The following is a 72,089-nucleotide window of genomic DNA, read 5'->3' as shown; positions in this document are numbered from 1 at the left end:
TCACCCTCATGCGCCGTCTTGAGTAGGTCCCAAATCTCCTTGGCGTTCTTCAACCCTTGTACTTTGTTGTATTCCTCCTTGCTTAATGAGGCAAGGAGAATGGTTGTGGCTTGAGAGTTGAAGTGCTCGATTTGGGCCACTTCGTCCGTGTCGTAGTCCTCATCCCCTACGGATGGTACCTGTACACCATACTCAACAACATCCCATAATCCTTTGTGGAGAGAGGCTAGATGAAATTGCATCAAATTACTCCACATAGCATAATCTTCACCATTAAAAGTTGGTGGTTTGCCTAATGGGACGGAAAGTAAAGGTGTATGTTTAGGAACGCGAGGGTAGCGTAGGGGGATCTTACTATACTTCTTACGCTCTTGGCGTTTAGAAGTGACGGACGCCGCGTCGGAGCCGGAGGTGGAGGTCGATGAAGTGTCGGTCTCGTAGAAGACCACCTTCCTCATCCTTTTGTGCTTGTCCCCACTCCGATGCGGCTTGTGAGAAGATTTTTCCTTCTTCTCCTTATGGTGAGAAGATGAAGATCTTTTCTCCTTCCGCTTGGAGGATTTCTTTTTCTTCTCTCTTCTCTTGGTGCGGGACTCTTCTGATGAAGATGAAATGCTCCCTTGGCTTGTAGTGGGCTTGTCGTCGCCGGTCTCCATCTCCTTCTTGGCGTGATCTCCCGACATCACTTCGAGCGGTTAGGCTCTAATGAAGCACCGGGCTTTGATACCAATTGATAGTCGCCTAGAGGGGGGGTGAATAGGGCGAAACTGAAATTTACAAAAATAATCACAACTACAAGCCGGGGTTAGCGTTAGTAATAATAAATGAGTCCGCAAGAGAGGGAGTAAAACAAATCGCAAGCAAATAAAGAGAGTGACACGTGGATTTGTTTTACCGAGGTTCGGTTCTTGCAAACCTACTCCCCGTTGAGGAGGCCACAAAGGCCGGGTCTCTTTCAACCCTTCCCTCTCTCAAACGGTCCCTCGGACCGAGTGAGCTTTCCTTCTTCTCAATCAACCGGGAACAAAACTTCCCCGCAAGGGCCACCACACAATCGGTGCCTCTTGCCTCGGTTACAATTGAGTGTTGATCACAAGAGCAAAAGAGAAAGAAAGAATGCGATCCAAGCGCAAGAGCTCAAAAGAACACGGCAAATCTCTCTCTCTAGTCACTAGGGTTTTGTGTGAAATTGGAGAGGATTTGATCTCTTTGAATGTGTCTAGAATTGAATGCCTAGCTCTTGTAAGGGGTTGAGAAGTGGGAAAACTTGGATGGCTATGAATGTGGGGTGGTTGGGGTATTTATAGCCCCAACCACCAAATGTGGCCGTTGGGGAGCCAGTCTGCTCGATGGCGCACCGGACAGTCCGGTGCACACCGGACATGTCCGGTGCCCCTGCCACGTCATCAGTGCCGTTGGAATCTGACCGTTGGAGTTCTGACTTGTGGACCACCCTTGATGTCCGGTGGCGCACCGGACAGCTCCTGTTCATTGTCCGGTGCGCCAGTATGGGCAAACCTGACGTCTGCGCGCGCTGCGGCGCATTTAATGCCTCTGCAGGTAGCCGTTGGCGCGGGATAGCCGTTGCGCTGGAGTCACACCGGACAGTCCGGTGCACACCGGACATGTCCGGTGAATTATAGCGGACGAGCCGTTGGCTTTTCCCGAAGCTGAAGAGTTCCTGAGGCCGCTTCTCCATGGCGCACCGGACACTGTCCGGTGTACACCGGACAGTCCGGTGAATTATAGCGCGAGAGCCCCTGGAAATTCCCGAAGGTGGCGAGTTCGAGCTGGAGTCCCCTGGTGCACCGGACACTGTCCGGTGGTGCACCGGACACTGTCCGGTGGCACACCGGACAGTCCGGTGCGCCCAGACCAGAGGGCCTACGGTTGGCTCTTTGCCCTTTTGTTGAACCCAACACTTGGTCATTTTATTGGCTATGTTGTGAACCTTTGACACCTGTATAACTTATACACTAGAACAAACTAGTTAGTCCAAAGATTTGTGTTGGGCAATTCAACCACCAAAATTATATAGGAACTAGGTGTAAGCCTAATTCCCTTTCAGGGACTCAGCTGAGGCAGCCATGCAAGATGCTGCACGGCGTGCGCTTTCGCACTACTGCTCGGTTTTCGGTGGGGCAGCTGACGGTCTTGACCTGAAGTATTACCCCCGCCGTTCATCTGGCAGCACAGGAGGCGTGATTGTCTCACCTGTCGGTGAGGGCAATCCTAGGTTGAGCAGCACAGTCAACCTAGCCGCCGTGCTAAACACGGAGCTGGACCATGCACTAGACGAGCTGAGTAGGGCTCGTGCTGAGATCGCCCTGCTGCGGGCTGAGCGCGCGGAACGTCGTTATCTGGACGGTGGTTCCCCCGCTCCCGTTGGGACTCAGCACCCGTACCGCTCACCTCAGCGTGGACACCAGTCTTATGGCAATCCCGCCTGCAAGACCAAGATAAACCTAGAACCATAGATCGTTAGAGTTGGATCTTGTAATTAATACGAAATAAATATATACATGGAAGCTTCAGTCTTAGCGTTAGTCTCGGTCTTAGTTAGTTTTAGTTAGACAGGGTAGTTTGCTATATCCTGTGCATTTATGTTTGTCATGATGAACTATGTTTGGTTTGGATCTTTGTAATGATTGTCACCAGAGTGTGGGTATCTCCTGCACTTTGGTTTACCTATTATGTTAATAAAGTTAGTTATATAGTTGGGAAACCCATTATTCTCCTTTCCTCTTTATCTGAGAAGCTGTGTGGTCTGTGTTGGAGATCAGTGAAGATGCTCATCTGTTCAGTGCTGTTGGAGAATTCTATACTCTTTTCTTATGCTGCAAGCTTTGCCAGATCAGTTCTGATGTGTGGTTGCGTTCTGCAGATGTCAGAGAACAGGCGTAGAGGAGGAAGGCGTGCTCAGCAGGAGCGAGCCGCTCCGCAGGATGAGGTGCCCCAACAGCAGCACCTGCCGCCCCCGCCCCCGATGTCGATTGAGCAGATGTTTCTGATGCAGACTCAGGCAGTTCAAGCCATCGGTCAGACTCTGGCCGCCATTCAGCAGCAGCAGCAGCAGCAACAGCAGCAGGCTCCACCCCAGCCTCAGATGCCTCAGATGCCTAGAGATAAGCGTGCTGAATTCATGAGAGGTCATCCACCAACGTTCGCTCACTCTTTTGACCCCATGGATGCTGAAGATTGGCTGCGCACTGTGGAGCGGGAGTTGCATACCGCTCAGTGCGATGACAGGGAGAAAGTTCTGTATGGTCCCCGCCTGTTGAGAGGAGCAGCCCAGTCATGGTGGGAGTCTTACCTCGCCACCCATGCCAACCCCGACACCATCACCTGGGAAGAATTCAGATGTAGCTTTCGTCAGTACCATGTGCCTGCAGGTCTGATGACAGTGAAGAAGGAGGAGTTCCTGGCCCTTAAGCAAGGGTCATCGTCTGTCAGTGAGTATCGGGACAGGTTTCTGCAGTTGTCTCGCTATGCTCCTGAAGATGTCAACACCGACGCCAAGCGACAGTACCGTTTCCTGAGAGGCTTGGTTGACCCTCTGCAGTATCAGCTGATGAACCACACCTTCCCGACATTCCAGCACCTGATTGACAGAGCAATCATGACAGAGAGAAAGCGCAAGGAGATGGAAGATCGTAAGCGCAAGATCAGTGGACCCCAGCCTGGAAGCAGCAGCCGTCCCCGTTTCTCAGGCAATCAACCTCAGCAGTTCAGGCAGAACCAGCGTCCACCTCAGCAGCATCAGCAGCGTCAGCAGTATCAGCAGTTCCAAAGGCAGTACCCTCAGAATCAGTACCAGAACCGTCAGAGCAATCAGTCAGGAGGTCAGTTTCAGAAGCAGAATCAGCAAGCACCTCGTCTTCCTGCCCCAGCAAATCAGCAGAACAGTCAGGCAGCACCAGCTCAGGTTGGAAACAGGGCATGTTTCCACTGTGGAGAGCAAGGCCATTGGGTGATGCAATGTCCGGAGAAGGCAGCCCAGCAGCAGTCAGGCCCCAATGCCCCAGCAAAGCAGAATGTGTCTCAGCCTGGAGCAGGCAATCGCCCTCAGCCGCGCTATAATCATGGAAGGCTGAACCACTTGGAGGCTGAAGCAGTTCAGGAGACCCCCGGCATGATAGTAGGTATGTTCCCAGTCGACTCCCATATTGCAGAAGTGTTATTTGATACTGGAGCAACACATTCTTTCATTACTGCATCATGGGTAGAAGCACATAATCTTCCAACTACTACCATGTTAACCCCCATTCAAATTGACTCAGCTGGTGGTAGAATTCGAGCTGATAGCATTTGTTTAAATGTAAGTGTGGAAATAAGGGGGATAGCGTTTCCCGCCAACCTTATAGTAATGGGTACTCAGGGAATAGATGTCATCCTAGGGATGAATTGGCTAGATAAGTATCAGGCAGTTATCAGTTGTGATAAAAGGACAATCAAGTTAGTGTCCCCACTAGGAGAGGAAGTGGTGACCGAGTTAGTCCCACCTGAGCCGAAGAAAGGAAGTTGTTATCAGATGGCTGTCGATAGCAGTGAAGCAGATCCAATTGAGAGTATCAAGGTTGTGTCTAAATTCCCAGATGTGTTTCCAAAGGATTTACCGGGTATGCCACCAGAGCGGAAAGTTGAATTTGCTATAGAGCTTCTTCCTGGAACCGCCCCTATCTTCAAGAGAGCTTACAGAATATCTGGACCAGAGTTGGATGAACTTAAGAAGCAGATTGATGAGCTGTCAGAGAAAGGTTACATTCGGCCAAGCACCTCGCCTTGGGCCGCTCCTGTCTTGTTCGTAGAAAAGAAAGATGGTTCTAAGAGGATGTGTATTGATTACCGAGCTTTGAATGAGGTCACGATCAAGAACAAGTATCCCTTGCCCAGAATAGAAGATCTGTTCGACCAGTTGAGAGGAGCCAGTGTGTTCTCCAAGATCGATCTGAGGTCAGGTTATCATCAGCTCAGGATCCGACCTTCGGACATTCCGAAGACGGCATTCATTACCAAGTATGGTTTATATGAGTTCACAGTGATGTCCTTTGGTTTGACCAATGCACCAGCGTTCTTTATGAACTTGATGAACAGTGTATTCATGGATTACCTTGATAAGTTTGTGGTGGTATTCATTGATGACATTCTGGTCTATTCTCAAAGCGAAGAAGAGCATGCAGATCATTTGAGGATGGTATTGCAGAGATTGCGAGAGCACCGGTTGTATGCAAAGTTGAGCAAGTGTGAGTTCTGGATCAGTGAAGTCCTGTTCTTGGGTCACATAATCAACAAAGAAGGATTGGCTGTGGATCCGAAGAAAGTGGCAGACATTTTGAACTGGAAAGCGCCAACAGATGCTAGAGGAATCAAGAGCTTCATTGGAATGGCCGGATATTATCGGCGATTCATTGAAGGGTTTTCGAAGATTGCGAAACCAATGACAGCGTTGCTAGGCAACAAGGTTGAGTTCAAGTGGACCCAGAAATGTCAAGAGGCCTTTGAAGCGCTGAAAGAGAAGTTGACTACAGCGCCCGTCCTAGTCTTGCCTGATGTGCACAAGCCCTTCTCGGTGTATTGCGATGCTTGTTACACAGGTTTGGGATGTGTGTTGATGCAAGAGGGAAGAGTTGTGGCTTACTCGTCCCGACAGTTGAGGGTTCATGAGAAGAACTACCCCATCCATGACCTAGAGTTGGCAGCAGTGGTTCATGCACTGAAGTCATGGAGGCACTATCTGTATGGACAGAAATGCGATGTTTACACAGACCACAAGAGTCTGAAGTACATATTCACTCAGTCAGAATTGAACATGAGGCAACGAAGATGGTTAGAATTGATCAAAGACTATGAGTTGGAGATTCATTACCATCCAGGAAAAGCAAACGTAGTGGCAGATGCTCTGAGCAGAAAGAGTCAAGTCAATCTGATGGTCGCTCGTCCGATGCCTTATGAGTTGGCCAAGGAGTTTGACAGGTTGAGTCTCGGATTTCTGAACAATTCGCGAGGAGTCACAGTTGAATTGGAGCCTACCTTGGAGCGCGAAATCAAAGAAGCGCAGAAGAATGATGAGAAGATCAGTGAGATTCGGCGATTGATTCTAGAAGGCAAAGGCAAAGATTTTCGAGAGGATGCAGAAGGTGTGGTATGGTTCAAAGACCGCTTGTGTGTTCCCAATGTCCAGTCTATTCGGGAGTTGATTCTTAAGGAAGCTCATGAGACAGCTTATTCGATTCACCCTGGCAGTGAGAAGATGTATCAGGATCTGAAGAAGAAATTCTGGTGGTACGGAATGAAAAGAGAAATCGCAGAGCATGTGGCTATGTGCGATAGTTGTCGAAGAATTAAGGCAGAACACCAGAGACCTGCTGGATTGTTGCAACCGTTGCAGATCCCTCAGTGGAAATGGGATGAAATTGGTATGGATTTCATAGTCGGATTGCCTCGCACTCGAGCCGGCTACGATTCCATTTGGGTAGTAGTGGACCGCTTGACCAAGTCAGCCCACTTCATACCTGTCAAGACCAACTACAACAGTGCAGTATTGGCAGAATTGTATATGTCTCGGATCGTTTGTCTTCATGGTGTGCCAAAGAAGATAGTGTCAGACAGAGGAACGCAGTTCACCTCTCATTTCTGGCAGCAGTTGCATGAAGCCTTGGGCACGCATCTGAATTTCAGTTCAGCTTATCACCCGCAGACAGATGGCCAGACCGAAAGAACCAATCAAATTCTTGAAGATATGTTGAGAGCCTGTGCGTTGCAAGATCAGTCCGGATGGGACAAGAGATTGCCTTATGCGGAGTTTTCCTATAACAACAGTTACCAGGCCAGTTTGAAGATGTCACCATTTCAAGCGCTGTATGGAAGAAGTTGCAGAACTCCGTTGCAATGGGATCAGCCTGGAGAGAAGCAGGTATTTGGGCCAGATATTCTGCTTGAAGCCGAAGAGAACATCAAGATGGTCCGAGAGAATCTGAAGATAGCGCAATCAAGGCAGCGAAGCTATGCAGACACAAGAAGAAGAGAGCTGAGCTTTGAAGTCGGAGACTTTGTCTATCTGAAAGTGTCACCGATCAGAGGAGTCAGAAGATTCGGAGTGAAAGGCAAACTAGCACCCCGCTACATTGGTCCGTATCAGATTCTTGCAAGACGTGGAGAAGTGGCCTATCAGCTCAGCCTGCCAGAGAATTTGTCTGCTGTGCATGATGTCTTTCATGTGTCTCAATTGAAGAAGTGTTTGCGTGTGCCAGAAGAGCAGTTGCCAGTGGAAGGTCTTGAGGTCCAGGAGGACTTGACCTATGTTGAGAAGCCAGCTCAGATCCTTGAGATTGCAGATAGAGTCACCCGAAGGAAGACCGTCAGAATATGCAAAGTCAGATGGAGTCACCACTCTGAGGAAGAAGCAACCTGGGAGCGTGAAGATGATCTGATGGCCAAGTACCCGGAGCTCTTTGCTAGCCAGCCCTGAATCTCGAGGGCGAGATTCTTTTAAGGGGGATAGGTTTGTAACGCCCCGAATTTTGCAGTTGAATTTTTTCTTTTCTTTACTCGCCAAAATTCGGGCGTTACCTTTCCCTTTTCTTTTTCCCCTCGCTAAACCTTGACCTTTTCCAAAGTTCTAGCGGGATTCGGTTTGGATTTCCCGTGTAAGAAAAACCCTGAATACTTTATGTTGTTTGATGCACCATGCCGAACCTTGCATTTCTTTTGATTGCTTTGAAAGTGCAAATGCATGCATGTAGAAAGATCGGATTTCGAAATTGAGGAGAAGATCTTTTCTTTCTTTCTATCTCTCTTTCTCTCTCCTTTTTTTCTCTCTCTCCCGCGCCGTGGGCCGACCCCGGCCGGCCCAGCCGCCCCTGGCGCCCCCCCCCTTGGGCCCCATAGGCCCAACCGCCCCCCCCACCTCCCCTTTTTCCCCCAATTCTTTCTCCCTCCCTCTCATTTTCTCTCATTTTCTCTCCCTCTCCCTAAGCCGCCGCCCCTACCCCTGCCCTAAGCCGCCGCCGCCCCCTGCCCAACCGCCGCCCTCGGCCGCCCCTGCCGCCGGCCGCCCCTCGCCGTCGCTCCCCCGCCGGTGAGCCCCCCCCCCTCCCCCTCTCCTCCCTCTCCTCCCTCCCCCTCTCCTCCCTCCCCTTCCTCTCGCCGCTCGGCCCCATGGCCGGTTCGGCCGCCCGCCCCGCCCCGCCCCCCCTGCTCGGCCGCTCGGCCGCCCCCTGCGCGCCCCGCCTAGGGCCGGTTCAACCGCCCTAGGGCCGGTTCAACCGCCCCCCCCCCTTCTGTTTTTTTTATTTTTTTTTATTCTATTTTATTTACTTTCTGTGATCATAATTACTGTATTTTAAGTAGGCTAATCACTGTTCATGCTATGGGAAAATAGGAAGTTTAATTTGAAATTCCGTTATGTTATTGATTCACGTAATTAATTGTTTACCCTGTGCAATGTTGATCAACTAAAAGTGATTAGGTTTCCATTAGTATATATAAATTTATATAACAGAATTATTTTGTTAAAAACCAATTGTGTCATTAGTGCATAAGATTTAACCCCCCTGCGAGACCTTTCCCGTTTCTTTCTAACCATAACAAATGCGTTATCGAATGTCATACTTGGTGCATATTCACTTTATTTGTTATCTTGTATGGTGTACTGTTCTTTTGTATTAAATATGTGGATGGATGTATGTATGTTTGCGCTCGCATAGAGAACGATCCGGTCGAAGAGCCCGAGGAATTCGCAGGAGAAGCCCCTGAGCAGCAGTCGTTTGGTGGAGGCAAGTGTCCTTTGACCTATCTCTGTCCTATTCATTCTTTAATTCACCTCCCGCTTTACACATTTATACCTAAGGATTGACTAGCTTTTGTTATCCATGTCCTTGTTTACCTATTTGGGTCGGATTATTACTACTTAGTCTGATGCTATTGCTCAACTCTAATCAATGAACATGATGTGATTATCTATGATACGCTGTTTTCCCGTTCTTCTTTATGATTATACTTGTGGTTTTCAAGGGGGCTCGAGCGGTTTCTCGAGTGCCTCTCCGTAAGGACCTGTTCTATGGATGACCGCCCGGGAAAACAGTGCAACCATGAGGGTGGAATGGGGTGCCCTTAGCTGAATAATTAGAGGATCCGGGGTGTAGTTCACTTAGCCGTCGTGCCGTCAATGGGGCTCGGTGTATGCGGCTCGCTCTGCCAAGTTTGGGTTCGCCCCTTGGGGAGGAGTGCGGTGCATTTAGGAAACCTAACGGGTGGCTACAGCCCCGGGGAATCTTTGTAAAGGCTTCGTAGTGAATCCCTGGCCATTCACCTCGGGAGTGAATAAGGGTCTTGCAAGCCCGGGCTAGAGAGGGAATCACGGCTTGTGGGTAAAGTGCACAACCTCTGCAGAGTGTTATGAAACTGATATATCAGCCGTGCTCGCGGTTATGAGCGGCCAAGGGAGCTCCAGTGATTAGTGGTACTTGATCAGAGACATTGTGGTACAGGTGGTTATGAGATTGATGGTTCTGGTTATGATTATGGTGCTGGTAAGTGGTATTCTTTCCGTTTGGAAAGGGTACATCGGGTTAATAACTTGGGTTAATGCTAAAACTTGGCTTTCTACTAGTAAGTAATAACCTGACCAACTAAAAGCAACTGCTTGACTTATCCCCACATAAAGCTAGTCCACTACAGCCAAACAGGATACTTGCTGAGTATGTTGATGTGTACTCACCCTTGCTCTACACACCAAACCCCCCCCCAGGTTGTCAGTGTTGCAACCACTGCTCAGGCGAAGATGAAGCTGTGGAAGGAGACTTCCAGGAGTTCCAAGATTACGACGAGTTCTAGGTGTGGGTTAGCGGCAACCCCCAGTCGGCTGCCTGTGAAGGCCGCGTTATCTACGTTTCTTTTCCGCACTTTGATTTATTGTAAGAACTATATGGACGTCTCAGACGTATGATGTAATCGACTATTATCCCTTTTTAATACTATTTTGAGCACTGTGTGATGATGTCCATATTATGTAACTGCTGTGTACGTGAATAACTGATCCTGGCACGTACATGGTTCGCATTCGGTTTGCCTTCTAAAACCGGGTGTGACATCAACCCCTCTCAAGCGGTCCAAAGACCCACTTGAATACCACGGTGTTTTGCTTTCTTTACTATATCCCGTTTGCGAGGAATCTCCACAACTTGGAGCCTCTCGCCCTTACACTTGAAGTTCACAAAGAAGCACGGAGTAAGGGAGGGATTAGCAACTCACACAAGACACAAAGATCACAGCAAATACGCACACACAAGACCCAGACTTAAGCTCAAAAGACTAGCACACTAGAACGGAGCTTAAATCACTAGAATGTTGAACAAGTGCGCAAGAACGAAGTGTGAGTGATCAAGAGTGCTCAAGGAATGCTTGGTTGTTTTCCTCCATGCATCTAGGGGTCCCTTTTATAGCCCCAAGGCAGCTAGGAGCCGTTGAAAACATTCCAGGAAGGCTGATCTTGCCTTCTATCGCCTGGCGCACCGGACAGTCCGGTGCACCACCGGACACTGTCCGGTGCGGATCTCTTTCCTTATCTGGCGAAGCCGACCGTTGGCGCATTGGAGCCGTTGGCACACCGGACACTGTCCGGTGCATACCGGACAGTCCGGTGCCCCCTTCTAGCCGTTGGCTCGGCCACGCGTCGCGCCCGGATTAAGCGGCCGACCGTTGGCCCGGCGCCCGTTGACTCACCGGACACTGTCCGGTGCACACCGGACAGTCCGGTGAATTATAGTCGTACGCCGTTAATTTCTTCCCGAGAGCAGCAAGTTCGCCTGAGCCAGCCTGGCGCACCGGACACTGTCCGGTGCACCACCGGACAGTCCGGTGCACCCAGACTGCGCTGACCTTGGCTGAACTTAGCCATCTTTTCTCCTACTCGATTTTTCCTGTTTCCAGCACTTAGACACAATACATTAGTCCATAAAACAATGTACTAAGTCTAGGAACATACCTTTTGACATGATTTGCACTTTGTCCACCATTTTGCATAAATTAACACAAAAGCACTTATGTTGGCACTCAATCACCAAAATACTTAGAAATGGCCCAAGGGCACATTTCCCTTTCAATCTCCCCCTTTTTGGTGATTTATGCCAACACAACATAAAGCAACTAGAACAAGTGCAATATCAATGCAAATGAGAACTCAAAATTGTTTTGATTTATATTTGGCATATATGGATCACTCTTTGCCACCACTTGGTTTGTTTTTGCAAATCAAACTCAAATTCCTATCTCTAAGTCAAACACACTTGTTAAGACATAACGAGAGTTGTTCCAATGGAAATTGATCACAGTATCAAAAACTCCCCCTATTTCCCATAATCAAACATTTCCCCACAAGAGGCCAACTTTTGACAAAAGAGACAATAAAAGAGTTTTGACAAACCAAAAGCTCTATACTACTATTTTCAAAATTTCTCAAGTGGTAGCTGATCCATTTATTGCTTTGGCCTTATTTTCTCCCCCTTTGGCATCAAGCACCAAAACGGAATCAATCTTGGCCCGAGAACCCCATTGCCTCACCAAAATCTTCAATAAGAATACAAAGGCAATAAGAGTACGTGAGATGAACTTGGAATAAGTTACCCTCTCATCGGAGTGCAGTGGAAGTCTTTCATGGTCCAAGTCCACCTTTTCCCTTTCAAACCTCCTTTGAGACTAAAACAAGCAAACTCAAGCACACGGTTAGTCTCAAAGGGTCAAGTTGTAGCACAACTCCCCCTAAATATGTGCATCACTTGCAAAAAGGACTTGTGAGGTCCGGGGAGTGTCTGTACAACTTGAGCACCATAAGTAAGCAACAAGATGCATAAGGAACATGATCAAAGGCATAAACACATGTATGCTATAAATCAATCCAAGTTCCGCGAATCTAGAACATTTAGCTCACTATGCAGCCTGCAAAAGGTCTTCTCATCTAAAGGCTTGGTAAAGATATCGGCTAGCTGGTTCTCGGTGCTAACATGAAACACTTCGATATCTCCCTTTTGCTGGTGGTCTTTCAAAAAGTGATGCCGGATGTCAATGTGCTTTGTGCGGCTGTGCTCAACAGGATTTTCCGCTATTCGGATAGCACTCTCATTATCACATAGGAGTGGGACTTTGCTCAGATTGTAGCCAATGTCCCGGAGGGTTTGCCTCATCCAAAGTAGTTGCGCGCAACACTGTCCTGTGGCAACATACTCGGCCTCAGCGGTGGATAGGGCAACAGAAGTTTGTTTCTTAGAGTTCCACGACACCAGGGACCTTCCTAAGAATTGGCACGTCCCTGATGTACTCTTCCTATCGACCTTACATCCAGCATAGTCAGAATCTGAATATCCAATCAAGTCAAAGTTAGACCCCTTTGGATACCAGATCCCGAAGCAAGGCGTAGCGACTAAATATCTAAGAATTCGCTTCACGGCCACTAAGTGACACTCCCTTGGATCGGATTGAAATCTAGCACACATGCATACGCTAAGCATAATATCTGGTCTACTAGCACATAAATAAAGCAAAGATCCTATCATTGACCGGTATGCTTTTTGATCAACAGACTTACCTCCTTTGTTGAGGTTGGTGTGTCCGTCGGTTCCCATCGGCGTCTTTGCGGGCTTGGCGGCCTTCATCCCAAACCGCTTTAGCAAGTCTTGCGTGTACTTGGTTTGGGAGATGAAGGTGCCGTCCTTGAGTTGCTTCACTTGGAACCCAAGGAAGTAGTTCAACTCGCCCATCATCGACATCTCAAATTTCTGCGTCATCACCCTGCTAAACTCTTCACAAGACTTTTGATTAGTAGAACCAAATATTATGTCATCGACATAAATTTGGCACACAAAAAGATCACCATCGCAAGTCTTAGTAAAAAGAGTTGGATCGGCTTTCCCAACCTTGAAAGCATTAGCAATTAAAAAATCTCTAAGGCATTCATACCATGCTCTTGGGGCTTGCTTAAGTCCATAGAGCGCCTTAGAGAGCTTACACACGTGGTTGGGGTACTGTTCATCCTCGAAGCCAGGGGGTTGCTCCACGTACACCTCCTCCTTGATTGGCCCGTTGAGGAAAGCGCTCTTCACATCCATTTGGTACAACCTGAAAGAATGGTGAGCGGCATATGCTAGCAAAGTACGAATTGATTCTAGCCTAGCCACAGGAGCGAAAGTCTCCTCAAAGTCCAAACCTGCGACTTGGGCATAACCTTTTGCCACAAGTCGAGCCTTGTTCCTTGTCACCACCCCGTGCTCGTCCTGTTTGTTGCGGAACACCCACTTGGTTCCCACAACATTTTGCTTGGGACGAGGTACCAGTGTCCAAACTTCATTGCGCTTGAAGTTGTTGAGCTCTTCCTGCATGGCCAACACCCAGTCCGGATCTAGCAAGGTCTCTTCTACCCTGAAAGGCTCAATAGAAGAGACAAAGGAGTAATGCTCACAAAAATTAACTAATCGAGATCGAGTAGTTACTCCCTTGCTAATATCACCCAAAATTTGGTCGACGGGATGATCCCTTTGAATCATTGCTCGAACTTGGGTTGGAGGTGCCGGTTGTGCTTCTTCCTCCATTACATGATTATCTTGTGCTCCCCCTTGATCACATGCCTCCTGTTCATTATCTTGAGTTGGGGGTTGCACCATTGTTGAGGAAGAAGGTTGATCTTGCTCATCTTGTTCCTGTGGCCGCACATCTCCAATCGCCATGGTGCGTATTGCGACCGTTGGAACTTCCTCTTCATCTACATCATCAAAATCAACAACTTGCTCTCTTGGAGAGCCATTAGTCTCATCAAATACAACGTCGCTAGAGACTTCAACCAAACCCGATGATTTATTGAAGACTCTATACGCCTTTGTATTTGAGTCATAACCTAACAAAAACCCTTCTACGGCTTTGGGAGCAAACTTGGAATTCCTACCCTTCTTCACTAGAATGTAGCATTTACTCCCAAAAACTCGAAAATACGAAACATTGGGTTTGTTACCGGTTATTAGCTCATACGACGTCTTCTTGAGGAGGCGATGAAGGTAGACCCTGTTGATGGCGTGGCAAGCCGTGTTCACAGCTTCCGACCAAAAGCGCTCGGGGGTCTTAAACTCTCCAAGCATCGTCCTCGCCATGTCTATAAGTGTCCTGTTCTTCCTCTCTACTACACCATTTTGCTGTGGTGTGTTGGGAGCGGAGAACTCGTGCTTGATCCCTTCCTCCTCAAGATACTCCTCTACTTGAAGGTTCTTGAACTCGGACCCATTGTCGCTCCTTATCTTTTTCACCTTGAGCTCAAACTCGTTTTGAGCTCTCCTTAGGAAGCGCTTGAGGGTCCCTTGGGTTTCAGGTTTATCCTGCAAAAAGAATACCCAAGTGAAGCGGGAAAAGTCATCAACTATAACAAGACCATACTTACTTCCTCCTATACTGAGATAGGCGACAGGTCCGAAGAGGTCCATGTGAAGCATCTCCAAAGGTCTTGATGTGGTCATCACATTTTTGGTGTGATGAGAGCTTCCCACCTGTTTGCCTGCTTGACAAGCTGCACAAGGTCTATCTTTTTCGAAATGTACGTTAGTTAGACCTATCACGTGTTCTCCCTTTAGAAGCTTGTGGAGGTTCTTCATCCCCACATGTGCTAAGCGGCGATGCCACAACCAACCCATGCAAGTCTTAGCAATTAAGCATGCATCTAGACCGGCCTCTTCTTTTGCAAAATCAACCAAATAAAGTTTGACGTGTAGTACGCCCTTAAAAGCTAGTGAACCATCACACCTTCTAAAGACAGACACATCTATATTTGTGAATAGACAATTATATCCCATATTGCATAATTGACTTACAGATAACAAATTATATCCAAGCGACTCAACTAAAAACACATTAGAAATAGAGTGCTCGGATGAAATAGCAATTTTACCTAACCCTTTTACCTTGCCTTGGTTCCCATCACCGAATATTATTGAATCTTGGGGATCCTTGTTCTTGACGTAGGAAGAGAACATCCTCTTTTCCCCTGTCATGTGGTTTGTGCATCCGTTGTCGATAATCCAGCTTGTACCCCCGGATGCATAAACCTGCAAGGCAAATTTAGGCTTGGGTCTTAGGTACCCAACTCTTGTTGGGTCCTACAAGGTTAGTGACAATGGTCTTAGGGACCCAAATGCAAGTTTTGTCTCCCTTACATTTGGCCCCTAACTTCCTAGCAATTACCTTCTTATCCTTTCTACAAATAGCAAAGGAAGCATTGCAAGCATAATAAATTGTAGAAGGTTCATTCATTACTTTCCTAGGAGCATGAACAATATTCTTTCTAGGCACATGATGAATAACATTTCTCCTAGGCATATTTCTACCATGCATATAGGAAGAACTAGAAGTAAACATGGCATGAGAATCAAGGGCATCATAAGCATTACAACTCCTATAAGCATTTCTAGATTGTCTCCTATCATGGTACATAAAAGCATGGTTCTTTTTAGCACTACTAGCCATAGGGGCCTTCCCTTTCTCCTTGGCGGAGATGGGAGCCTTATGGCTTGTCAAGTTCTTGGCTTCCCTCTTGAAGCCAAGTCCATCCTTAATTGAGGGGTGTCTACCAATCGTGTAGGCATCCCTTGCAAATTTTAATTTATCAAATTCACTTTTGCTAGACTTAAGTTGGCCATTAAGACTAGCTACTTCATCATTTAATTTAGAAATGCAATCTAGGTGTTCACTACAAGCATCAACATTAAAATCTTTACACCTAGTGCAAATTACAACATGTTCTACACAAGAGTTAGATTTATTTGCTACTTCTAGTTTAGCATTTAAATCATTGTTAATTCTCTTTAAGCTAGAGATAGCGTCATGACATGTAGACAATTCACTAGAAAGCATTTCATTTCTTTTAACTTCTAGAGCAAGTGAATTTTGTGCACTAACAAATTTATCATGCTCTTCATATAAAAGGTCTTCTTGTTTCTCTAAGAGTCTATCCTTTTCATTCAAGGCATCAATCAATTCATTGATCTTATCTATTTTAGTTCTATCCAATCCCTTGAACAAACTAGAGTAATCTATTTCTTCATCACTAGACTCATCATCACTAGAAGAATCATAAGTAGTACTGTCTTGAGTACATACCTTCTTCTCCTTCGCCATGAGGCATGTGTGACGCTCGTTGGGGAAGAGGGATGACTTATTGAAGGCGGTAGCGGCGAGTCCTTCATTTTCGGAGTCGGATGACGAACAATCCGAATCCCACTCCTTGCCAAGGTGTGCCTCGCCCTTAGCCTTCTTGTATGCCTTCTTCTTCTCCCTCTTGCTCCCTTGTTCCTGGTCACTTTCATTATCGGGACAGTTAGCAATAAAATGACCAATCTTACTGCATTTGAAGCATGAACGCTTCCCCTTTGTCTTGGTCTTGCTTGGCTGTCCCTTGCGACCCTTTAGCGCCGTCTTGAAGCGCTTGATGATGAGGGCCATCTCTTCATCATTGAGCCCGACCGCCTCAACTTGCGCCACCTTGCTAGGTAGCGCCTCCTTGCTCCTTGTTGCCTTGAGAGCAATGGGTTGAGGCTCCTGGATTGGACCGTTCAACGTGTCGTCCACGTATCTCGCCTCCTTGATCATCATTCGCCCGCTCACGAATTTCCCAAGGACTTCTTCGGGCGACATCTTGGTGTACCTAGGATTTTCACGAATATTGTTCACCAAATGTGGATCAAGTACAGTAAAGGACCTTAGCATTAGGCGGACGACGTCGTGATCCGTCCATCGTGTGCTTCCGTAGCTCCTTATTTTGTTGATAAGGGTCTTAAGTCGGTTGTATGTTTGGGTTGGCTCCTCGCCCCTTATCATCGCGAATCTTCCAAGCTCGCCCTCCACCAACTCCATCTTGGTGAGTAAGGTGACGTCGTTCCCCTCATGAGAGATCTTGAGGGTGTCCCAGATCTGCTTGGCATTGTCCAAGCCGCTCACCTTATGGTACTCGTCCCTACACAAAGAGGCTAACAACACAGTAGTAGCTTGTGCATTTCTATGAATCTGTTCATTGATAAACATAGGACTATCCGAGCTATCAAATTTCATTCCACTTTCCATAATCTCCCATATGCTTGGATGGAGAGAGAATAGGTGACTACGCATTTTGTGGCTCCAAAATCTGTAGTCCTCTCCATCAAAGTGAGGAGGTTTGCCAAGTGGAATGGAGAGCAAATGAGCATTTATACTTTACGGAATACGAGAGTAGTCAAAAGAAAAGTTCAAATTAACCGGTTTCCTTCTCTCGTAGTCGTTGTCGTCGTTGTCCTTTTGGGAAGAAGCGGACTCGTCGCTGTCGTCGTAGTAGACGATCTCCTTGATGCGCCTTGTCTTCTTCTTCTTCCCATCCTTGCGTTTGTGGCCCGAGCCTGAGTCGGTAGGCTTGTCATCCTTGGGCTCATTGACGAATGACTCCTTCTCCTTGTCATTGATCACAATCCCCTTGCCCTTAGGATCCATCTCTTCGGGCGGTTAGTCCCTTTCTTGAAGAGAACGACTCTGATACCAATTGAGAGCACCTAGAGGGGGGGTGAATAGGTGATCATGTGAAACTTGAAACTTAAGCCACAAAAACTCGGTTAAGCGTTAGCACAATAATAGCCAAGTGGCTAGAGAGGAGTCTCAACAAAACACAATAACCACAAGAGATCAATCACAGAGATGGCACAATGGTTATCCCGTGGTTCGGCCAAGACCAACGCTTGCCTACTCCACGTTGTGGCGTCCCAACGGACGAGGGTTGCAATCAACCCCTCTCAAGCGGTCCAAAGACCCACTTGAATACCATGGTGTTTTGCTTTCTTTACTATATCCCGTTTGCGAGGAATCTCCACAACTTGGAGCCTCTCGCCCTTACACTTGAAGTTCACAAAGAAGCACGGAGTAAGGGAGCGATTAGCAACTCACACAAGACACAAAGATCACAGCAAATACGCACACACAAGACCCAGACTTAAGCTCAAAAGACTAGCACACTAGAACGGAGCTTAAATCACTAGAATGTTGAACAAGTGCGCAAGAATGGAGTGTGAGTGATCAAGAGTGCTCAAGGAATGCTTGGTTGTTTTCCTCCATGCGTCTAGGGGTCCCTTTTATAGCCCCAAGGCAGCTAGGAGCCGTTGAAAACATTCCAGGAAGGCTGATCTTGCCTTCTGTCGCCTGGCGCACCAGACAGTCTGGTGCACCACCGGACACTGTCCGGTGCGGATCTCTTTCCTTATCTGGCGAAGCCGACCGTTGGCGCCTTGGAGCCGTTGGCGCACCGGACACTGTCCGGTGCATACCGGACAGTCCGGTGCCCCCTTCTAGCGTTGGCTCGGCCACGCGTCGCGCCCGGATTAAGCGGTCGACCGTTGGCCCGACGCCCGTTGACTCACCGGACACTGTCCGGTGCACACCGGAGAGTCCAGTGAATTATAGTCGTATGCCGTTAATTTCTTCCCGAGAGCAGCAAGTTCGCCTGAGCCAGCCTGGCGCACCGGACACTGTCCGGTGCACCCAGACTGCGCTGACCTTGGCTGAACTTAGCCATCTTTTCTCCTACTCGATTTTTCCTGTTTCCAGCACTTAGACACAATACATTAGTCCATAAAACAATGTACTAAGTCTAGGAACATACCTTTTGACATGATTTGCACTTTGTCCACCATTTTGCATAGATTAACACAAAAGCACTTGTGTTGGCACTCAATCACCAAAATACTTAGAAATGGCCCAAGGGCACATTTCCCTTTCAGCACTGTTGGGTCATGCGTAGGGTTGCCTCGAGTCGCGGCACCGGTTCCGCAGTCGAGAAGGCGCGACATTGGCGCAAGTGGCGGTGCAGTTTCTTGCACGTAGTAACCGACGCGCCGGTTACATGACGTGTGGGCCTGGGCCTCCATGCTGGATGCGACGAAGCCAAAGGGGTGCGCCCCCGTGGTGCAGTTGCACGCCACCTGCATGGCGGTCCGCCCTTTCGACCGCTGGTTTCGGCGAGGATGGAGGAGTGCTTGTAATCACGGGGCGGTTACATGCTCCGCGTGCGGCGGTTTGGCTTCTTCCGTTTCGGGTCAGCTTGCATGACGTGTGGGACCCAGCCCCTCTGTCGTAGGGGGAGGACCCTGGAGCACGTCGGTGAAGACTTTGCCCGTAACGCTTGAGGATGCGAGTGGGGAGAGCCGCTTTTAAAAAGGGATCGATCCCCCGGGCGGTAGCCATGCCTTCGCACTCCCCTCATGCATCGCGCCCTTCCGCCTTCCGAGCCCCCGGATGGGGAGCACCTGCGTTGCCTTCGTCTTGCTGCTGTTGGAGGAGCGCGACCTTGCGGGGGTTGGCGCCCTTCAGCCATCGCTCAGCTTCAAGGATTTTCATCATGCAACCCGGTTGCATTCCCTCATCAATGGTCATCCAGGATGATGACCACCAGTTCGGTGGTGGGGAGAAGCAAGCCGGGCTGCGACCTCTGCCTCGCCCTCAGCTTCAAGGATCTTCATCACCTGTGCTGGTAGGCCTGGGCAAAAAACCTGTAACCCGATACCCGAACCCGAAATTCCCGAACCCAAACCCATAATATCGGGTACCCGAATTTTATTCGGGAATTTCGGGTACCAACTTATGAAACCCGAAATTATTCCAGGCAGTTCGGGTACCACCTGCCGGTACCCGAATAACCCGAACCCGGAAATATTTAGCAAGCTACAGGGGCCTACAAAACAAACAGCATACATGCGTACAGCCCATTAGCCCAAGTGCCAGCCTACATGCGTTCACAGCCCACCCACCGAGTCACTAAACCAAGTAACCAACTAGTCAACTACCGAAACCCAAGTAACCAGCCCACCCACCGGCCACCGCCCAGGCTCCCACGTATAGGCAGGCGAGCAGCAATACGGGGCAAACCCTACAAGCTACAGCCGACACCGAGCGGTCCAAGTCCGCCGCCACCAAGTGTCCATGTCTATCTAGGTCTAGTGCGTCGTCCAACTGCAGTGGTCCAAGGTCACCGACCGACCTCGTAGCAGGCACCAGACAGCACGCAGACCTCGCCGCCGGTCGACACGACGACAGCAGACCTCACCGCCTCGTCTGTTTTGAATTCATATCATTTATCGTCTATTAGGTTGTGGAGTATTGGAGTCTAAAGTCTAACAGTTCCTGAGAACCTGATGTATTTTATTGTATCATATTTTCCCTATGTATATTTACCAATGACATGTGTATGTTTTATGAGGGTAGTGAACTAGTGACTGTTTTTTTAAATCCGGGTACTTCGGGAGTACCCGATACCCGAACCCGAATTATCGGGTACCCGAATTTCCGGGTACTATAATACCCGATACAATTTCGGGTATGACTTTCTAAAACCCAAAATTTTAATTACCCGAATTACCCGACCCGAAATTTTCGGGTAACCCGAACGCCCCGTCCTACGTGCTGGGGAGGAGGGCGGGGCGAGTCGGGGCCTGCCTCCGCGTGGGCTGGCGACCCGCTTCTTCCTCCGGCATTCGGGGGGGGGAAGGCATCCTCCAGCTCTGCGGAGGAGGCGTCTTCCAGCCATGCGGAGGAAGGCGAACTACTGCTATCGGGCCAGGGTGCAGCTGTTCGTCCCCCACCCGGGCGATGGTCGTGTCGCGCGTGGGCCGGCCACGTCCAGGTCCTCCCTGCGCCGTCGGCTGCACAACACATCGTACGCAGCGAGGGCGATACTCGTGTTCTGGGATGGTCCCGTTCTCGTTCTCGTGGCGAGAACGGGAGTGAGGACCTGCCGGTGCGCTTTGGGGCGGCCGCCGCTCGCTGGTGCGGTGTTGGTGGGCAGGTGGCTGCTGTCGTCGGTGCTGAGGTGGTGGTCGCCATAGGTGAGGCTGTCTCTGGCAAAGCGGTTGCCTCCACCGACGAGACCGTCAGTGCCACCTGCGCTCCGAGCCTCCAACTCTTTTGGCTTTAATGGCTGGTTCTCGTCCCCGTGAGGGGACGTGAACGAGGGCCTTCCAGCGGTAGCGTTTGCCCTGAGGCCATCGCTGCTGCTGTCTAGCCACCTGAGACGGAGGTCGTTGCCGCGCTGCTGGTGCAGTGGTCACCGGCGAGCCACCTGGAGTTTGTTGTCCCTCAGGCCCTCTGGTGTGGAGGTTGTTCATACCCGCGGGAGTGGAACCAGAGTTCCGTTTGTAATGGCACCTTGAGTATGGGTGTTTGTTCATTGTGGCTGTCGAGGCCTGAACATCTGGGTATTTGGGCGTGAAGTTGTGTTTCTTCTTCATTTCGAGCACTAGGACTCGCCTTTCGGCTAGCTGAACCGCTTAACCGAGTGTGAGTTGCCATGCGTGGAAGGTGACGAGTGAGGTATCCGTATCCCGGAGGCGTAGGAGTCCCTCGGCTCGGTCGGCCTTGCCACTCAAGGCCTCTCTTGCTCAGTTTTAGAACCTTCGGCTGCTCTGTGACGAGCTGGAGCCGAAGGCAGCGGTGTCGGCGTGGACAGAAGCAGAGTCGGCTCAAAAAGAGGCTTCGTCGGCCTAGGAGCAGGTGGCTTCCCAGGCCGAGGAGGTGCAACGGCGGCGGCTAGGGCTTGGCCAGGTCACCCGCGAGCAGGACCAACCCCGGAGTCACGCTGCCGAGGCCATGAGCCGGGCTGAGGTCCTCGGGGGACAGCTGGCTGAGGCTACGGAGCGGCCAACCGAGGTGTCTGCTCGGGCCGGGGCCCTGCCGGAGACCCGGGCTGTGAGGGCCCAAGCGCGGTGCTGGCGTCCTCCTTCGAGGTGGAGATCCTTCCGCCCGTGTCGCCGTTCGAGGCCGGGCCAGATTCCGCCGAAGGTGGAAACGACGCCGAGGGTGCTGCTGCTCCCCCTGCTGATGTCTAAACCTGCAGGAACAGTTTGTCTGTAGTATGCGTATGTTTTTTGCGGCCACCGAGGCCTAAACATCTTATTGTTGTGTTATAAAGTTGTGTTTCCTTTCCTCTTGTTTCGAGTATCAGGACTTGTTTGTCGGTAGCAGAATCGCTTATCCGAGCGAGAGTTACTTTTCGCGGAAGGTGATGAGTGAGGTATCCGTATCCCGGAGGCGTAGAGTCCCTCGGCTCAGTCGGCCTTGCCGCTTACGTGCACTCTTACTCGTTTGTAGGATTATGTTATCGATATAGTCGAGAAGGCACGAAAATCGTTCTGGCAGAAAAGTTTTCGAGCGTTAGAACTTGTTCGGTAGCAGAATCGCTTATCTGAGCATGAGTTACTTATCGCGGAAGGTGATGAGTGAGGTATCCGTATCCTAGAGGCGTAGGAGTCCCTCGGCTCGGTCGGCCTTGCCGCTTACGTGTACTCTCGTCGTTTTCAGGATCCCGCTATCGAAGCAGTCGAAAGGAGCGAAAGACGTTCTGGCAAAAGACTTTTTCCGAGGAAAATTTTGACGCAGAGGGGGTTCCCCCTTCTAGCCCCCGAGGGAGGGTCGGGCTTTGCCGAGGCAAGGCTGACCCTTCCTTGACGGTTAGACTTTATTTATGTATGTAAAGAGAACGAGGTATATGACCGACTTGAAACATTTTAAGGGTAGAAGCGACGTAGCTGTTGGATGTTCCAAGCGTTGCTGTAGACCTCGCCTTGATCGTTGGCCAGCTTGTATGTCTGAAAGGGAAATGTGCCCTTGGGCCATTTCTAAGTATTTTGGTGATTGAGTGCAAACACAAGTGCTTAAATGTGAAAATATGCCCATGGATGAACAAAGTGCAAATCACAAGTAAAGGTATGTTTCTAAGCCTTAGTACATTAGTTTTGTGTACTAACATCTTGTCTAAGTGTTAGAAACAGGAGAAAGAAGAAAAGAAAAGAAGTGGAGAGTGGCTGTGTACAGCCAAAGGCTGCTTCGGACTGGGGCACCGGACTGTCCGGTGTGCACCGGACAGTGTCCGGTGCGCCAGACCACCACAGAGCAAACCAGCCGCTCTCGGGTTTTTCTCCGGCGACTTCGGCTAAAATTCACCGGACTGTCCGGTGTGCACCGGACTGTCCGGTGAGCCAACGGTCGGCCGCGCGATCGGCGCGCGACACGTGGCCGAGCCAACGGTCGGAAGGAAGCACCGGACTGTCCGGTGTGCACCGGACTGTCCGGTGCGCCAGATCTGCAACGGTCGGCAACGGTCGGCTTCGCTGTTTATGGAAATAAATCGGGCACCGGACAGTGTCCGGTGTGCACCGGACTGTCCGGTGCGCCCGACGACAGAAGGCAAGGATAGCCTTCCAGATGTGTTCTCAACGGCTCCTAGCTGCCTTGGGGCTATAAAAGGGACCCCTAGGCGCATGGAGGAATACACCAAGCATTCCTACAACACTCCTAAGCACCAAGACATCGATCTCGCGCATTTGTTTCATTGTGATAGCATATAGAGCTCTTGTGGAGTTGTGAACTCTTTGAGTTGTGTTGCGAGCTCTTGTTGCGACTTGTGTGCGTGCTGTTGCTCTGATCTTTTGAAGTCTTGTGTGTGTTGCTCATCCCCTTCCTTACTCCGTGCTTCTTTGTGAAATTCAATTGTAAGGGCGAGAGACTCCAAGTTGTGGAGATTCCTCGCAAACGGGAAAAGATCAAAGAAAAGAAGAACATCGTGGTATTCAAGTTGATCATTGGATCACTTGAGAGGAGTTGAGTGCAACTCTCGTCCGTTGGGACGCCACAACGTGGAGTAGGCAAGTTTTGTACTTGGCCGAACCACGGGATAACCACCGTGTCATCTCTGTGATTGATTTCTTGTGGTTATTGTGTTTTGACTCCTCTCTAGCCACTTGGCCATACTTGTGCTAACACTTAACAAGTTTTTGTGGCTTAAGTTTTGAAGTTTTACAGGATCACCTATTCACCCCCCCCTCTAGGTGCTCTCAATTGGTATCGGAGCCGTTCTCTTCAAGAAAGGGACTAACCGCCCGAAGAGATGGATCCTAAGGGGAAGGGAATTGTGATCAACGACAAGGAGAAGGAGTCTTTCGTCAACGAGCCAAGGGATGACAAGTCCAACAACTCGGGCTCGGGCCACAAGCGAAAAGATGGGAAGAAGAAGAAGACAAGACGCATCAAGGAGATCGTCTACTACGACAGCGATGAGTCCTCTTCTTCCCAAAAGGACGACGACAACGACTACAGGAAGACGGTCAATTCGAACTTTTCATTTGATTATTCTCGTATTCCACATAGTTTGAATTCGCATTTGCTTTCCATTCCTCTTGGTAAACCTCCACACTTTGATGGGGAGGACTACGGATTTTGGAGTCACAAAATGCGTAGTCATTTATTCTCTCTCCATCCAAGCATATGGGAGATTGTAGAGAATGGAATGAAATTTGATAGCTCGGATAGCCCTATGTTTATCAATGAACAAATTCATAAAAATGCACAAGCTACTACTGTTCTCTTAGCATCTTTGTGCAGGGAAGAGTACAATAAGGTGAGCAGCTTGGACAATGCCAAGCAGATATGGGACACCCTCAAGATCTCTCACGAGGGGAACGACATCACCATGCTCACCAAGATGGAGTTGGTGGAGGGCGAGCTTGGACGATTCGCCATGATAAGGGGAGAAGAGCCAACTCAAACTTACAACCGGCTCAAGACCCTTATCAACAAGATAAGGAGCTACGGAAGCACGCGTTGGACGGATCACGACGTCGTCCGCCTAATGCTCAGGTCATTTACCGTTCTTGATCCTCATCTCGTGAACAATATTCGTGAGAATCCCAGGTACACGATGATGACGCCCGAAGAAGTACTTGGAAAATTCGTGAGCGGGAGGATGATGATCAAGGAGGCAAGATACGTCGACGACGCGTTGAACGGTCCACTCCACGAGTCTCAACCCATTGCTCTAAAGGCAACAAGGAGCAAGGAGTCGCTACCTAGCAAGGTGGCGCAAGTTGAGGCGGCCGGGCTCAATGATGAAGAGATGGCTCTTATCATCAAAAGATTCAAGACGGTGCTGAAGGGTCACAAGGGGCAGCCAAGCAAGAACAAGACGAAGGGGAAGCGCTCATGCTTCAAGTGTGGTAAGATTGGTCACTTTATTGCTAATTGTCCCGATAATGATAGTGACCAGGAAAAGAAGAATGGGAAATGGGAAAAGAAGAAGAATTACAAGAAGGCAAAGGGCGAGGCTCATATTGGAAAGGAGTGGGATTCGGAATGCTCCTCGTCCGACTCCGACAACGAAGGACTCGCCGCCACCGCCTTCAACAAATCAACCCTCTTCCCAAACGAGCGTCACACATGCCTTATGGCAAAGGAGAAGAAGGTATGTACTCGCAACTCTACCTATGCTTCTTCAAGTGAGGACGAATCTAGTGATGAGAATGAAGTAGATTATTCATGTTTGTTCAAGGGCTTAGACAGATCTAAGATAGACAAAATTAATGAATTAATTGATGACTTGAATGAAAAGAATATACTTTTAGAAAAGCAAGAGGATTTGTTGTATGAAGAACATGATAAGTTTGTAGAGGCTCAAAAATCCCTTGCATTAGAAATTAAGAGGAATGAAATGCTTGCTTGTGAAGTGTCAACATGCCATGATTCTATTTCTAACTTAAAGAGCATAAACGATGATTTAAATGCTAAACTAGTAGAAGCAAATAAATCCAACTCTTGTGCTAAACATGTTGAAATTTGCACTAGGTGTAAGGATGTTGATATTAATGCTTGTAGTGAACACTTAGTTTACATTTCAAAATTGAGTGATGAAGTGGCTAGTCTTAATGCTCAACTTAAGACTAGCAAAAGTGATTTTGAAAAACTAAAATTTGCTAGGGATGCCTACACGGTTGGTAGACACCCCTCAATTAAGGATGGACTTGGCTTCAAGAGGGAAGCCAAGAACTTAACAAGCCATAAGGCTCCCATTCCCGCCAAGGAGAAAGGGAAGGCCCCTATGGCTACTAGTGCTAAAAGGAACCATGCCTTTTTGTATCATGATAAAAGACAAACTAGAAGTTATGATGCTTTTGATTCATATGTCTATGATTCTCATGCCATGTTTGCTCCTAGTTCTTCTTATGTGTATGATAGAAATGTTACTAGGAGAAATGTTGTTCCTAAAAGAAATGTTGCAAATGTTCATAGAAAAGTAGTGAATGAACCCTCTACAATTTATTGTGCTTTGAATGCTTCATTTGCAATTTGTAGAAAGGATAGAAAAGTAATTGCTAGGAAGTTAGGGGCAAAATGCAAAGGTGATAAAACTTGCATTTGGGTCCCTAAGGAAATTGTGACTAACCTTGTAGGACCCAACAAGAGTTGGGTACGTAAGTCCCAAGCCTAAATTTGCCTTGCAGGTTTATGCATCCGGGGGTTCAAGCTGGATTATCGACAGCGGATGCACAAACCATATGACGGGGGAGAAGAAAATGTTCACCTCCTACGTCAAGAATAAGGATTCCCAAGATTCAATTATATTCGGTGATGGGAATCAAGGCAAGGTAAAAGGGTTAGGTAAAATTGCGATTTCTAATGAGCATTCTATCTCTAATGTATTTTTAGTAGAGAGTCTTGGATATAATTTGCTATCTGTGAGTCAATTATGCAATATGGGATATAACTGTCTATTTACAAATGTAGATGTGTCTGTCTTTAGAAGAAGTGATGGTTCACTAGCTTTTAAGGGTGTATTAGACGGCAAACTTTATTTAGTAGATTTTGCAAAAGAAGAGGTCGGTCTAGATGCATGCTTAATAGCTAAGACTAGCATGGGCTGGCTGTGGCATCGCCGCTTAGCACATGTGGGGATGAAGAACCTTCACAAGCTTCTAAAGGGAGAACACGTGATAGGTCTAACTAATGTTCAATTCGAAAAAGATAGACCTTGTGCAGCTTGTCAAGCAGGGAAACAGGTGGGAGGCTCTCATCACACCAAAAATGCGATGACGACATCAAGACCCTTGGAGATGCTGCATATGGACCTTTTTGGACCCATCGCCTATCTGAGCATAGGAGGAAGTAAGTATGGTTTAGTTATTGTTGATGACTTTTCCCGCTTCACTTGGGTGTTCTTTTTGCAGGAAAAGTCCGAAACCCAAGGGACTCTCAAACGCTTCCTCAGGAGAGCTCAAAATGAGTTTGAGCTCAAAGTGAAGAAGATAAGGAGCGACAATGGATCCGAGTTCAAGAACCTTCAAGTGGAGGAGTTCCTTGAAGAGGAAGGGATCAAGCACGAGTTCTCCGCTCCCTACACACCACAGCAAAATGGTGTGGTAGAGAGGAAGAACAGGACGCTCATCGATATGGCGAGGACGATGCTAGGAGAGTTCAAGACCCCCGAGTGCTTTTGGACGGAAGCCGTTAACACTGCTTGCCACGCCATCAACAGGGTCTACCTTCATCGCCTCCTCAAGAAGACGTCGTATGAGCTACTAACCGGTAACAAACCCAATGTATCGTACTTTCGTGTATTTGGGAGCAAGTGCTACATTCTAGTAAAGAAGGGTAGAAATTCAAAATTTGCTCCCAAAGCTGTAGAAGGGTTTTTGTTAGGTTATGACTCAAATACAAAGGCGTATAGAGTCTTCAACAAATCATCGGGTTTGGTTGAAGTCTCTAGCGACGTTGTATTTGATGAGACTAATGGCTCTCCAAGAGAGCAAGTTGTTGATTGTGATGATGTAGATGAAGAAGATGTTCCGACGGCCGCTATACGGACCATGGCGATTAGAGAAGTACGACCACAGGAACAAGATGAACGAGATCAACCTTCTTCCTCAACTATGGTGCATCCCCCAACCGAAGATGACGAACAGGTACCTCAAGTGGAGGCGCTTGATCAAGGGGGAGCACAAGATGATCATGTGATAGAAGAAGATGCGCAACCGGCACCTCCAACCCAAGTTCGAGCGATGATTCAAAGGGATCATCCCGTCGATCAAATTCTGGGTGACATTAGCAAGGGAGTAACTACTCGATCTCGATTAGTTAATTTTTGTGAGCATTACTCCTTTGTCTCTTCTATTGAACCTTTCAGGGTAGAGGAGGCCTTGCTAGATCCGGATTGGGTATTGGCCATGCAGGAGGAGCTCAACAACTTCAAGCGCAATGAAGTTTGGACACTGGTGCCTCGTCCGAAGCAAAATGTTGTGGGAACCAAGTGGGTGTTCCGCAACAAACAGGACGAGCACGGGGTGGTGACGAGGAACAAGGCTCGACTTGTGGCAAAAGGTTATGCCCAAGTCGCAGGTTTGGACTTTGAGGAGACCTTTGCTCCTGTGGCTAGGCTAGAGTCTATTCGTATCTTGCTAGCATATGCCGCTCACCATTCTTTCAGGTTGTTCCAAATGGATGTGAAGAGCGCTTTCCTCAACGGGCCGATCAAGGAAGAGGTGTACGTGGAGCAACCCCCTGGCTTCGAGGATGAACGGTACCCCGACCACGTGTGTAAGCTCTCTAAGGCGCTCTATGGACTTAAGCAAGCCCCAAGAGCATGGTATGAATGCCTTAGAGATTTCTTAATTGCTAATGCTTTCAAGGTTGGGAAAGCCGATCCAACTCTTTTTACTAAGACTTGTAATGGTGATCTGTTTGTGTGCCAAATTTATGTCGATGACATAATATTTGGTTCTACTAACCAAAAGTCTTGTGAAGAGTTTAGCAGGGTGATGACGCAGAAATTCGAGATGTCAATGATGGGCGAGTTGAACTACTTCCTTGGGTTCCAAGTGAAGCAACTCAAGGACGGCACCTTCATCTCCCAAACCAAGTACACGCAAGATCTGTTAAAGCGGTTTGGGATGAAGGACGCCAAGCCCGCAAAGACTCCGATGGGAACCGACGGGCACACCGACCTCAACAAAGGAGGTAAGTCCGTTGATCAAAAAGCATACCGGTCAATGATAGGTTCTTTGCTTTACCTATGTGCTAGTAGACCGGATATTATGCTTAGCGTATGCATGTGTGCTAGATTTCAATCCGATCCTAAGGAGTGTCACTTAGTGGCGGTGAAGCGAATTCTTAGATATTTGGTTGCTACGCCTTGCTTCGGGCTCTGGTATCCAAAGGGGTCTACCTTTGACTTAGTTGGATACTCAGACTCCGACTATGCTGGATGTAAGGTCGATAGGAAGAGTACATCGGGGACGTGCCAATTCTTAGGAAGGTCCCTGGTGTCATGGAACTCTAAGAAACAAACCTCCGTTGCCCTATCCACCGCTGAGGCCGAGTACGTTGCCGCAGGTCAGTGTTGCGCGCAACTGCTTTGGATGAGGCAAACCCTCCGGGACTTTGGCTACAATCTGAGCAAAGTCCCACTCCTATGTGATAATGAGAGTGCTATCCGCATGGCGGAGAATCCTGTTGAGCACAGCCGCACAAAGCACATAGACATCCGGCATCACTTTTTGAGAGACCACCAGCAAAAGGGAGATATCGAAGTGTTTCATGTTAGCACCGAGAACCAGCTAGCCGATATCTTTACCAAGCCTCTAGATGAGAAGACCTTTTGCAGGCTGCGTAGTGAGCTAAATGTCTTAGATTCGCGGAACTTGGATTGAATTGTAGCATACATGTGTTTATGCCCTTGATCATGTTCATTCTGCATTTTGTTGCTTATTGTGGTGCTCAAGTTGTACAAACACTCCCTGGACCTCACAAGTCCATTGCAAAGTAATGCACATGTTTAGGGGGAGATGTGTTACAACTTGACCTTTTGAGACTAACCAAATGCTTGAGTTTGCTTGATCTAGTCTCGAAGGAGAATTGAAAGGGAAAAGGTGGACTTGGACCATGAAAGACTTCCACTGCACTCCGATGAGAGGGTAATTACTTCCAAGTTCATCTCATGAACTCTTATTGCCATTTGCTCTTAATTGCAAATTTTGGTGAGGCAATGGGGTTCCAGGGCCAAGATTGATCCCGTTTTGGTGCTTGATGCCAAAGGGGGAGAAAATAAAGGCCAAAGCAATAAATGGATCAGCTACCACTTGAGAGAAATTTTGAAAAAGTATAATAGAGCTTTTGGTTTGTCAAAACTCTTGTATTGTCTCTTTTGTCAAAAGCTGGCTTCTTGTGGGGAGAAATGTTGATTATGGGAAAAGGGGGAGTTTTTGAAATCCGTGGTCAAATTTCTTTGGAATGACTCTCTTTATGCTTCAACATGTGTGTTTGACTTAGAGATAGAGATTTGAGTTTGATTTGCAAAAACAAACCAAGTGGTGGCAAAAGATGATCCATATATGCCAAAATTGAATAAAACTCAAAGTCAGTTTTTATTTGAAGTGATTTTGCACTTGTTCTAGTTGCTTTATGTTGTGTTGGCATAAATCACCAAAAATGGGGAGATTGAAAGGGAAATGTGCCCTTGGGCCATTTCTAAGTATTTTGGTGATTGAGTGCAAACACAAGTGCTTAAATGTGAAAATATGCCCATGGATGAACAAAGTGCAAATCACAAGTAAAGGTATGTTTCTAAGCCTTAGTACATTAGTTTTGTGTACTAACATCTTGTCTAAGTGTTAGAAACAGGAGAAAGAAGAAAAGAAAAGAAGTGGAGAGTGGCTGTGTACAGCCAAAGGCTGCTTCGGACTGGGGCACCGGACTGTCCGGTGTGCACCGGACAGTGTCCGGTGCGCCAGACCACCACAGAGCAAACCAGCCGCTCTCGGGTTTTTCTCCGGCGACTTCGGCTAAAATTCACCAGACTGTCCGGTGTGCATCGGACTGTCCGGTGAGCCAACGGTCGGCCGGGCCAACGGTCGGCCGCGCGATCGGCGTGCGACACGTGGCCGAGCCAACGGTCGGAAGGAAGCACCGGACTGTCCGGTGTGCACCGGACTGTCCGGTGCGCCAGATCTGCAACGGTCGACAACGGTCGGCTTCGCTGTTTATGGAAATAAATCGGGCACCGGACAGTGTCCGGTGTGCACCGGACTGTCCGGTGCGCCCGACGACAGAAGGCAAGGATAGCCTTCCATATGTGTTCTCAACGGCTCCTAGCTGCCTTGGGGCTATAAAAGGGACCCCTAGGCGCATGGAGGAATACACCAAGCATTCCTACAACACTCCTAAGCACCAAGACATCGATCTCGCGCATTTGTTTCATTGTGATAGCATATAGAGCTCTTGTGGAGTTGTGAACTCTTTGAGTTGTGTTGCGAGCTCTTGTTGCAACTTGTGTGCGTGCTGTTGCTCTGATCTTTTGAAGTCTTGTGTGTGTTGCTCATCCCCTTCCTTACTCCGTGCTTCTTTGTGAAATTCAATTGTAAGGGCGAGAGACTCCAAGTTGTGGAGATTCCTCGCAAACGGGAAAAGATCAAAGAAAAGAAGAACATCGTGGTATTCAAGTTGATCATTGGATCACTTGAGAGGAGTTGAGTGCAACTCTCGTCCGTTGGGACGCCACAACGTGGAGTAGGCAAGTTTTGTACTTGGCCGAACCACGGGATAACCACCGTGTCATCTCTGTGATTGATTTCTTGTGGTTATTGTGTTTTGACTCCTCTCTAGCCACTTGGCCATACTTGTGCTAACACTTAACAAGTTTTTGTGGCTTAAGTTTTGAAGTTTTACAGGATCACCTATTCACCCCCCCTCTAGGTGCTCTCAATGTCCCGGGCTTCAAAATCTTGGCGATGATGAACGGCCCTTCCCAGGGAGGAGTAAGCTTGTGGCGTCCTCGGGCGTCCTGCCACGGCCGAAGTACCAAGTCTCCCACCTGGAAGCCTCGGGGCTGAACCCCTCGGGCGTGGTAGCGTCGCAGAGACTGCTGATACCGCGCTGAGTGTAGTAAGGCCACGTCCCAAGCTTCTTCGAGCTGGTCCAGTGAGTCTTCTCGGCTGGTCTGGTTGCTTCGGTCGTCATACGCCTTTGTCCTCGGGAACCGTATTCTAAGTCTATGGGTAAGATAGCCTTGACACCATAGACTAGAAAGAACAACGAGAAACCCGTGGCTCGGCTCGGCGTCGTCCTCAGACTCCGGACTACCGAGGGTAGCTCTTTCATCCATCGCTTGCCAAATTTGTTGAGGTCGTTGTAGATCCTCGGTTTAAATCCCTGCAAAATCATACCGTTGGCACGCTCCACCTGCCCATTCGTCATGGGGTGAGCTACGGCGGCCCAGTTCACACAGATGTGGTGGTCCTCGCAGAAGTCCAGGAACTTCTTCCCGGTGAACTGTGTGCCATTGTCGGTGATGATGGAGTTCGGGACCCCAAAGCAATGGATGATGTTTGTGAAGAACGCCACCGCCTGTTCGGACCTGATGTTGATTAGGGGTCGGACCTCGATCCACTTGGAGAATTTGTCGATAGCGACCAGCAGGTGCGAGAAGCCCCCGGGTGCCTTCTGCAAGGGACCGACGAGGTCCAGACCCCACACAGCAAACGACCAGGTGATGGGTATTGTCTGCAGGGCCTGAGCGGGTAGGTGCGTCTGTCTTGCGTAGAATTGACACCCTAGGCAGGTGCGTACAATCCTAGTGACGTTGGCCACCGCGGTCGGCCAGTAGAAGCCTTGTCGGAAGGCGTTCCCCATGAGGGCTCGAGGTGCTGCATGGTGACCGCAAGCCCCCGAGTGTATTTCTTGCAATAGCTCCTGTCCTTCGGCAACGGATATGCATCGTTGAAGGATGCCTGAGGGGCTGCGGTGGTAGAGCTCCTTTTCATCACCCAGTAAGACGAATGACTTGGCGCGCCGCGCCAGTCGCCGAGCTTCGGCCTTGTCGAGGGGTAGCTCTCCTTGGAGGAGATATTCCAGGTACGGGGCCTGCCAGTTCGGGCTAGGCGTAACCCCATTCCGTTCTCCCTCGACGCGCAGTGCCTCACCCTCGGTGGCCGAGGATACCTCGGGCTGGGCCGAGGCCTCCTCGGGCTCGGGCGTGTCGTCGATCTTGACGGAGGGTTGATGTACGTCTCTGGAGAAGATGTCCGGGGGGAACCATTGTCCGCCCCGAGGCTATTTTAGCCAGCTCATCCGCAGTCTCGTTGTACCGTCGAGCGATATGGTCGAGCTCAAGCCCGTAGAACTTGTCTTCCAGGCGCCGAACTTCGTCGTAGTAGGCCTCCATCTTCCGGTCGCGGCAGTGGGAGTTCTTCATGACTTGGTCAATGACAAGCTGCGGGTCGCCACGAGCATCGAGGCGCCGAACCCCTAGCTCGATGGCGATGCGCAACCCGTTAACCAGAGCCTCGTACTCGGCCACGTTGTTTGACGCCGGAAAATGGAGGCGCAGCACGTAGCGGAGATGTTTCCCAAGGGGTGAGATGAAGAGCAGGCCAGCATCTGCTCCTGTTTTCATCAGCGACCCATCGAAGTACATGGTCCAAAGTTCCGGTTGGATCGAAGCTGTTGGCAGTTGGGTGTCGACCCATTCCACCAGGAAATCCGCCAAGACTTGGGACTTAATGGCCTTCCGAGGGACGAATGAGAGTGTTTCGCCCATGAGCTCCACTGCCCACCTTGCTATCCTACCCAAGGCCTCTCGGCACTGGATGATCTCCCCCAGGGGGAAGGATGACACCACAGTCACCGGATGAGACTCGAAGTAGTGTCGCAACTTTCGCCGCGTCAGAATTATTGCGTACAGTAGCTTCTGAATTTGTGGGTAGCGGATCTTGGTCTCGGATAGCACTTCACTGATGAAGTAGACCGGCCTCTGGACGAGCAGTGCATGCCCTTCTTCTCGTCTCTCAACTACGACGCGGTGCTGACCACCTGAGTGGTTGCGTCTACGTAGATCAAGAGGGCTTCTCCTGCAACGGGGGGCACCAAGATGGACGCATTTTTAAGGAGTGCCTTTAAGTTTCCGAGGGCTTCCTCGGCCTTGGGGGTCCAAGTGAAGCGCTCGGTCTTCCTTAAGAGGCGGTACAAGGGCAGCCCTCTTTCGCCAAGGCGCGAGATGAAGCGGCTCAGAGCCGCAAGGCATCCCATGACCCTCTGTACTCCTTTCAAATCCTTGATCGGTCCCATGTTGGTGATGACCGCGATTTTCTCTGGGTTCGCCTCGATGCCCCGCTCGGAGACGATGAACCCCAGGAGCATGCCTCGGGGGACTCCGAAGACACACTTCTCGGGATTGAGCTTCACGCCCTTCACTCTCAGACACTTGAATGTCGTTTCAAGGTCAGAGAGGAGGTCGGAGGCTTTCCTCGTCTTGACAACGATGTCATCGACGTAAGCCTCGACCGTTCGGCCGATGTGCTCTCCGAACACGTGGTTCATGCACCTTTGGTATGTCGCACCTGCATTCCTCAAACCAAATGGCATAGTAGTATAACAATACATGCCAAAAGGTGTGATGAAAGAAGTCGCGAGCTGGTCGGACTCTTTCATCTTGATTTGGTGATAACCTGAATAGGCGTCGAGGAATGATAGGGTTTCGCACCCAGCAGTGGAGTCCACAATTTGGTCGATGCGAGGCAGAGGGTAGGGAACCTTCGGACATGCTTTGTTTAGACCAGTGTAGTCTACGCACATCCTCCATTTCCCACCATCCTTTTTCACAAGCACAGGGTTAGCTAACCATTCAGGATGGAATACCTCTTTGATGAACCCTGCAGCCATCAGCTTGTGGATCTCCTCGCCTATGGCCCTGCGCTTCTCTTCGTCAAAGCGGCGCAGGTGCTGCTTCACGGGTCGGGCTCCAGCTCGGATATCCAGCGAGTGCTCGGCGACATCCCTCGGTATGCCCGGCATGTCCGAGGGACTCCACGCAAAAATTTTGGCATTTGCGCGGAGAAAGTTGACGAGCATTGTTTCCTATTTGGGGTCGAGCTCGGAGCCGATCCGGACCTTCTTGTCAGCGTCGTTGCTGGGGTCGAGAGGGACAGACTTAACCGCCTCAGCTGGTTCGAAGTTGCTGGCATGGCGCTTCGCATCAGGCACCTCCTTGGAGAGGCACTCTAGATCGGCGATGAGGGCCTCGGACTCGGCGAGGGCCTCGGCGTACTCCACGCACTCCACGTCGCATTCGTACGCGTGTCGATACGTGGATCCGACGGTGATGACCGCGTTGGGGCCTGGCATCTTGAGCTTGAGGTAGGTGTAGTTGGGGACGACCATGAACTTGGCGTAGCACGGTCTCCCCAGCACCACGTGGTAGGTTCCTCGGAACCCGACCACCTCGAACGTGAGGGTTTCCTTTCGGAAGTTGGAGGGAGTTCCGAAGCAGACGAGCAGATCGAGTTGTCCAAGGGGCAGGACGCGCTTCCCGGGAATGATCCCGTGAAAGGGCGCCGCACCAGCCCAGATCGTGGACAAATCGATCCCCAAGAGCCTGAGGGTCTCGGCGTAGATGATGTTGAGGCTACTGCCTCCGTCCATGAGGACCTTGGTGAGCCTGGCGTTGCCGATGACGGGGTCGACGACGAGCGGGTACTTTCCTAGGCTCGACACGCAGTCGGGGTGGTCGCCTTGGTTGAAGGTGATGGGCTTGTCGGACCAGTCTAGGTAGACTGGTGCTGCCACCTTTACCGAGCAGACCTCCCGGCGCTCCTGCTTGCGGTGCCGAGCCGAGGCGTTCGCCACTTGCCCACCGTAGATCATGAAGCAGTCGTGGACCTCGGGGAACTCCTCTTCCTTGTCGCCCTCCTTCTTGTTGTTGTCTTGTCCTTTGCCATCTCCCGCCGGGGACCCGGCTTTATGGAAGTAGCATCGAAGCATGACGCATTCCTCAAGGGTGTTCTTGATGGGACCCTGGTGATAGGGGCACGACTCCTTGAGCATCTTGTCGAACATGTTGGCCCCTCCGGGAGGCTTCTGAGGGTTCTCGTGCTCGGCGGCAGCGACAAGATCTACGTCGGCGGCGTCGCGCTTCGCTTGCGACTTCTTCTTGGCCTTCTTCTTCGTGCCACGCTGGGCGAACGCCTCGGGGACATCTTCCTGCTGGCGTCCCTGAGGCTGCTTGTCCTTCCGGAAGATGGCTTCGACCGCCTCCTGACCAGAGGCGAACTTGGTGGCGATGTCCATCAACTCGCTCGCCTTGGTGGGAGTCTTGCGGCCCAGTTTGCTCACCAGGTCGCGGCAAGTGGTGCCGGCGAGGAACGCCCCGATGACATCCGAGTCGGTGATGTTGGGCAGCTCGGTGCGCTGCTTCGAAAACCGCCGAATGTACTCTCGCAGGGATTCCCCTGGCTGCTGGCGGCAGCTTCGGAGGTCCCAGGAGTTCCCAGGGCGCACGTACATGCCCTGGAAGTTTCCTGCGAAGGCCTTGACCAGGTCGTCCCAGTTGGAGATCTGCGCAGGAGGCAGATGCTCCAGCCAGGCCCGGGCGGCGTCGGAGAGGAACATGGGGAGGTTGCGGATGATGAGGTTGTCATCGTCCGTTCCTCCCAGTTGGCATGCCAGCCGGTAGTTCGCAAGCCACAACTCCGGCCTTGTTTCCCCCGAGTACTTAGCGATGGTAGTCGGGGCCCGGAACCGGGTCGGGAATGACGCCCGTCGTATGGCCCGGCTGAAGGCTTGCAGACCTAGTGGTTCGGGCGAGGGGCTCCGATCCTCCTCACTGTCGTAGCGTCCCCCACGCCTGGGGTGGTAGCCTCGGTGCACCTTCTCGTCGAGGCGGGCTCGACGGTCGCGGCGGTGGTGCTCGTTGCCGAGGCGATCTGGGGCTACAGGCGTCGCGTCCCACGTGCGCCCCGTGTGGACCGAGGCCTCCCGCATGAGTCGGGAAGTTGTTGCGCGATGCTCTGGGGGCACCCTTGCCTTCGGGAGGCAGAGCTTTCGGCCCATCGGACCGCGGTATCCTCCAGGAGATTCTTGAGTTCTCCCTGGATACGCCACCCCTCGGTGGTGGATGGCTCCGGCATTGCTCGGAGCAGTATTGCTGCTGCAGCCAGATTCTGGCCGACCCCGCTGGAGGCCGGGGGCAGCCTTGCCTTGGCATTGTCAACGATACGACGTTGGACGTCCCGGGCCTGATGACGCGCTTCTCCGGCGAGTGCTCGGCCTGCCCACTCCTGCTCGATGTTTTGCCGGAGCTGCACAAGTTGCCCTGCTTCCTCGTCGAGCTTGGCCTGCATATCATGGATTTGCTCGAGCTGTGTGTCGTGACCCCCCGCAGGGACTGGGACCACAGCTAGCTCCCGCGGGATGTCAACGCGAGAAGCAGGCCCAGGGGGATCGTCATCCTCCGGCATACCAAGGTGGTTGCCTTCGTCGCGACTCCCTAGATCAACGTGGAAACATTCGCGACTTGGGTCACAACCTTCGTCGTCAAGGCTGTGGCCATCATCGGAGCAACCGGAGAGGCAGTAATCACATGCGGTCGTGAAGTCTCGCATGGCACTGGGATCACGGAGCCCGGAGAAATCCCAACTGGAGTCGGGACCGTCCTCTTCCTCGGAACCCGGGGGCCCGTAGGTTGAGACGGCCGTCAGTCGGTCCCAAGATGACCACATATGGTACCCCGAAAGGTTAGGATATGCCTTTACGAAAGCGCTCACCGAAGCGGGGTCGCTTGGTGGATCGAAGCTGAATCTAAAAGGCACAGGGTGGAAAACGGACGGTACCTCTTGATCGACGGACGGTGATGAAATCACGTCGGGGACGGACTGCACCGTTATCTCAGGTATGAGGCTAACGCCCAGCAAGTCCTTCGCGAGTGTGCTGGCGTCATCTGTCCGCTTGGGGTTGGCACGTTGCGGGGAAACAACACTCATCGTTGTCTCAGGTACGAGGACAACGCCCGACATGTCCCCCACTGGGGTGCCGGCGCCGTCGACTCGCTCCGGACCGACAGCCGATGAGGTGCCGCCTCCTGCCTAGCCACGGTTGCCCCGTCTCCTCCTCCTGCGGCGAGGAGGGTGGCGAGACAAACCCGTATGCTGCTCTTCTGCCACGGGGGGAAGACGTCGTCGAGTTCGCCGCCGCCGGGCGAGCTGACGGTCGTCGTTGTCGCTGTCGCGCTACGGGGGGAGGAGTACCATGTCGTAGATGCCGTCGAGGGACATGAACTCGAGACTCCCGAAGCGGAGCAGCGTCCCGGGCTAAAGAGGTTGCTGGAGACTACCCATCTGGAACTCAACGGGAAGTTGTTTGTTAACACGCAGCAGGCCTCTACCTGGCGCGCCAATTGTCGGCGTTTCGGACCCGGGGGGGTCTCTGGACCGACGAGTAAATTTGTCGCTGCGTGCCCCTGCCCAGATGGGTTGGCGCAAGATGGAACACAAGGGGAAAGCACGACTCGTGTTATCTCGCACCAGGGGTGTGTGCACGTAGTAGGGGTTACAAGCGTTCGCGAGAGAGAGAGAGTGAGCATGTTCGTTGGCTCGTCCCTCCGCGCGACCCTCTCGCATGAAGGCCCTGGACCTCCCTTTTATAGATGCAAGGAGAGGGTCCAGGTGTACAATGGGGGGTGTAGCTATGCGCTAATGTGTCTGGCAGAGAGGTGCCCGAGCCCTGTGTACATGCCAACGTGGCTATCGGAGAGGTGCTAGAGCCCTGTGTACGCGGTAACGTGGCCGTCGGAGAAGTGCCTGAGCCCTGTAGAAGCACAGCTGTCGGTGCTGCTGGGATCTTGCTGACGTCTCCTTGCTTCCGTAGGGGGTTGAGAACCACCGTCGTCATGGACGCACGCGGGGAGCCATCATTACTTGTTACCGGGGCGAGCCAGATGGGACGCCGGTCTTGTTCCCTCGTAGCCTGAGCTAGCTAGGGGTAAGGCAATGATGTATCCCTCGTGGCGCGGTCGGTCCGAGCCCAAGGTCGGGCGAGGCGGAGACTTCTCCTGAGGCCGAGGCCGGGGTCGGGCGAGGACGCGATTCCTCCCGAGGCCGAGGTTGAGGTCAGGCCCTGGGGTCGGGCGAGGCGGAGACCTCCTTCCGAGGCCGAGGCCTAAGGTCGGGCGAGGCAGAGCTTCCTGTTGCGCCCGAGGCTGAACTTGGCTGTTGTCAGCCTCACCCTGGAGGGTGGCACAGCAGTCGGAGCGGGGCGAGCAGCGCTGTTTTCCTGTCAGGTCGGTCAGTGAAAGGGCGAAGTGACTGCGGTCACTTCGACCTTGCCGACTGAGGCACGCGTGTCAGGATAAGGTGTCAGGTGATCCCCGCATTGAATGCGCCTACGATACGGTCGGTTGGTGAGACAATTTGGTCAAGGTTGCTTCACAACGAAGCCTGCCCGAGCTGGGCTTCGGGCGAGTCGAGGGTGCGCCCCTCGCCTGAGGAGGCCCTCGGGCGAGACGTGAATTCGTACGGGACTACTGTTCCCACCCGAGGTCAGGCTCGGGCGAGGCGAGATCGCGTCCCTTGGTAGACGAGGCCTTGACCTGAACCGCGCCCATCAGTCTTTGCGGTTTGTGCTGATGGTGGTTACCAGCCGTGTTTAGGAGTGTTGGGGGTATCCCTAATTACGATACCCGACAAAACTTCTTAATCCGGACCCACATGCCATATGTTAGCAGGTTTTCCTATCGGGTAGCGGTATGGGACAAGAGAGAACATACCCATACCTATCATACCCGATGTATATAACAATTGATCCAATTAATGCCCATATGTATCAAAATTCACTATACCTGTGTCCTAACAGGATTTTTACCTATCGGGTACCAGGTATTAGATATCCATTGCCATCCCTAAAGTAATACACAACAAAGAATGGATGCCAAATAGCTTGCTAGCTATAATGGGTCTGTTTGTTTCGGCTTTTTTCTAAGAAGCTTTTCTGAGGATGTGGCAATCTGGCTGTGAGGAGAATCTGAGTATCGTGAAAATTACGTATGGAGGGAGATAAAGGAATTCATAGCAGAGGCGAATGGCCTATTATGGCTTATTATAGCCTGAGCCATACCCTCTTTGAAAACAAAATTAATCAATACGTAGCCCAATTCTCACAAGACCACAACTCCACGTCTCCACCAGTCCACCCCAAGCAGCCGACATCCCTCAGTAGCCAGTCTCTCACACGTCGCCATGGCGTCACCCGTCGTTGTGACAATAAACCTTCAGCAGTTCAGCTTCGCCATTCGCCCATGGCTGGCCAGTTCGATAATCCCAGCCACATCCTGTTGTCCTCTCGATCCCCGCCCTCTTCCGCCAATCAGCCTCGACCGCATCACGCAGACCTAAGTCCAACAAAGCTCTAGCCTCCACCGCCCACCCACCGAACATCAGCTTCCGGTCTCCACTCGCAGCCATCGGTCTCTGCCCTTCGCCCATCTGACCTAGTTGCTTAGAGCCATACAAAAGGAGTTTTTGTCCATCGTCACTGGTTCTTAGGGTTTAGAAGCTAGAAAGTGACATATTTCTACTTTCATGATGACTCACCGATTTTTTATTCACATTGATTTTATATAGTTATCATTCTCACAAAAGCTGACTTAAAAACTAGGTATTTGGTAGTAAGAGGCTGGCCTGTTGGAAACTAGGTATTTGGTAGTAAGAGGCTGGCCTGTTGGAGTCAGCCAAAGTGCTGCTGCACTTCAAGAGTCAGCCAAAAGAGCTGCTTCACTCTGGGTGTTGTTCTCTAGGGTTTTCTGTAGCCGACCTAGGCCACGCAAAGTCCAAAACCCAGAGCCATCGCTGCCGCCTCGGTCGCGATTCCTAAAGGCGGCGATGGCCATGACGCGGCGTTCTGCTTCCCATCTCCTATCCGCCTTCCGGCCCTTCTCCCTCCTCCTCCAGCCGCACCTCGTCGACTCTTCGCCGGCGGCCGCGTCGGCGAGGCGGGCGATGTCGTCGGCGTCGGCCCTGCGTGCACGGGACGAGAAGGATGTGGCGCGGTGGCGGGAGTCGATGGGCCGGATGCGGAATATCGGTATCTCCGCGCACATCGACTCCGGGAAGACGACGCTCACAGAGCGAGTCCTCTACTACACGGGTCGGATCCACGAGATTCACGAGGTGCGCGGCCGTGACGGCGTCGGTGCTAAGATGGACTCCATGGACCTAGAGCGCGAAAAGGGGATCACCATTCAGTCTGCTGCCACCTACTGCACCTGGAAGGATTACCAGGTCCGTTTGTTTTTGCTCAGCCTCTCTTTATTTGTTTGTTCTGATTGATCGATCCGTTTCCCTTTGTTATAGACCCCGGATGGTTGTGATTTCGTTGTTGTTGTTGTTGTTGTTATTATTATTATTATTATTATTATTATTATTATTATTATTATTATTATTATTATTATTATTATTATTTGAAGGTAAATGGCAAAGTGTGTAGAGGGAGGTTGAAAAAAAAGAAGAATATAAGAGAACAAGCTATTCTATTTATAGAATAGATAGATGCGGGCCAAAGTGAGGAATGTATGATTGTAACATGGGAAATGGGGAACTGAGAATTATCAAGGCCACGGGCACACTGCAGTAAAAAATAGTGACAGGTAGGGGAGTAATATAGGAACATCTGATGTTGTACCCTGTGACTGCCGACGATCGCCGGGGCGTGAGGAGTTTGAGATAGTATGCAGGACGATAACAAGAAGAGGAAAGCTTCCTCTGTTCACGATCTGCATTGCCAAATTGTGAATAGTTCTCTTTGTTACAGCGTGGGCTTCTGGCCATGGGCCCCATATGTCATAGAATAGAAATTACACTCTACTGAGTAAATGCATCTCGCTTTTGAACATGCCTTCTGCGGTGGCACCATCTTCACTTGGTTGACCTAGCAATCATGTCAGCTAAGCAGTGAGCTAACACTGTAGTGTCTTTTGGAAACTTGCCTAAAACTAACAAGAGTGACCCTATAAGTCATTGATGTTGCGTTATAAAATTACTAGCATAAAGAATGATTTACTGTGTTGGATAGTTCAAATGTTTCTTTTGTTTGAAATCACATTACATTGTTCCTATTATGAGGAATTGAAAGCTCATCTTACAATTTAAATGCAGATTAATATTATTGATACTCCAGGTCACGTGGATTTCACCATTGAGGTTGAAAGGGCACTCCGTGTTCTTGATGGAGCTATACTTGTACTATGTAGTGTTGGTGGAGTACAAAGTCAGTCGATAACTGTTGATCGGCAAATGAGAAGATATGAAATCCCAAGGGTTGCTTTTATTAACAAGTTGGACCGTATGGGAGCTGATCCATGGAAGGTTCTTAACCAGGTTAGCATGAATCAAATTGTGCATATTGTGCTTTGATTTTGCTGAAAACCATTCCTCTCTTGAGTGTGTTAAAGCCTATCTTATCTTGTTTATTCCATGTATTAAATATGCATAAGAATTTCGCACTGTGAAGAGCTTCAGAAATTGTCAATATAATACCAGATGATCACCAGTGGAGAACATAATACAATAATGAATAATACTCTTTTTGCTATACTAATCAGCAGTTTAGCGCTTCGTAAAGAAATGAACACCACTCATGCATGCTAGCTTACTAGTGTTAGTGAACCCATTCATCGCCATCTCCAAGTTGATCCTGGAACTTCTAAGGTTTATGTAGATTAAGGTTTGTATAGATAATATATCACTCCAATAGTTTCCCTATCCAACCTTTTATACTTAAAGGTATCCTGAATCATTCTTTCTTCACTCCCCTGCCCCCCACCCCCAAAAAAATGCGGTGACACGCTGTCCACCCTACCTGCTATTTCGCAAGATCACGGGCATGATTCTTCCAGCCAATATGCAGCTCACTTGTACGCACAAGGACACCGTCCTCACGAGTGCTTCATGAAATGGCTGGCTGGTGCTCCCTGCCACCCGCTGCCTCTTCATTTTTGTGTCCTGCTATGGTGCCGCACTTGGCATCAACCACATGCACCTATCTGGAGAGGTTGTCTGGTAGCGGAAGTCATCTGTGTTTTTGTTGGCGCGTCATGATTGTCGCGGGGAGGTGAAATTTGTTTAGGCCATAACAATGAAAATATGGCCTAAATTGCTTATGTGGTGCATTTTTAAAATAGGGGTTTGAGACAGAGGAACTGCTGTGGCCTGTGGGAATGAGAGATTTAGCAGGAATTTTTATTTGGCCCCTATATTGAGTTTAGGGGATCAAATTTGTGGGACTGTCAGTAAGTGCTATCTTCCTACCCTGAAGAAATTAACATTGGATAGGGAGGAGACCGTCTTTTATGGAATGGATTTTGACAACTTTTTTTGTCAGTTTATTTTTTTCCTCCAAAAAGGAGTATGTAGTAACATCTTTTCTTGACATACGCCTCTTTGAGGTGAACATGCATCTTTTTGGGATAATTTCAAATAAATGTATTTTCAGAATTATAATCTAGAAATCGTACTCTTCACCTTGTACTATAGATATACTTACATTTTATTACCTACAGTATGAGGCTTACATTTTGATGCGATGGTCAGCTTTTGGTTGAGACCACCAGGTCATCATTAGGCTATGTAAATTCTTTCTGGTGTTGTGTTCCATACTATTTCTAATAGCTTTAACATTTTTTCTTGGTTACTTTTAATATTACTTACTTTCAGTGATCTTCTGTCTGTGAGTTCTTGAGATTGTATTGAAAGTACGGAACCATTTTCTCCATCTGATTATTGCTTTTGTTCTTTCCATGTTAAGGCGCGATCCAAGCTCCGTCACCACAATGCAGCTGTACAAGTACCCATAGGATTAGAAGAGGAGTTTGAGGGCCTTGTTGACCTTGTAGAAATGAAGGCTTATAAGTTCGAGGGATCTAGTGGGTGAGTCTTACTCTATTGAGAATTAAATACTCCAGGCTATTTGTTTTATTGAATCCTGAATGATGCATCTCATTTGCATATGCAGCCAGAATGTAACTGCTTCTGATGTTCCATTGAATATGGAGGATTTAGTCACTGAGAAGCGTCGTGAACTTATTGAAGTTGTTTCTGAAGTAGATGACCAGCTTGCTGAAGCTTTTCTCAATGATGAGCCAATAACAGCTAATCAGCTTAAGGTTTGTTAAACTTTACCTTCTTAACAAGTGTTTTCTAGTCTACTATATGTCTATATCTTCATTATTTATCTTTTTTTCATTATTATTGTGTACCTATGTAAATGTAATTTACACAGTTTTTCTTGGCTATATGAGAAAATTCATCCGAAAAATTAGTCTGCTTATCTCTACATAATCTGAAGCTGATTTAAATATCAGAGATGCTTAGTTGATCTTCCTATGTTAAATGTGCTAAATGCATTGTAGCTGTAGGAGTGGTTCTGTTTTCTTAGTTTGTTAGTAGAACATGTAACAAGTAATGCTGCATGGATGAAAGATGATTATTTCAATGTCCCATGTTCATGCTAAAAACTGGCTAAACTCTTTATTTATTTTCTTCAATTTAAGACCTGTTATTTAGGGTATGGTGTTTTTCCCAAATTTATAGATTTAAGTCCATGATAAAAAATTATGTTAAACCTTACTTTATAGATTTTATGGTAGATATAAAATTGACTATTGAAAGGATGTGATGGAAGTGTAGGCCTGGTATAGTGGTGAAACTGTCTCACTGAGTCACCATGTCGTGGGTTCGAAGCAGCCTCTCCGTATTTGTGGGGGGAAGGCTTGCCTCAGTTTATGCTTTCCCTAGATCCCGCTCATGTGGGAACCTCCGGCACTGGGTTTGCCCTTTATTGAAAGGATGTGATGATGCCCATGGTTCTCAACTTTTCAATTTCTCATTAGCTGGGAATATAAACTTACACATTTCAAAGTCTTCTGTTACATGCTATAACATTTTTGTTACACAATTGGAATTTGGAAATACTGCTAATCTGTTGGTCTCATTGGTTTGGTATATGAACATTGCATTTTAAAGTCTTGGGTCCTATGATATAGCAATTTTTTTTCCGTTTGCATGAGATGCATATGTCATTCAGAAATTTATAGTAATTTGTTTGGTTCATACTGTGCTGATGTTTTTCTTTTTGCTATTTGAGTTCACAACATGCCTTGTTATTTGTGACATGATATCTTGCCTACTTATTGGCATAAATTATAGCTAAATTTTATATTTCATTGCATCATTCCTTTTGTTCTTTTATATCAGGTTTCAGGAAATGTGTGATATTGATAAATTGGTGACATGTTAGTTCTTAACTTTTCTAAATTGCTGTCATGCTGCTTGATGTTATATTCTTTATCAGGCGGCTATTCGAAGAGCTACAGTGGCACGGAAGTTCATACCAGTATACATGGGAAGTGCATTCAAAAATAAGGTTCGTGGCTACAATTATTTGTTCATTCGTTGAAATTTGAAAAATTCTTGATTTTTTATTTCTTTTCCAAATGGTTATAGAAGATAATCATCATCTTGATGATTACAAAAATGATTGCTAAATCTGGATTCCTAAATGATTCTAAACACGAGTCATGCTCTATAATTTAACAATATTGATTAATTGCTTAGCTGGTGCTGAATTGTAAATTTAAAACAGAGCAGTGACTGAATGTGTTCATAAATCATAATGCCCTTTTTAACCATTGATACAGCATTCTTCTTTTTAGAACAGATCTTTTGGAATTTGTTGTGTGGAAATTCATGTAACCCATTACCCATGTCCAATTAAAAATTCGGTTTTATGTTGTGTCCTTTTTATTTTAACATTCCTGTATGTAATTATGATTTTTACCAAAAAAATTAAGTATGAAAATTTTACCAGTGGCACAAGCGATTTCTTAAAAAAGAACAGCTGTCAAGTCAGCATTAAAAGCCTGAGTGGATTGAGGGAATGGAATATAGACTATAGATTTAACTATACTATCAATTCATCTCATCTTCCATTTTATAAAGTACTCCCTCTGTTCCAAATTATAAGACGTTTTTTCATTTCTAGATACATATATTTTGCTATACACTTAGATATACATTATGTCTAGATATATAGCCAAAACAATGTATCTGGAAAAGCCAAAACGTCTTATAATTTGGAACTGAGGGTGTAGCAAGCAGCGAATAAAGCAGTTGCAACAAGAAGTTTCACACTCTTAACTCGAACCGGATTTTGCAAATTGAAAGTGTCATCCCTTGCTTTGTTTAAATGCCGTTCCTTAAGTTAAAGCATTCAGAACTCTTCCTAGAATTAGATTGTTTATTTAGTACACATTGCTATTTTCTAATGCTACAAACACAAGTCGAAATCTTCTGTAGTTACAAATGTGAGAGTAGCAAATTAAAAATTGACTTGATGCATCATTACACATTGTTGTAATGACCATTTGCAGGCAAACCTGTTTTGTAATTTATGTTGAACTGCAAATTTGTCTGTGACATCTACCACCTTTGTATATCTCCAAATCCTTGCAATTTATGGTTTTTTGACCCAGAATCAAGCACTATACTAGTATACTACAATTGTATGAATGGCAAACATGAAAGAGACTAATATTTAGGAGCTAAGCATTTGAATAGTATGCTGGATTCTGAAACAGGTTTTTGCAACAGTTTTATGCTGGATTGCTGTGAATTAACATTGTGTTATGCAAGCCATTTTTTGCATGCCATTCAAGGTTGACTTGTTGAAGTTTTTGGGCTGTTTTAATTGAAGAATGGTCACCAATAACTGTAGGCATTTGTTGATTATCAAACTGTGGTGAAGATAAGACCTTGAGCTTTTATCTTGGATGATAGCTTCTATACAAGCAGCTGCGGTGTGGCTGCTATACATTAACTCTAACAGTGAAATGATCATGGTTATTAAAACGACGTTAAAACGTCGTTTAAACTATAAAACGTTGATAGAACAGTGAAACGCTGAAACGTTTTACACTTCCTCGTAAAACGTCGTTTAACGACGTTTAAACGTCACGTTTTGACGTTTAAATGTGATATATAGTGAAACACCACGTTTCGAGCGTTTAAGTTGCCTGCTTGAAATTTGGCCTAGCCCAATTAGGGATTCCGCCCAGGTTACAATTTTGTGCTTGACGACCTTGACATGGATGATGAAGAAGAAACAAACAACAGTGGTGGCCGTGGTGATGAGCAAGACAAGGATGGTGTTGGTTTAGATGATTTGGATGATGTTTATTGAGTGCTTGAGTAACACTTGTGTGCTTGTGGTTGTGGACATTGCATTCTACTTTAGTTGATTTTGTGCTATGTTTGTGATTGTGCCCAGTGTTGTTTAAAACTATGTTTAACCTTTGTTTAAACCGTTTAAAAGTTAAAACTCCACCCATGAGCGTTTCAACGTTTCGTCGTTTTAATAACCATGGAAATGATTGCTGTGTGTTTATGGGTTTACACTCTCTTTTGACTGGTTTTATTTTATAGGGTGTTCAACCACTTCTTGATGGCGTGCTGGATTATCTACCGTGCCCGTTGGAGGTTTATAACTACGCCCTTGATCAAAACAAATCTGAAGAGAAGGTACCAATGCATTTCAAATTGTGTTATAATATAATTGTAAAAAATCTCGGCCGGGGAGGGAAAGACCGCCCTCCCGGTATTATATTAAGAAAAGTCCGAAACATGGTCCGGCCGAGACCCCCCCCCCCCCCCCCCCCCCCCCGGAACCCTGGCCCTCCATCACTAACAGGCCGATCAACCGCCCACTCTGCAACAGCTAGCTGGAGGTTGGAGCGCAGGGTATCGATCCCCAAGAGCGGGCGGGCACAACGAGGGAATCTTTTTAACCAAGCCTGAAATTCGCCCCTGGGGGGATTGAACCTGGACCCGGGACCTGTAGGTGCTACTCGGAAGCCTTAACCATTACGCTAGAGGCCTTTCGCATTGTGTTATAATTGTAATTAAAAAACATTGAAGTTTGAACTTCATAGAACTTTCTATCTGGTACCACTTAATCCTACTAGTGGAGAAGATTAGAGGTGGTAAATATATAACGGGTAGAAGATTGGGAAGCTTGTGTATTATTGTGGAGCATTTCTACCATTCTGTTATTTTTGGTGATGAACTTCATACTATTATTGTTTAAATTCAGGTATTATTAGCTGGAACTCCAGCTGAACCACTTGTGGCATTAGCATTTAAGCTAGAGGAAGGTCGTTTTGGTCAGCTGACCTATCTAAGGTAATTCTTGCTCTTATAATTACTGATCTATTGCATTCTCACTGATTTAACTCTGTAGCAGAAGATTACTCTGATATTTTATTCTTAAACTAATCATTTATGATTTTTTTTCTTTCCAGAATCTATGACGGCGTTATACGGAAGGGTGACTTCATATACAATGTCAATACAGGGAAGAAAATCAAAGTGAGGCTTAATTCCAACTTCCAAGTCCCAACAAGGAATTTGAGCCATTGCCAGTTGCTTTGTACCCCCCCCTGTCCCCCAAAAAAACGTCACTTGGAATTTAAGACAGTTTAGTGCTACGGAAATTTACCCATGTTTCCTAATCACTGTAGTGATTCCATTGCCTTTGCCGAGCTAATTAAGGGGAAAACATGCAACCTTCCCCAAACGAGGATTTGTTACTCATGCCATGCATGAAGTCTGGTTTCTCAGCTTTACATTCGTAACGTGCATTTAAATGAGATGATGGGATGCAATTAATGTTGATAGCCCCAGTAGTTGCCCACAAGCTAGAATGACATGTTCTATGGGAAACAATTTTGAATCCAATAGTGACATTTCTTATTTGGGACCGAAGGAGTATTTTTCTTTAACATGAGACGTTTAAGGCTCTGGGAGTAGAATATACCAATATTTTCAATTCGATGCACCAGAAGGATTTCTGGAAAGGAGTTGTTTCAAACTGTGGGCTTGGAAGCTCTTATGATTATAGATAAATATGCATTATTAACACAACAACTGCTATTTCATTGGTTCTTGAGTTGAAATGGCATCAATTCATGATATATGTTGGTTGTACACTTCTTGTTTAGGCGAATTAAAATAGGTTATTTCAATACAATTGCAAAAATGGCTCTTCATTTTCCCTTTTATTTTTTGATTTTTAAAATATTTGGAAGCCATTTACTTTAAACCATGTACAGCTACGTTTCTCTTGAACATGTACATCTATATTCATATTAAAAAAAAGTGTAATGATATTGTTTATTTTAGAGCATTTATATCTGAATGTAGTGTTTGCCAACTCAAGGTTATAATTAAATGTCTAGGTAAATGCTATTTGTAAATTTTGCTATTATTTTATGATTTTCTCTCTTAAGTTCCAATCTGGCACTTGAAGTTAGTTTTTTTTTTTGAAAATATAGCATTCATTGTATTTTATTACTGCAGAGATTATGGATTTAGGGTTTTGGGCGGTGGGGTTAGTTGTAGCAGTGTGTGTTTTGGGGGCATGTGTTGTTTCTTGTATCTTTGTTTTTTCTCCTTTCTCTTTAATGGAACGATGCACAGTTCTCCTGCTCGTTCGAGAAAAAAAGAAATTATGGATATATTCCTATTTCTACAAGCGTTCTATATTGAATTAAAAAAATTAATATATCAAATTTATTTTTATTTGCAGTAAGTAATCATTCATAAAATGTTTCATTTTTATTTGTTTATATTTTATAGTTTACAACTTAAATATGATGTTCAGGCGTATTTGCATTTTATATTTGAGAATGCCACTCTTTGACAGTGTTATTTTGTTTGTGCTCACACTGCTATGCAGAACACTAAATTCTTGCTGTGCTTGGAATTTGCATTTCTTTAAAATGTTCAGCATAACTGTTGATGAAAAGCATTGGTGATTTCAGGAAAACACATTGTATGGATGAATTCTGGATCAGTACAATCTTTTTGTTTTTTTCTTTAACTTTAGTTGGTGGATAGGGCCATAGGGGGTACTACTATTGAATATTCATAGGAGGGTGCATATCTGATCCCTGTGGTTTGCATGTTTTTAGGTTCCTCGCTTGGTAAGGATGCACTCTAATGAGATGGAGGTAAGTTGCATTAGATTTAGTTTTCACTCAATCAGTATTGATTTCCATCAGATGAAGATCAGTGATTTTTTGGGTATTAATGTTTATATTATTTTGTTTGATATAGGATATTCAAGAAGCATATGCTGGCCAAATTGTTGCTGTTTTTGGTGTTGATTGTGCATCAGGTACGCAGACAAACAAGGGGACAATCTTACTTTATTTTATAGTTCTGTTTACTTCATTTATTCTGGATCTGACTTTTCACTTCTCTTTGTCAATAGGCGATACATTTACGGATGGAACAGTGAAATATACTATGACTTCAATGAATGTCCCTGAACCTGTGATGTCCTTGGCAGTTTCACCTATATCTAAAGACTCTGGAGGACAGGTATATCATATTTTTCATCAAAAGGGTACGACTGCTATACATAGTTTGTTACCCTAGATGTCCTAAGTGAAAATACACCTATCCCTTTCAGTTTTCAAAAGCTCTGAATCGCTTCCAAAAGGAGGATCCTACTTTCCGTGTGGGTTTGGATGCTGAGAGTGGCCAGGTTTGTCACATCATCCATTTCAATTTCAATTTGTATTTGTATTTTTGTGAAGTTCTTAATACATAAAATTTGCTAGTAGACAATTATTTCCGGGATGGGTGAGCTGCATCTGGATATATACGTTGAACGTATTAAGAGAGAGTACAAGGTATGGAAACATTTATTTCGAGGCATACTTTGGTCACTTGACTATTTGGGTGAAAAGGCTTATATGTATGGATGGGTGTTTGATAAATGATAACTTCCCTTGAAATTTGCTACTCAAATCTTTATTACTAGAATGATTGAGCCATTGAGGATATCGTTGTTACAGATTTTTAGTAAAACTTATAATCTAGTTCGTCTATAGAGTTATTTTTACCCTTGATTGTCCCATTAAGGGCTAGTTTGAGAACTCCATTTTCCCAAGGGAAAATGAACTAATTTTCCTTGGGAAAATGGAAATACCTTCGGAAAATGGTGTTCCCAAAATAGCCCTAAAGAAGAGGAATATAACACTGAATTCACAAGTTTAGTATCAGTTTGTAAAGTTTTCTATTTTATGGAGTCCACATGTGGTTTTCTTTTTCTTCTTTTCGAAAACGCAGGAGAGCTGCATTCCATTAGAATAATAAGAAGAAACAATTATAAAGTCTCAAATAGACTTAGGACCTAAGAGTCCTGAAACTACAGGGCCAACTCATGGTGGCCAGAACATGGAATAGACAAAACAGTTCATGAGAGAAAACACACTAACTTCCTACACTGGCTGACAGGTCATAGTCATCTTTAAGGTTCTCAGCTGAGAGAAAACTTGATTAAATGCTAGAAACCCCATAATAAACTTAATGTGTTCACAATTTGACATTTGATGGTGCTACTGATCTCCAAGTGCTGTTATACTTGTATGACTGTAAATTCTTTTAAGTGCATTACATTCCTATTATGAATGTGGTTACATAGGTGGATGCAAAGGTAGGAAAACCTCGTGTTAACTTCAGGGAAACAATTACCCAGCGTGCTGAATTTGATTATTTGCACAAAAAGCAATCTGGCGGTCAAGGTCAGTATGGACGAGTTTGTGGGTGAGTTCATATATTACTCAAACAGTTATTAATGATCTGCTTGCATCACTTGCTTTTGTTCTCAGTTTGCTTCAAAATGGTAATTGTTTTTGGATCTTCAAGCTTTGTCCTCTGAGGCTCTTATTCTCTCACATACAGTAGTTATCCTGTTAGGAACAAATTGTAAACATTCATTCACCCTTCTGTACCTGGTCTTTCCATTTTCCATGGGAATGTAGAGAATAAGGAAGAGACGAGAGAAGATAGAAACATAATGGATGAAAAGAGATGAGAGAAGCAGCAGAGGAGGAAAGAAAAGTAAGTGGGAGCTCCAACTTTGATGGGGGAGTACAAGAGGGCATCATGTTAGGTGGACTACTGATCCCAGGCATGGAGTCTTTAGGGTTTTCCTACACTTAAAACACAGGCATAGTGTATGGCTGACTTAACAGGCGAGCAGGGTCTAGGACAGCATCAAGTTCATCTAAATCTGACTTTGGTCCTGTTTGTTTGAGCTGCAGCTTTTGGAGCTTTTTTTTGACCGGAAAACTATAGGGGAAACCCCTACAACAGAAATTTTATTCCAAAGACTTCTGGAGCTTTTTCGAAAAGCTGTTTCTGATCTTTTGATCATGAGAAGCCAATGATAGCTTTTGGATAATGTTATTAGCTTCCTAAATCCTAAACTCAGGAAGCTGCAGAAAGCCCACAAACCAGGCTTTTCAGTGTATAACCTCAACTTGTCTGACCTTCTGACTTTCCGGAAGCTAAACCAAAAAGCTAGATGTTTGTTTCAGTTTATGGCTTTTCACGCTGAAAAGCTGCCTAGAAGCTCAAACAAACATTGCCTTAAGACTCACAATTCGTTTCACATTCTGTCTGCTCTTTTTGTTTCTCTTCCTGTTTGGGACTAACTCCACTAGTTTTTCTAGCTGTCCTACCAACTCATCACAGAGCAGTTCCACTCTAGAATTGCAGCTCCACACTGTGTACGATGGGTATGTTGTAATTAGTGATATGGTGTGTATTTTTTGTACAACTCCATGAGGAAGCTCCACAAAAGAAGGTGGAGTTAGCCCCCGACACCTCCCTTTTCCTGGAGCATAGTTTTTGGAGCTGCCTTGTCTGGCTTGCGAGCTGAGCTGAAAAAGGTGGATCATTTGGTTCCATTTGGCCCTAATAACTCACATCATGTAGGCACATTGATTATACAACTGGGCTATTGATGTAGCCAGCAGAGAAGTGATTTACTGGTGCTGCTGTGCACTGTGCTGTTTTGGTACTTGGATGATTAAAAAAACATAGTACACAAGTTACCTAACTTGTTTTCTATGGCCACTTGTCATTGGAAAACATTATGTTTTGGACATGCTTATGGTCAAACTTTTGGAACTTTGACCATCAATATTTTTCTAAATACATATGAACTGGGAACTTGGTAAATCATGTCTGGATGTTTGTCTTGAAATGCACTGTCATTATTTTTATTGGATATATCAAATATTCCAACAGATAGCAGTAGTCAATGAAAGAGCTAGTGTTGTTTTTGCAATTTTAGGAAATAATCTATAAGTAAATAATGTACTATTTGCAATATTCTATCCTTACTCCTTCCTCATTTATTTTATTTTATGTGAGCAGTATTATAGAAGTGTTGGGGAATTGGTAATTTATCTAGATTTATTTTTTTCTCGAATAACACAGGAGAGCTGCACATCTTTATATTAAGAAGAAGGGAAATTAAGGTCTAAGAGGACCAGTACAAAAACCATCCTATGGTAGCCAGCAACAAGCATAAACAAAACTGCCCATAGGACAAAGATACAAAGAGACGGCCAATGAAAAAATTAAGTCGAGCTTGCTGCGCCTAGAGCAGCAGCAAAACCAAGGCTTCCGAGGTGTTTGACACCAGCTAGCACCCATAAAGATAGCTCATCGATGAAGCTTCTATGCACCTTGCCAATGGTTGGCGAATCTCCATCAAAGATAACTCTGTTTCTATGCAACCAAAGGCACCATGCTCCCAAAATAATGGCATTGTTGACTCCCTTTCTATAGTTTCTGTGCACCTGAATGGTCACTTTTCCCCATCAATCAGCAAAAATAGTATCCTCTGGCCCTGGAGTTAGGTGGCCCATACCAAAGGGGGAGAGAATTCTACGCCAAAACTGCCTGGCGAAGACACAACTAGTCAACAGATGCTGAACTGTTTCTTGCTCTTGTTCACAGAAAGGTCATGCTTCTGGATGGGGAAGACCTCTTTTTTGTGGACTGTCAGCTGTCCAACACTTATTCTGTATGGCTATCCATAAAAAGGTCTTACACTTAGGAGGAGCCCAAGATTTTCAAAGTCTTTTCCGAGGTTCGAAGGTGATGGAGCCCAAAAACAGAACCTTGTAGCAGGACCTAGAAGAGAAAAGGCCCGAATACTCGAATCTCCACACACGGTGATCTTCCTGAAGAGTGAGCACGATCTCACCCAGGGTGTCCCAAAGCGTAAGATATTGTTGTATACCTACAAGGGAGAGGGTTGGTTTGATGTCCCTAACCCACAACATGCCCTCCAAAGCTTGATCCACTGTCCTGGTAGAGGCCACCTTTTTATCCACCTTTGAGATCACTTCAGGTGCCAGCTCAGCGATAGAGCACCCATTCAACCATCTGTCCCTCCAAAAAGGGTGTTTTTGCCATTGCCCACATGGGTGTACATCGAACTGGCCACTAGCTTCCTTGTGACTGAACAGGGAGATCCAATCCACTCCAAGGCCTACTCGGGTCAGTCTTGATGAGCCAAAGCCATTTAGCTTGCAGCGCTCAACTCTTATATATCAGGTTTGGGATACCAAGTCCACCAAGGTCCAGCGGTCTGGTGACTTTATCCCATGCCACAAGGCAATGCCCTCCTTTCACATCTTTTCTACCCTTCCACAAGAAACCTCGCCGAATTTTGTCAATAGCACCAATAACCCACTTGGGAACATTCATGGCGATGAAAAGATATACGGGGATTGCTGAGAGCACGAACCGGACCAAGGCTGTCCTGCCGGCAAGGTTTAGAAGTGGAGCCTTTCAACCGGGCAGCCGATTAGCTATCTTGTCCACCCACTGCAAGAGGTCCCTCCTCCCCAACTTCTTATCAGAAACATGCAGCCCCGAATAGTTGCATGGAAAAGAAGCCGGAGTGCACTGCATAATGTTGCAGCTGTCTTGAACAGTCTGAGCATCACAACTGATAGGGATAACACAACTTTTTTGCAAATTCACAACTAAACCCGAGGCCTCTCCAAAGCAATCCAGGATCATTCTGACACAAACAAGATCTTCTACAGGCTTGACAAAAAGAACCACATCATCTGCGTAAATGGAGAGCCTAGATTTCACGTTTCTGATGGCCAGGTCATGCAGCAATCCTCTTTCCTCAGCATGCTTGAATAAGCTATTAAGCACATCCATCACGATTATGAAAAGCATAGGAGATAAGGGGTCGCCTTGTCGCAGCCCCTTCCGGTGTCGAATATAATCCCTTGGAGTTCTGTTCAATAACACTTGCGGAAGAAGTGGATAACATATTGGACACAAGGCCGCACCACCTGGGCCCGAAGCCAAAATGAGATAACACTTCTAGGAGAAAGGCTCAGGACACCGAGTCAAAAGCTTTTGTAATATCTTGCTTTAGAAATAGGCTAGCGATCTTCCTGTGAAGGGCATTGATAGAGTGCTGAACCAACATGTAGTTGTCATGAATGGAGCGACCCTTGACAAAGGCACTTTGATTTGTAGCCACCATATTTTGAAGGTGTGGTGCTAAACGATTAGCCAAGACTTTGGATACCCGTTTGGCGAAGCTGTAGATAAGACTAATTGGCCTGTAATCTCCAGCTGTCTTGGCATCAACTTTCTTAGGGATAAGGGTTAGGTACGCAGAGTTCATCATCCACAATTTGTGCGCGTTACCTTGGTGCAGGGTGATAACTGCCGCCATCAGATCAGCCTTAATTATGTGCCAACAAGTTTTATAAAAACTTCTCGTACAACTTCTGGCCTCGGGGCTTTGTCCGAGGGAAGGCTAGCAATAGTGGCCCGGACCTCCTCTGTAATGGGAAGGTCGAAGGCCCCAAGATCAACATCAGCACTGTGGCAAGCCTCCAAATCTAGAGTGAACTCACGCTGTTTCGCTACGCCCAACAAATTGGAGAAAAAAAATCAAACAAGACCTTCTGCTTTTGCTCTTGAGAGGTGGCGATCTGGTCCCCATGCACTAGTTTAGAGATAAAGTTCCGCTTTTTCCGATAGCAAGCCTGTAGATGAAAAAATGAAGTGTTGGCATCTCCCTCTTTCAGATATTTGATCCGCGATCTAAGTCTAGCTATTGTCCTTCCAGAGAAGCAAGCCCCAGGTAGTGGTGCTTAAGCCTTCCTTTCAGCCATATCTCTTCCCCACACAGCAGTCTATTGTCTTGAGCAATCTCAAGTCTGTGCAAAATTTCCCTGGCCAAGCTAAGCTGAGATTTAACATTGCCGATCCTTTTATGACTCCCAAGACTGCAAAGCCTTAGCAAGCCTTTTCAACTTCAGAGCCATTCTTTCCAAGGGACAAGAAGACATCACTGGCTGCTCCCAAGAGGTAGACATCGTTTCCAAAAAATCTGGAATCTTAGTCCAAAAACTCTCGAAATGGAATCTTCACTTCCCCTTGACATCCTCATTAAGATGCAGATGCATGATATTTTGGTTTTTATGTGCTCAGAGGGCAAGTGGTATTATTTTATCCAAGTAAATATGTTGCATTTTTTCAGTTTATTTGGTATTGTTATGACTCATGTGGAATTAACAAACAATATGCAGGTACATTGAGCCTCTACCTTCAGGTTCTGATGGTAAATTCGAATTTGATAACATGATTATTGGACAAGCAATTCCTTCAAACTTTATACCAGCAATAGAGAAGGGTTTTAAGGAAGCTTGCAATTCGTGAGTCCATGTATTCCTTAGTTCTTAAACTGTTTTCTCTTTTCCCTCGCAGATAACATTTATTTTCATTTACATACTGTAGAGGCTCGTTGATTGGTCATCCTGTTGAAAATTTAAGAATTGTATTGACTGATGGGGCTTCACATCAGGTGGATTCCAGTGAACTTGCTTTTAAGCTAGCTGCTATCTATGCTTTTCGACAGGTGAGCTATATCTTGGAGATGGGTGGCACTGTTTCTAATCAACTCTGGTTGTAACATGAATATCTAGTGTTCTACAATGTTTTCCTTTTTCTTTTTCAGTGCTACACTTCTGCCAAACCTGTAATATTAGAACCTGTGATGAAGGTGGAACTCAAATTTCCAACTGAGTTTCAGGGCACAGTAACTGGTGATATGAACAAGTAAGTGCTTTGTTCCAACAAGTTATCCCTCTATTGTAAATTATGGCCGGAACATCATTTATTTCATGCATAGAATTCTTTTTCTTCTCAAGAAATGCCGATATTTCTCTGCAGTTTACTTGGGCGTAATTTACTTTTTTACCGCTAAATAAATCACACTTCACTGCCATTGGCTGTTATAGTAACAAGTTGTGCCTGGCCCCATTTGGTGTCCTCAGTCGTATATGTAGACTGTTACAGTGAGATTATCCCATTTTTTCCTTCTAACTCATGTGTCAACGTATGATATGTCAATTGTCATTTATTTATGTTAAAACAGGAGAAAAGGGATCATTGTTGGAAATGAGCAGGAAGGTGACGACACCATTGTAGTTTGCCATGTATGTAAATGCCTGGTTTCTTCCTGACCTCCAATTTTACATTACCCAAAATTTGAGAAATAGTCGTTTTTTCTTGCATTTCGTCATATCACTAATTAATAGCACAGGATAATAATTTTCTACTTTCCTTGCAAATAATGTCTTGTACTTAGTCTGTTTATTGATTCTTTTTTCTCGAACACAGCTATTGAAGAAGTTTTCTCTGTCTACTAATGAGCTTAAGACTTTTGGATCTTTGAATTATTCAATTATTATTTTGGATCAAACAAATGTTTGCGGTCATAACTTTGTTATTGCTTACACCTTTTTAGGCTTCCAAATGGTACCCCCTCTGATTCAAAATACATGTTCTTTTAGTATTCCTGCTAGCCAAACTCTTAACTTTTGCAATAAATATATAAAAAGTTATATGTTACTTGGTGTTGGGTTCGGAGAAGTGGACCCAAGCACTCGGAGACAGAAGGAGAATCAGTGCGCAACGAAACATTTGGTGGAGAAATGTAGCGTCCCGTTATGCGTGTCCCGTCCCGCTATAGGATGGGGTATTTATAAGGCTGTACAGGGGTAGGTGGCCCAATGTACGTGTCCATACTCCCGGTTACCAACTACATCCTCGAAATATTCCATATAACGGGGTAATTACAACTCCGCAACAACCCTCCTTGGCGACACTTACGGACAATTGCACCCACTAGTTACATTGATAGGTGGGCCCGTCGGGGAGCATCCTGGTGGACTGATGACCCAAGCGGGTCGCACTATATATGTCCTTTGTTGTCGCCTGAGGTGGCCGTTAGCTAACAAGTCAAAGGCTCCGCCAAGGTTGTCACATAGCGAAGGCCTCTTCGCCCGTGGTCCTGTACAAGCATGGTTAGTTAACATGAGTTAGGTCTTCGCGTCGTTGGTCGAGGTCATGTTCGGTCTCCGTCCCAACACTTGGCTCATACTTTCATCCTTTTAGCATATTTATTGTATTTATTTTAAAATATTGCATTTTCATAGAAATTACTGATCCAACTTCACCTTGTAGACCTTGTTGATGTCCTAGACCTCATGTGTTGTGAATCAGAGGTCTAGGACAACATGTTCACTCCATCCAAAAAATCGGGGATGGATGTAACCCATCTCTCAAAGTCCCAAAACCAAACACACGCGTAGCAAACAATACTATGGATGTTCGTTATGATCCTAGGTCCTAGGTGAATGTGGTTTTATTGTTAAATCTGTCATTTTGATCTTGGTCAGTACAGTATGGCGTATGCGATGACTAGACACTAGACAGGGATTATTATTTTTGTACTAAATAATCTTCATACCTGTTCCATGCAGACTGTTTTTGCAAACTCATCTTTTCCTGTTCTCTCAGGTTCCGCTAAACAATATGTTTGGATATGCAACAGCTATTCGATCAGCGACTCAGGTAAATATACTTTCTCATCAAGTTCTAGGCAATGTTTGTTTGTCTTCTAATTTTTAAGTTATTTTGATATTGCTATTTAATTGGATGGTGTCTACTGAACTCAGCGCACACTATTTGACAGAAGCGACCTCTAATCTGCTGTTGCATGTTAGCTACTCAAGTGGATAATACCTGCCTTCAATTAAAAATAGTATACTAAATAATTGTTCAAAACAATAATGGTTGCCTAGGCCAGGGAAGGCAAAGCCGAGTGTTTGGTTTAATGAATATAGTACAACAAGGTACTCCCTCCGTTTATAAATATATGACACCTTATAAATATATGACACCGTTGACTTTTTTAAAAAACTTTGAACACTCGTATTATTCAAAAAGTAATAAGTTATCATTTATTTTTTTGACTTGTTTTATCACTTAAGACAGTTTGTGCTTGACTTAAAATTTTATATTTTTGAATAAATATTTTGAATAAGATAAGTGGTCAAAGTTTTCGAAAAAGTCAACTATGTCATATATTTGTGGACTGACTAGTAGTTTTTATAAATATTGGAGAGAAATTGTGTGGTTTTCCTATTTATCTGTTTTCTTGCATGTCCTGCAGGGGAAAGGTGAATTTACGATGGAGTACCTGGAGCATAATGTTGTATCGCAGGATGTGCAGATGCAACTAGTGACCTCGTACCAGGCGGCCAAGGGCACAGAGTGATTCTTCTTTTTACAGAAGAACAAATTTTGTTTGCGAACTTTTAGGGCTTGTTCGGTTAGCTCTCAATCCATGTGGATTGAGCGGGATTGGATGGGTTTGAATCCCAAACAGCTCAAACTTTTTCACAATTTTTTCCAATCCCATCCAATCCATGTGTATTGGGAATAACCGAACAAGCCCTTAGTGGCATCGACTTCCCGGTCCTCTGGACACGTCACAAATAGTAGGCGATAATTCAAACTGTGGTTTCTTAGTGAAAATACAACTATGCCGCAATAATTAGCATTCCCACAGTAGAATTGTACAAAACATTATCTAGCAAATGCCTGAAGTTTAGTTTGTAATGTCTTGGTAATGAGAACATCTTGTGCAATTTCTCCTCAAAAAGAAATATCTAATGCTACACTGTGAAGGCATGGATGTTTTGGTTACTGGTAATATTTCTCCTTTTCGTTTTTGGGTTTCTGTTCAAACTGTTTGTTTTTATATTAGACAAATGGTGGTAAAGTTAAGCTAGAAGTTTGTTGATTTATTGTGGTACTATTGCGCCCGTTGCTACCGTGTCTTTACTTCTATAAGCACCTAGTCCTATATATGGTCTAATTGCATAAATATGAATTTCTTAATGAATAATTGTATATCTAGATGCTGTTTAAAATGAACTTTATAGGTTTGTTCGATTGCAGTGGATTGAAGGGTATATAATCTCTTGCTATTTAGGTCCGTTTGCCGGGCTCTGGTTCCGCCCTAGTTCTGCCTTTTTCTGAAATACCATTTTTTTAGAGCTGAAGCTATTTTGCAAATCTATTGGCAAAAACGGCTTATTCTAGAGTCTGGCTTCTTCTCCGTAGCTTTGATTGTTAGACGCATTTTGCAGTAAGCCATGCCATTTTAAAAAAGAGTGACAGGGAGGCAGAGCCGAGTACAACATAAAGGTGTTAAGAATGCGTCAGGGCAGACTTTTCAAAGCTTCTTAAAACATTCAAATAAATGATCTATTGGTTGTCCGTCTTTCTGAAAGCTCTATCTATGAAATTGTTCCCAAGGAGCGAAATTCTAAAACCTGGATACTCTATCTATGAAATTGTTTACAAAATCGTGAAAAGGAGTGATACTCTATCTATGAAATTGTTTACAAAATCGCGAAAAGGAGTGATCGATGGAGTAGATTAGTCCAATTTCGTAGAATCTAGAAGATCTTTGAAATTGTTCCCTAGGCAGCGAAAAAATAGTATGCAGATGATTTTCGGAGTTTAGCAAAAGTATGCAGACGACCGATTGATGGATTGGGGTCGGAGATGGGTTGATTTGGAGAGGTTGTTTTCTTTTATACTTAGGGTTTAGGAAGACTATAATAGGCTAGACCTAAAGTTATATTGAGCTTCTGCTATATTTTAGTTTTACATTCTAAAATCAAATTGCTTTGATTATTTCGGTTTTCGGAAACATGGAATCAAATTTACTAGCGACTAAAACAGTTAATTCAGTTTCAGTCAATCTGGTTTGGTTCTTCGGTTTTAGTTTCTTTGTTAGGTCTAGCATAATAGGCGATAGGCCTAGTTGCAACTGTTGTTTGCCTAAAGACCTTTTTTGTGTTAACATGTCGACAAGTCATGTCCACAACAGATTGGTCGATAAGTATCGGTTCCTGAATTGTTGATGGGTCTATGAGTTGCAGCTTCAATCCAATTGCATGTAGGAAAAGCATCATATGAAAAAAATAAAACCATTAGGTTTCTTTAGTGACTTGGTTTTTATCATTTTCAGTTGGGGGATCCTTCAATTAAAAAAGGATTTAATATCACCTTGGCTACTTTAGAGTATAGTTCTTGCAAAGGAACTAATGTAGGAAAAGACGAGCCTAAGAAAAGTTTTAAAACAAAGCTGAGCCTAAAGAAGAGTTTTGAAACAACAAATGCATCATGTTAACATAGTGCTACATGGTACCATGACCTATAACAATAAAGAAACTAATAGCATATGTGAATCTCTATATTGCTAAGATACAAATCCTCATCGCGTAGCATATCTTAGGTAATTTAACCAAAACACAATCTGCAATAACATGTGTCTAACTCTGTTGTTAAGGTCTAGAGGACCACCACTAATCCTAACATGTCTTGTGGAATTTAATATGTTGAGTCTATTACATTTCGCCTACTAGGTGTGGGCACTGATATTCCCTTTTTCTCTCGCTGTCCAAAGAGGGTTCCGTCGCACCAATCTTAATGTCACTTTTGGACTTGAGGGGTGCTTCACGAGCCACTAGACGTTTCATAGTTGCCTCATGTATCACTAGTTGCTTTTGCCTCTTTTATTGATCACCTTTCTTCTTATTCAGATGGATTTGATCCACAATAACACTATGCTCTTTCTCTTGTCGCGTTTGTCATTCCACATTAGGTCGATGATCCATCTTGACATAAGTATTGGCCCTTGTATATCTTTGTGGCCATGGAGGCGCGACACGATCCACCTATTTGATGACCTTGCAAGCTTATGAGTTGAGAAGTAGGTGTCACATATCATGGTAAAATGAGAATGAGGAATACATAATTGAGATGTCGTGACCATGAAGTCTTCGTCGAGGTCTGGACACTTGAAGAACCTACAACCATAATTGTGTTGAGGCGCATGATTTGGTCATACGCTCACAATCACCTACCATCAACAATGGCACATTGTAGCTCATGCCACTCTAACGATCCCAATAGGTCACATCATGGTGGCTTGGTCCTCCATGATGATATTGTTGTTTGGTAGAAGTGAGATTCTAATCCTTTATATATGTGGTATTGGCACCCCAACAACCTGTATTTTGGAGCAAGACAAGATGAAAGTACCTGACATATCTAGTGGAACACCAGATGTACATTAAACCAACGGTCAACTAATAGGAAGTTCCAACGTCTACCTAACATGGTGTATCCGGTGGCGCATCAAACATATTTGGTGCATTGTGTCATACTAGCGATTTGACAACTTTATCCAATGGTCACTAATTGCATAGTGCATCGGACCTGTTTGGTGCACCATTAGACCTATCCAGTGTACCATCGGACATATCCGGTGAAAACACAGAATGTCGAGTGGGGTTCAAACAACTAGTTTCAAGTGTGGAACCTATATATACCCCCTCAATTGCCTTCAACTCCATCCAAGAGCCAAGAAACATAAGTCACAAGTTAGAGGATCATCTTCTAGCCATCCAAGTCATCCAAGTGCTCTGAAATAGTTACGTGCTTAGCATAAACATCTTTGTGAGAGCTAGAAAGTGTAAAAGAGCTAAGTGAACACTTATGTTGTGATTGAGCTGAGTGCAAAGTGTGGAGAAAAGATATATTTGTGCGTGAAATGCTCCCAAGTGTTGTAAAGCGAGTAAGGGCCTCTAACTTTGTGTGGAGAGCCTTGAGAGACATCTATCTCACCAAATTAAGAAAGATAAGGCTAAGATTGATCTTGGTATTCACTTGAGACTATCTCCAACAGCTTACCCATCCCCATACCTATATTCAAACTCCACTCTGTGAACAGTGCAGTCTACAGTGCAAAACAATGCATATGGGTAAACTTTGGGTAATTTGTTGTAGTCGGCTTGAGTGAGGAAAGGTTGAAGGAGACCTGGTTCTTTGTGAATTCCTCAACTAAGACGTATGTTTCTTTGCAAAACTAAACTTCGATAAACAAATCATTGTGTATCTTATGCTTTCGCTATCCCATTTAGATCTGCATTTTCCTCTTCTAAGTTTATACTTACTTTGCTCTTCATTAATATTCTATTTTGTTGCTAACATATATTCTGCACTAAAGCTTATTAGCAACATAAGCAAGTATTCAACTTTAATTTTATCCCGACATACTTGTTCCAATAGTTAAAATATATATTATTCGGATCAAGTTTTTTTACTTGAGTAAGAATTTTAGGTTTCGCCTATTCACCTCTCTCTAGATGACTTTCAAGGATGATATTATATAATAGAACAAGCATAATTAAACCATATAGAGGCATAATGAAATCACACAACAAACAATCTTAATTACCCAAATCAAGCATACTCAACAGAGACATTTTTTACATTACGCCCAAATAAATGTTCTTCTAGAATTAAAATATTAATCAAGAAAACAAATATGGAGTTGATGACTAATAACTTTATCTATTTCAGGAGATCATCATTATCAAAGTTGAAATCATTAGTCTAATAGGACATCGCTATCAGTGGTGTCATCAACATCCATGGCACTATGACCATATTGTTCAGGAACCTTAGGTGTCTTAGGAAGGGGCTTTCTAGTCTTAGGGTCTACAAGTGCCTCTGAGTTTTGGCATTTCTTCCACTCTTAATACATGTTAAACAAGTGTTTCTTAATGGTATATTGATGAGAGCAGTGCTATTGGTACCTACATGGCTACATCTAAAATAATCTTTGTCAACATGCTCGGAGACACTTGTATCACTCTTTTGGTGTTGACTTTGCCTTTACCTTTTTTTATTTTCATAACCATAGTACTATTACTACTGATCCAATAATGAGGTAGCTTTTTAAAATATTTCCTCTCTAAGCCTTGATTATTGGTGCTCCCATGAACCCTTCATGTGGAGGGGCCTTACCTCCTTCGAGACTGGAAGTTGGTGTACACTTCAGGAATGGGTGCATCACCAACGTGACACTTCTAGTAGTTCTTCATCGTGAGCTTGCTTTGATCCTCAGTACCAAGCAACATGTTGACAAGGTCGCAGTACTTCGTACACTTATTATTGCGGTAGTGTTACTGGAGCACCATATTTGAGGGTGAAAGGTCTAGAGAGTTTTCTCGATCATCTATAGGGTTGTGACTATCTGATCATAGAAGTGTGGCTGAGGTAACGTGGTGGATGACAATGTTGTAAGCCTTCACCAAGTTGAAGTTGAGGAAGCAGAGAGTAGCCCATTCCTATTGTGGTTGTGGAAACATCACATACTTTTGTGAATCGAAGCACTCACACAACTTTTTCCACAATATCAAAGGACCTTTCACATCTAGATACCCCACCTTTAGGTTTGACTGGAGATACTAAGTGAAATTCGCCTAGAGGGGGGTGAATAGGCGGAAACTGAAATTTACAAACTTAAGCACAACTATAAGTCGGGGTTAGCGTTAGAATAAAATCGAAGTCCGAAAGAGAGGGCGAAAACAAATCAACCAAGAAATAAATCGAGTGACACGGTGATTTGTTTTACCGAGGTTCGGTTCTTGAAGATCTACTCCCCGTTGAGGTGGTCACAAAGATCGGGTCTCTTTCAACCCTTTCTCTCTCTCAAACGGTCACCTAGACCGAGTGAGCTTTCTCCTTAATCAAACGAGTCACTTAGACCCCTCACAAGGACCACCACAACTTGGTGTCTCTTGCTTTGATTACAAGTGTTTGAAGAACAAGAATGAGAAGAAGAAAGCGATCCAAGAACAAGAGCTCAAAGAACACGAGCAAAACTCTCTCTCTAGTCACTAAGTGTTTGGAGTGTATTTGGGACTTGGAGAGGCTTTGATTCTTTTGAATTGTGTCTTGTATTGATTGCACTAGCTCTTGTATTGAATGAGATGTCTGAAAAACTTGGATGCTTGAAGTGGTGGTGGTTGGGGGTATTTATAGCCCCAACCACCAAACCAACCGCTGGGGAGGCTGTCTGTCGATGGGCGCACCGGACAGTCCGGTGGGCCACCGGACACTGTCCGGCGCGCCAGCCACGTCACCCAACCGTTAGGGTTCTGACGGTTTCGACCGTTGGAGCTCTGACAGCTTGGGCCACTGGACAGTCCGGTGCCACACCGGACAGGCACTGTTCACTGTCCGGTGTGCCTTCTGGCGCTGCTCTGACTCTGCGCGAACTGTCCACGCACTGTTCACGTTGCAGGCGACCGTTGGAGTCGACCGTTGCGCTTCTTAGCCGTTGCTCCGCTGGCACACCGGACAGTCCGGTGACCCACCGGACAGTCCGGTGAATTATAGCGGAGCGGCTCTCTAGAAACCCGAAGGTGAAGAGTTCAGTCTATACGGTCCCTGGGGCACCGGACACTGTCCGGTGCGCCAGACCAGGGTTCTCTTCGATTTCTTTTGCTCCTTTCTTTTGAACCCTAACTTAGATCTTTTTATTGGTTTGTGTTGAACCTTTAGCACCTGTAGAACATATAATCTAGAGCACCAAAATCATTTAGGAAAAAGGTTTGACCCTATTTCCCTTTCAATCTCCCCCTTTTTGGTGATTGATGGAAACGCAAACCAAAGAAAATATATAAGTGTAGAGTTGAACTAGTTTGCATAAGGTAAGTGCAAAGGTTGCTTGGAATTAAACCAATTTATACTTTTATTAGATATGCATGAATTGATTTCTTTCTTTTAACATTTTGGACCACGCTTGCACCACTTGTTTTGTTTTTGCAAATTCTTTTGGAAAATCTTTTCAAAGTCTTTTTGCAAATAGTCAAAGGTTTATGAATAAGATTGTGAGAAGCATTTTTGAGATTTTAAATTTTCTCCCTCTGTTTCAAATGCTTTTCCTTTGACTTAACAAAACTCCCCCTGGATGAAATTCTCCTCTTAGTGTTCAAGAGGATTTTACCAATTGAAAAAGATCAAATATTTTTATATACCAATTTGAAATATGTCTATTAAAAAATTTCATCATAAGATGCCAATTGAAAACTTCTTTTTTAAAAAACTTTGAAATTGGTGGTGGTGCGGTCCTTTTGCTTTAGGCTTAATATTTCTCCCCTTTGGCATTAATCGCCAAAAACGGAGTCTTTTGAGAGCCCTTATACTTTCTCCCTATTGGTACTAGTAATAAGAGTGAAGATAATACCAAAGTGGAGAGCGGTGCGGAGTGACGGCGAAGGGTAAACAATATCGATAGAGTAGAGTGGAAGCCTTGTCTTCGCCGAAGACTCCATTTCCCTTTCAATATATGACTTAGCATAAGAATACACTTGAAAACACATTAGTCGTAGACATAAAAGAGATGTGATCAAGGGTACATAAATGAGCTATGTGTGCAAAGTATCAATCAAAGTTCCGAGAATCAAGAATGTTTAGCTCATTCCTAAGTTTGGTAAAGATTTTCTCATCTAATGTGTTGGGGGCCTTCGTCTTCTGAAGGTCCTCAAAAACATGATTTAACAATGTTTCTGGAGTGTAATACATGAATAGGTATCTTCGGACTCGGATCAGAACCACAGTGAGGAGAAGCACAAAGAATACGAAGGTTGGTGCAGAGCCGAAGCTATGCGCAAGGGAGCTTTGGCATGATAGCAGAAAAGGGAACCGACTTAAAAGGGAAAAGGCTATTTAGACCTCGATGGATCACTATAGAGTCATTAGCAAATGTAAAGGGCATGAGTGTAATTTTACATGGGCTGCGTCCCGTGCCTATAAATAGATGAACAATGCTCCCGTACTGTTCACGCTGACTTGGCATTTGCTTTTGCATCACGCCCGTACCTTTGCTGTCTATCAAGTCAAAGGTACCAAATGTAATTCAATATTGTTTTTATTTTCTCATGATAATATAATGAAGATGAATTGATAATGCTATATGATTGTCTATGTTATCTTTTGTATTTTACGCGCTTCCTTATATTATCATCATACCTTCGATGTACGAAGGTATGTACTTTATGACCTTCGTCTGAAGATCATTATATCCTAAGGGAAATAATATTTTGAAGGACGAAGGGCATTAATAGTTAACATTCTATGTTGCCTTGTTCTTGATTCATAGCATTTGAGAACAAGTCCCCAACATAATGGTTTGGTAAAGATATCGGCTAATTGTTCTTTGGTGCTAACATAAGCAATCTCGATATCCCCCTTTGTTGGTGATCCCTCAAAAAGTGATACCAAATGGCTATGTGCTTAGTGCGGCTGTGTTCAACGAGATTATCCGCCATGTGGATTGCACTCTCATTATCACATAGGAGAGAGACTTTGCTCAATTTGTGGCCATAGTCCCTAAGGGTTTGCCTCATCCAAAGAAATTGCGCGCAACAATGGCCTGCGGCAATGTACTCGGCTTCGGCGGTAGAAAGAGCTACTTAGTTTTGTTTCTTTGAATCCCAAGACACGAGGGATCTTCCCAGAAACTGACAAGTCCCTGATGTGCTCTTCCTATCAATTTTACACCCTGCCCAATCAACATCTGAATAACCTATTAAATCAAAGGTGGATCCCTTGGGGTACCAAAGACCAAACTTAGGTGTTTGAACTAAATATCTCAAGATTCTTTTAACGGCCCTAAGGTGAACTTCCTTAGGATCAGCTTGGAACCTTGCACACATGCATACGGAAAGCATAATATCCGGTCGAGATGCACATAAATAGAGTAAAGATCCTATCATCGACCAGTATACCTTTTGATCTACGGATTTACCTCCCGTGTCGAGGTCGAGATGCCCATTGGTTCCCATGGGTGTCTTGATGGGCTTGGCATCCTTCATTCCAAACTTGGTAAGTATATCTTGAATGTACTTGGTTTGGCTGATGAAGGTGCCCTCTTGGAGTTGCTTCACTTGAAATCCTAGGAAATACTTTAACTCCCCCATCATAGACATCTCAAATTTTTGAATCATTATCCTACTAAACTCTTCACAAGTAGATTTGTTAGTAGACCCAAATATGATATCATCAACATAAATTGGGCACACAAACAAATCATTTGCAATAGTTTTAGTAAATAGAGTAGGATCGGCTTTGCCGACTTTGAAGCCATTAGTAATAAGGAAATCTCTTAGGCATTCATACCATGCTCTTGGGGCTTGCTTGAGCCCATAAATCGCATTTGAGAGTTTATACACATGGTTAGGGTACTCACTATCTTCAAAGCTGGGAGGTTGCTCAACATAGACCTCTTCCTTGATTGGTCCATTGAGGAAGGCACTTTTCACGTCCATTTGGTAAAGCTTAAAGCCATGGTAAGTAGCATAGGAAAGTAATATGCGAATTGATTCAAGCCTAGCTATGGGTGCATAGGTTTCACCGAAATCCAAACCTTTGACTTGTGAATATCCCTTGGCCACAAGTCGGGCTTTGTTCCTTGTCACCACACCATGCTCATCTTGCTTGTTGCGGAATACCCACTTGGTTCCTACAACATTTTGGTTAGGACATGGAACAAGATGCCATACCTCATTCCTCGTGAAGTTGTTGAGTTCCTCTTGCATTCCCAACACCCAATCCGAATCTCTTAATGCATCTTCCACCCTGTATGGATAAATAGAAGACACAAAAGAGTAATGTTCACAAAAATGTGCGATACGAGATCGAGTGGTTACCCCCTTATGAATATCGTCGAGGATGGAGTTCACGGGGTGATCTCTTTGTATCGCTTGGTGGACTCTTGGGTGTGGCGGTCTTTGACCCTGTTCTTCTTGATCATCTTCTTTTTCTTGATCATTATCATCTCCCCCTTGACCATTGTCCTCCTCTTGAGGTGGCTCATCTTCTTGATCTTCTTCTATGGAGCCTCTTCATCATCTAGCTCATCAAGATCAACTTGCTCTACTTGAGAGCCATTAGTCTCATCAAACACAATGTCACAAGAAACCTCAACTAATCCAGTGGATTTGTTGAAGACTCTATATGCCCTTGTGTTTGAGTCATAACCAAGTAAAAAGCCTTCTACAACCTTAGGAGCAAATTTAGATTTTCTACCTCTTTTAATAAGAATAAAACATTTGCTACCAAAGACTCTAAAATATGAAACATTGGTCTTTTTACCTGTGAGGAGTTCATATGGTGTCTTCTTGAGGATTCGGTGAAGGTAGAGTCGGTTGATGGAGTAGCAAGCAGTGTTGATTGCTTCCGCCCAAAACCGGTCCGGAGTCTTGTACTCATCAAGCATGGTCCTTGCCATGTCAAGTAGAGTTCTATTCTTCCTCTCCACTACACCATTTTGTTGTGGTGTGTAGGGAGAAGAGAACTCATGCTTGATGACCTCGTCCTCAAGAAAGCCTTCTATTTGTGAGTTCTTGAACTCCGTCCCGTTGTCGCTTCTTATTTTCTTGATCCTTAATCCGAACTCATTTTGAGCCTATCTCAAGAATCCCTTTAAGGTCTCTTGGGTCTAAGATTTTTCCTGCAAAAAGAATACCCAAGTGAAGCGAGAATAATCATCCACAATTACAAGACAATACTTACTCCAGTCGATGCTTATGTAAGCGATCGGGCCGAATAAATCCATGTGGAGTAGCTCAAGCGGCCTGTCGGTCGTCATGATGTTCTTGTGTGGATGATGAGTACCAACTTGCTTCCCTGCTTGACATGCGCTACAAACCCTGTCTTTCTCAAAATGAACATTGGTTAGTCCCAAAACGTGTTCTCTCTTTAGAAGCTTGTGAAGATTCTTCATCCCAACATGGGCTAGTCGGCGATGCCAGAGCCAACCCATATTAGTCTTAGCAATTAAGCAAGTATCGAGTTCAGCTCTATTAAAATCAATTAAGTATAGCTGACCCTCTAATACTCCCTTAAATGCTACTGAATCATCACTTCTTCTAAAGACAGTAACACCTATATCCGTAAAAAGACAGTTGTAACCCATTTTACATAATTGAGAAACTGAAAGCAAGTTATAATCTAAAGAATCTACAAGAAAAACATTGGAAATGGAATGATCAGGTGATATAGCAATTTTACCAAGTCCTTTGACCAAACCTTGATTTCCATCCCCGAATGTGATAGCTCTTTGGGGATCTTCGTTTTTCTCGTAGGAGGAGAACATCCTTTTCTCCCCGGTCATGTGGTTTGTGCATCCGCTATCAATGATCCAACTTGAGCCCCCGGATGCATAAACCTACAAAACAAGTTTAGGCCTTGTTCTTAGGTACCCAAACGGTATTGGGTCCTTTCACATTAGAAACAAGCACCTTGGGTACCCAAACACAAGTCTTGGAGCCCTTGTGTTTGCCCCCAACATATTTGGCAACTACTTTGCCTGATTTGTTAGTTAAAACATAAGAAGCATCAAAAGTCTTAAATGAAACATTAGGCTCATTTGATGCAACATGAGTTTTCTTTTTAGGCAATTTAACATGGGTTGGTTGCCTAGAGCTAGATGCCTCATTCTTGTACATAAATGCATGGTGAGAACCAGAATGAGACTTCTTTGTATGAATTCTCCTAATTTTGTGCTCAGGATAACCAGCAGGATATAAAATGTAACCCTCGTTATCCTGTGGCATGGGAGCCTTGCCCTTAACAAAATTAGACAATTTCTTGGGGGCATTAAGCTTAACATTGTCTCCCTATTGGAAGCCAATGCCATCCTTAATGTCAGGGCGTCTCCCATTATAGAGCATGCTTCTAGCAAATTTAAATTTTTCATTCTCTATCTCATGCTCATTAATTTTAGTAGTTAGTTGAGCTATGTGATTATTTTGTTCTTTAATTAAATCTAGGTGATCATGAATATCATCAACATTAACATCTCTACATCTAGTGCAAATAGAAATATGTTCAACAGTAGAGGTAGAGGGTTTGCAAGATCTTAATTCCTCTATCTTAGCATATAAAGTAGCATTCTCACTTCTAAGACAGGAAATAGAATCATTACAAACATTTAAATCCTTAGCCTTAGTAATTAATTTATCATTCTCAATCTTAAGGCTAGAAATTGATTCATTCAATTTGTCAATCTTAGCAATTAAACTAGCATTATCATTCTTAAGATTGGCAACTGAATCATTACAAACATTTCTCTTTTCAACCTTAGTGATTAAATTAGTATTTTCAATTCTAAGGTTGGAGATAGTGTCATGGCAAATGCTAAGCTCCTTAGACAAGTTTTCATTTTTCTCTACTTCTTGAGCATAAGCATTTTTAACTTTAACATGCTTTTTGTTTTCCTTAATAAGAAATTCCTCTTGGCTATCCAAGCGTTCATCCTTCTCATGAATGTAACTTATCAATTCATTCAATTTTTCTTTTTGTTGCATGTTTAAGTTGGCAAAAAAGCAAGCAAATCATCTTCATCATCACTAGAGCTACCCTCATCACTAGATGTTGTATACTTAGTGGAGGCTCTAGTTTTTACCTTCTTTTTGCCGTCCTTTGCCATGAGGCACTTGTGGCCGACGTTGGGGAAGAGGAGGCCTTTGGTGACGGCGATGTTGGCGGCGTCCTCGTCGTCGGTGGAGCTCATGTCGGAGTCCCATTCCCGACACACGTGGGCATCGCCGCCCTTCTTCTTGTAGTACTTCTTCTTTTCCTTCCTCCTTCCCTTCTTGTCGTCGCCCCTGTCACTAGAAATAGGACATTTTGCTATAAAGTGATCGAGCTTACCACACTTGTAGCACACTTTCTTGGAGCGGGGTTTATAGTCCTTCCCCCTTTTTTTGCTTGAGGATTTGGCGGAAACTCTTGATGATGAGTGCCATTTCCTCGTTGTCGTGCTTGGAGGCGTCGATGGGGAGCCTACTTGATGTAGACTCTTCTTTCTTCTCCTCTATCACCTTAAATGTGACGGGTTGCACCTCGAGTGTGGAGGTGGTGCCTTGCTCGACGATTTGTTTGGAACCTTTGATCATCAATTCAAAGCTCGCAAACTTTCCTATCACTTCCTCAGGAGACATTAGCTTATATCTAGGATCACCATGAATGAATTGAACTTGTGTAGGATTACGAAAAACAAGTGATCTTAGAATAACCTTGACCATTTCATGGTCATCCATTTGGTGCTCCCGAGGTTGCGCACTTGGTGGACCAAGGTTTTGAGCTGGTTGTACATTGCTTGTGGCTCCTCTCCTTGGTTGAGGATGAATCGATCGAGCTCCCCCTCGATTGTCTCCCGCTTGGTGATCTTGGTCACCTCATCCCCTTCATGCACTGTCTTTAGTATGTCCCAAATCTCTTTGGCACTCTTAAGCCCTTGCACCTTATTATACTCCTCTCGACATAGAGAGGCGAGGAGTATAGTGGTGG

The 72,089-nt window shown here is 45.7% G+C and overlaps 1 protein-coding gene across 1 annotated transcript; it reads left to right on the top strand.

The window, feature by feature from the left end:
• The first annotated feature begins 40,349 nt into the window (after positions 1-40,349).
• Positions 40,350-59,521, top strand: LOC100381906 (uncharacterized). Its single transcript, NM_001361553.1, has 20 exons — positions 40,350-40,898; positions 41,772-41,993; positions 43,420-43,541; positions 43,627-43,777; positions 44,965-45,036; positions 47,094-47,189; positions 47,761-47,849; positions 47,969-48,035; positions 49,640-49,678; positions 49,785-49,845; positions 49,942-50,051; positions 50,143-50,217; positions 50,297-50,365; positions 51,160-51,281; positions 56,105-56,230; positions 56,313-56,433; positions 56,533-56,633; positions 56,953-57,013; positions 58,380-58,433; positions 59,035-59,521. Exons 1-20 carry the CDS (start codon positions 40,500-40,502, stop codon positions 59,137-59,139), a joined length of 2,262 nt encoding a protein of 753 aa, NP_001348482.1. The 5' UTR covers positions 40,350-40,499; the 3' UTR covers positions 59,140-59,521.
• Positions 59,522-72,089: the final 12,568 nt, after the last annotated feature.

The sequence above is a fragment of the Zea mays genome, chromosome 1 (genome assembly GCF_902167145.1).
Source record: "Zea mays cultivar B73 chromosome 1, Zm-B73-REFERENCE-NAM-5.0, whole genome shotgun sequence".
NCBI lineage: Eukaryota > Viridiplantae > Streptophyta > Magnoliopsida > Poales > Poaceae > Zea > Zea mays.
Note: the sequence above shows the minus strand (reverse complement) of the source record. Positions and strands in the feature narration are given on the sequence as shown.

Excerpts from the sequence above, each read along its gene's own strand:
- LOC100381906 (NM_001361553.1), top strand. The coding sequence starts at position 40,500 with ATGGCCATGACGCGGCGTTCTGCTTCCCATCTCCTATCCGCCTTCCGG. Across the intron at positions 40,899-41,771 it reads GCACCTGGAAGGATTACCAG|ATTAATATTATTGATACTCC; the intron begins GTCCGTTTGTTT and ends ATTTAAATGCAG. Across the intron at positions 50,052-50,142 it reads CTAAAGACTCTGGAGGACAG|TTTTCAAAAGCTCTGAATCG; the intron begins GTATATCATATT and ends TATCCCTTTCAG.